At 40.7% G+C, this 72,089-nt stretch overlaps 3 protein-coding genes across 5 annotated transcripts in view; 2 read left to right on the forward strand and 1 right to left on the reverse strand.

Moving 5' to 3' along the window:
* Window positions 1-4,302: 4,302 nt before the first annotated feature.
* On the forward strand, window positions 4,303-39,018 carry LOC103000151 (tyrosine-protein phosphatase non-receptor type substrate 1-like). Of its 3 annotated transcripts, XM_057530228.1 has the most exons (6): window positions 4,303-4,377; window positions 20,942-21,295; window positions 27,050-27,370; window positions 27,956-28,285; window positions 36,849-36,957; window positions 37,584-39,018. In XM_057530228.1, the coding sequence occupies exons 1-5, from the start codon at window positions 4,305-4,307 to the stop codon at window positions 36,953-36,955; spliced, it is 1,185 nt and encodes a 394-aa protein (XP_057386211.1). In that variant the 5' UTR covers window positions 4,303-4,304; the 3' UTR covers window positions 36,956-36,957; window positions 37,584-39,018. The 3 variants fall into 3 exon arrangements, with proteins under 3 accessions (XP_057386211.1, XP_007193465.2, XP_057386212.1); XM_007193403.2 differs by lacking the exon at window positions 37,584-39,018 and having other exon boundaries at window positions 36,849-37,231; XM_057530229.1 differs by lacking the exon at window positions 37,584-39,018 and having other exon boundaries at window positions 35,837-36,934.
* A 6,944-nt stretch (window positions 39,019-45,962) lies between these two features.
* LOC102999879 (protein phosphatase 1 regulatory subunit 3G) lies at window positions 45,963-57,650 on the forward strand. Its single transcript, XM_057529709.1, is given in 6 exon segments — window positions 45,963-46,154; window positions 56,617-56,931; window positions 56,934-57,210; window positions 57,213-57,386; window positions 57,389-57,598; window positions 57,601-57,650. Coding segments are annotated over 6 exon segments (1,218 nt in total).
* Window positions 57,651-70,691: 13,041 nt separating this feature from the next.
* Window positions 70,692-72,089, reverse strand: part of LOC102999606 (c-Myc-binding protein-like) — a 9,201-nt gene continuing 7,803 nt past the window's right edge. Inside the window, exons 3-4 of the mRNA XM_057529710.1 lie at window positions 71,081-71,349; window positions 70,692-70,736 (exon numbers count right to left, since the gene is read on the reverse strand). Of these exons, the coding sequence (XP_057385693.1) occupies window positions 70,692-70,736; window positions 71,081-71,349 (314 nt within the window). The remainder of the gene's footprint in view (window positions 70,737-71,080; window positions 71,350-72,089) is intronic.

Here is a 72,089-nt window from a genome sequence, read left to right on the forward strand (position 1 = left end):
GTTTTTCACCATTGAGAATGATGTTTGCTGTGGGTTTGTCATATATGGCCTTTATTATGTTGAGGTAGGTTCCCTCTATGCCCACTTTCTGGAGAGTTTTTATCATAAATGGGTGTTGAATTTTGTCAAAAGCTTTTTCTGCATCTATTGAGATGATCATATGGTTTTTATTCTTCAATTTGTTAATATGGTGTATCACATTGATTGATTTGCGTATATTGAAGAATCCTTGCATCCCTGGGATAAATCCCACTTGATCGTGGTGTATGATCCTTTTAATGTGTTGTTGGATTCTGTTTGCTAGTATTTTGTTGAGGATTTTTGCATCTATATTCATCAGTGATATTGGTCTGTAATTTTCTTTTTTTGTAGTGTCTTTGTCTGGTTTTGGTATCAGGGTGATGGTGGCCTCATAGAATGAGTTTGGGAGAGTTCCTTCCTCTGCAATTTTTTGGAAGAGTTTGAGAAGGATGGGTGTTAGCTCTTCTCTAAATGTTTGATAGAATTCACCTGTGAAGCCATCTGGTCCTGGACTTTTGTTTGTTGGAAGATTTTTAATCACAGTTTCAATTTCATTACTTGTGATTGGTCTGTTGATATTTTCTGTTTCTTCCTGATTCAGTCTTGGAAGGTTATACCTTTCTAAGAATTTGTCCATTTCTTCCAGGTTGTCCATTTTATTGGCATAAAGTTGCTTGTAGTAGTCTCTTAGGATGTTTTGTATTTCTGCGGTGTCTGTTGTAACTTCTCCTTTTTCATTTCTGATTTTATTGATTTGAGTCCTCTCCCTCTTTTTCTTGATGAGTCTGGCTAATGGCTTATCAATTTTGTTTATCTTCTCAAAGAACCAACTTTTAGTTTTATTGATCTTTGCTATTGTTTTCTTTGTTTCTATTTCATTTATTTCTGCTCTGATCTTTATGATTTCTTTCCTTCTGCTAACTTTGGGTTTTGTTTGTTCTTCTTTCTCTAGTTTCTTTAGGTGTAAAGTTAGATTGTTTACTTGAGATTTTTCTTGTTTCTTTAGGTAGGCTTGTATAGCTATAAACTTCCCTCTTAGAACCGCTTTTGCTGCATCCCATAGGTTTTGGGTCGTCGTGTTTTCATTGTCATTTGTCTCTAGGTATTTTTTTATTTCCTGTTTGATTTCTTCAGTGATCTCTTGGTTATTTAGTAACGTATTGTTTAGCCTCCATGTGTTTGTCTTTTTTACGTTTTTTTCCCTGTAATTCATTTCTAATCTCATAGCGTTGTGGTCAGAAAAGATGTTTGATATGATTTCAATTTTCTTAAATTTACTGAGGCTTGATTTGTGAGCCAAGATGGGATCTATCCTGGAGAATGTTCCGTGTGCACTTGAGAAGAACGTGTAATCTGCCGTTTTTGGATGGAATGTCCTATATATATCAATTAAATCTATCTGGTCTATTGTGTCATTTAAAGCTTCTGTTTCCTTATTTATTTTCTGTCTGGATGATCTGTCCATTGGTGTAAGTGAAGTGTTAAAGTCCCCCACTATTATTGTGTTACTGTCGATTTCCTCTTTTAGAGCTGTTAGCAGTTGCCTTATGTATTGAGGTGCTCCTATGTTGGGTGCATATATATTTATAATTGTTGTATCTTCTTGGATAGATCCCTTGATCATTATGTAGTGTCCTTCCTTGTCTCTTGTAACATTCTTTATTTTAAAGTCTATTTTATCTGATACGAGTATTGCTATCCAGCTTTCTTTTTCTTTTTTTAAAACTAGATCTTTATTGGAGTATAATTGCTTCACAATACTGTGTTAGTTTCTGTTGTAAAACAAAGTGAATCAGCCATATGCATACATTTTTCCCCATATCCCCTCCCTCTTGAGCCTCCCTCCCACCCTCCCTATCCCACCTCTCTAGGTCATTGCAAAGCACTGAGCTGATCTCCCTGTGCTATGCTGCTGATTCCCACTAGCTAACTATTTTACCTTCGGTAGTGTATATATGTCAGTGCTACTCTCACTTTGCCACAGCTTCCCCTTGATTTCCATTTGCATGGAATATCTTTTTCCATCCCTTCACTTTCAGTGTATATGGGTCCTAAGGTCTGAAGTGGGTCTCTTATAGACAGCATATATAGGGATCTTGTTTTTGTATCCATTCAGCGAGCCTGTGTCTTTTGGTTGGAGCATTTAAGCCATTCACATTTAAGATAATCATTAATATGTATGTTCCTATTAATACTGTCTTAATTTTTTTGGATTTGTTTTTGTAGGTCCTTTTCTCCTCTTATATTTCCCACTTAGAGAAGTTCCTTTAGTATTTGTTGTAGAGCTGGTTTGGTTGTGATGAATTCTCTTAACTTTTGCTTGTCTGTAAAGCTTTTGATTTCTCTGTCTAATCTGAATGAGATCTTTGCCAGCTAGAGTAATCTTGGTTGTCGGTTCTTCCCTTTCATCACTTTAAATATATCATGCCACTCCCTTCTGGCTTGTAGAGTTTCTGCTGAGAAATCAGCTGTTAACCTTATGGGAGTTCCCTTGTATGTTACTTGTTGTTTTTCCCTTGTTGCTTTTAATAAATTTTCTTTGTCTTTAATTTTTGTCAATGTGATTACTATGTGTCTTGGAGTGTTTCTCCTTGGGATTATCCTGCCTGGGACTCTCTGCACTTCCTGGACTTGGGTGGCTATTTCCTTTTCCATGTTAGGGAAGTTTTCGACTATAATCTCTTCAAATATTTTCTCAGGTCCTTTCTCTCTTTTCTCCTTCTGCAATCCCTATAATGCGAATATTGGTGCATTTAATGTTGTCCCAGAGGTCTCTTAGGCTGTCTTCATTTCTTTTCATTCTTTTTTCTTTATTCTGTTCTGCGGCAGTGAATTCCACCATTCTGTCTTCCAGTCCCTTATCTGTTCTTCTGACCCAGTTATTCCGCTATTGATTCCTTCTAGTGTATTTTTCATTTCAATTATTTTATTGTTCATCTCTGTTTCTTTGTTCTTTAATTCTTCTAGGTGTTTGTTCTTTAATTCTTCTAGGTCTTTGTTAAACGTTTCTTGCATCTTCTCCATCTTTACCTCATTCTTTTTCCAAGGTCCTGGATCATCTTCACTATCATTATTCTGAATTCCTTTTCTGGAAGGTTGCCTATCGGCCCTTCATTTAATTGTTTTTCTGGGGTTTTATCTTGTTCCTTCAGCTGGTACATAGTCCTCTACCTTTTCATTTTGTCTATCTTTCTGTGAATGTGGTTTTCATTCCACAGGCTGCAAGATTGTAGTTCTTCTTGTTTCTGCTGTCTGCCCTCTGGTGGATGAGGCTATCTAAGAGGCTTGTGTAAGCTTCCTGATAGGAGGGACTGGTGGTGGGTAGAGCTGTGTGTTGCTCTGGTGGGCAGAGATCAGTAAAACCTTAATCCGTTTGACTGCTGTTGGGTGGGGCTGAGTTCCCTCCCTGGTGGTTGTTTGGCCTGAGTTGACCCAGCACTGGAGGCTACTGACTCTTTGGTGGAGTTAATGGCAGATTCCAGGAAGGCTAATGCCAAAGAGTACTTCCCAGAACTTCTGCTGCCAGTGTCCTTGTCCCTGCTGTGAGCCACAGCCACACCCCACCTCTGTAGGAGACCCTCCAACATTAGCAGGTAGGTCTGGTTCAGTCTCCTATGGGGTCACTGCTCCTTTTAGATGCAGGTGATACAAGTTCTGAGGTCCTCATTGTACTGTGCTTTTGGGCTAAGTTTTACCAGTTATATCAATAAAGTGTTGGAATAGAAAGTCATTTCAGGAGCAGATCTAGTTCCATCCCATATTTGACATGCCCTGGAGAACCCTCTTCCTTTTTTCAGTTGAGTTGGTCTTTGTTGAGGTAGGTTCCAGAATGAGGTCACAAGCCAGCCACATCCTAGGCTCCTGGGCTTGGGACTTTGGAACACAGTCCACAACCACAGATCCTTCTTGGGATCTGAGTTTGCCTGGGGCTTCTAAATAGGGGTTCACCATGAATGAAGTGAGGGACCCAGTGGAGAGAACAGAGACCCCAAGTAGGGAGCAAGTTTATTTCTCTTAGGCTTGTCCAATCCCTCTGAAAACATAAGATGAGTAACTCTTCACTTTCCATCTGCTTTCCCTGCCTGATTTCCATTTCACCATCTGAAGCAGGAACTGTCTAGAACCTAGAAGTGGATTAAAATCTCACAGCCATTTCACCCCATCATAAGCACTTCCTCTTACATCATTGGGAGGTGGGGCTTCCTTCCTCTCCACAGAGCACGGAAGTGCAGGTTCTCCCCAGGACACACATTTGGACAGAGCAGGCTCCTCAGGCTTCCATGATGCCCATCCCTGTCTCCTTGTCCAACCATCCTCCTCCTTGCCTGCTGCTGACTCTACTGCTGGGACTCACAGGTAAGCATTCCTTGGGGTAGAATCCCCTTTCCCTGACCCCTGGACTTACCCCTACCCCTGCACTTTTAGGTCTTAAATGTAAACATGGGTGTGCCACCCCGGCAGCCACAGAAGTCCAAGGATTGGGCATTATTCAAGAGCATGAAATCAGGGATCTGAGAATTTTCTCTGTGGATCCATTGCCAGCAGTTTGTTACCAGAGACATTAAAACAGATGATGCTTCAAACACCAACGATAACAGCTTTGTGTGTATTAACTTGTTTAATCCTCACAACATCCCAGTGTGGTAGCTATGACTATTATCCCTGATATGCAGATGGGGAAACTGAGGCAGAGACAGTAACTTGCCTGACATCACCTATCTAAGGCAGTGGAGCACAGGATTCTTGTCCAGGCCGTACAGCTCCAGAGATGATTCTTTTAACCATGTTGTGCTGCTCAGCTTCTCAGAGAAGGCTAATGGAAGAAAAATCAGAAAATTCTGAGAAGGAAACAATAGATTTGTCATCACCCATCATGCCACTCAGAGAACAGCAGAGTTCAAATCTTGCAATGTGTACTCCCAAACTTTTGTCAGTGATGTGTTGGATGGTTTTTCTATGTGTTAAATTTTTTTTCAGTAAGCTTTTAACGTGTGTTATAATTTCGTTTGATCCTCAAAACAACCAGTACACTAGCATACTAGATTACACTTTAATACATGTTTGTGGATGCATGTATTAATGTGTGCATGTGTGTATGTATATGTATAAGTGGGTGTGAGGTATTGTTCCCAGACACATTGGATTTCAAAAAGACTTCCTTATTTTTCCCCTAAATCATTTTTCAGTCTATATGAGATGACATGATCAGATGCTTAGTCTTTGCTGTCTTTCAGCAACATCCCTCCTTTCCTGCTTCTCTATTAATCTACCCCTTACCCACACCTAAGACAAGAAAACTTCTCTCCTGGTAAATGAGTAGAATTTTGTGCATTGCTATCTTGGAGTCCACTCTTCCATGCTGCCTAGGGGTGAGGAAGAAAAGAGGGTATCAAAGACACAGAGACTCTTGCCTATATGACCTATATATTCATATCCATATCCATATCTGTATCTGTAATTATATTTATATCCATATCTATAATTATCTATAGCTATATCATTGAATGCTAGTTGAAGCCTCCATGCCTCAAGAAATCTAATGAGTAATAACTATTCATTTTTTTGAACACTCATCGTGTGCCAGACACTGCTGGAAATGCCCACAGCTGTTAACTCATGTAATCATTATATCCAAGCTAGATCCTCTTGTCACCCCTATCTTAAAGATAAGAAAATTGAGCAAGGAGAAGTTCAAGGTCACTCAGTGGTACATGGTAGAGGTATGATTTGAACTCAAGCAATCTCATACTAGAGCTCATGATTTTAACAATTGCTCTTCTTGATACTGTGGCCCTGCTTCCATCCCATGAGATTTCTGCAGTTTCTGCCAATGGGTGTGTAGAAGGGTGGAGTGTGGGGAAGAGGGCTTGTGGTTTTCATTTTTCTGAGCTCTTCTGCTTCCTGCCTACATGCAATTTCCTTTTTGTTTTTCACCAACTCATCTACATGGGAAACTCAGTTTCTGACATAATTTTCACAGAGATTACCCACTTAGAATTAAGTGCCTCAGGGAGATGTCACACTGGGCAATTCCCACAACATACATATATTTTTTGAATACTAATATGCCAGGAACTCTTATAGGAACATGGGGTGCCTTGGTGAATAAAAGTCAAAGTAGTTGCCTGCATGGGTATTTATCTTAGTGGAAGAACTAACAATAAACAATAGACTTATAATTAAGTAAATAATATAGTATATTAGAAAGTGATAAGTGTTTTAAAAAAAAGAGTAGGGGGATGACAGAATTCGGAGAATCTGTAGCGTGGGATGTATTTTAAACCTGGTAGCCTTGTGTGTGGGGGGGGGGGGCATCACTTAGAAGGGGAAATATGAGCAAAGATTGAAAGTAGGTTCTGGAATGAGCCATGTGGTTATCTGTGGGAGGAGCCTTCCTGACAGGAAACAGCATGTGCAAAGGTCCTGAAAGTAGAATCATCCTCCTGTGTTGAAGGATTTGGGCTTTTGCTCTGAGTGAAATCGTTGCCATTGCAAAGCCTTGAAGGGAGAAGTGACATGATCTAACATGAGTTTTAATTTATTCTAGCATTTCGTTGAGAATAGACTGCAGAGGACACAGACAGAGGCAACTAGAGCATTTGAGGTCATGACATTCATGCAACAAAAGTAAAAGTGGGTTGCACCTGGAGAGTAGCTAGTAGAGATAAGAGAAAGAGTTCAGATTCTGGATGCACGCCGAAGAGGAGGCAACAGGATTTCTTGATGTGTAGGATTTGTGGTGGGAGAGAAAAGCTCCAAGGTTTTGAGACCTGAGCATCTGGAAGAAGAAAGGGGATTCAGGTGAGATATAGAGGGTGTAGGGGAAATTCAGTTCCGTTTTAGTTGTGTTAACTGTGGGATGTTTATTTCTATCCAAAGAAGATGATGAGTGGATAGTTGGACATACAAGTCCAGAGTTCAGGGGAGAGGCCTAGACCAGAGAGGTAATAGGAGAATTATTGATACACAGATTGTAGAGTTTTTGCTATCCTCTGGCTCCTCTCAACCCTCTGATCCCTCTTTTCTCCTCCTCTCCTTTCATTTCTCCCTCCAACATTCTTTCATATTTCTTCCCATTTTTGTCTTAGCAGTTCAGCTTCCCTGACCTCACTCTTCTTCTCCAGACTTAAAAATCCAAACCACTTGATATTCTTGGCACATCACAGGACCTGCCCTGTAATAGCATGTGCCCTCCTTAGGTGGCATGATTGGTTAGAAACAGTGCTTAGTGGGTGGGTTTACCAGCTCACACTCTGCAAAGGTGAGCCACAAATTTTCTCCCTAAGGAGTAGGGAAGAAATAGAAAAGAACACAGGATTTGCTTGTGGCGCCACAACAGCCTGCTCCTCTGGTTTGTATCTCTGCAGTTAGACCCATGCCTGTGTAATAGGACATTTCAGAGAAGATGGAATGTGTTTACATTTCTCTGTATCTCCAGAAACTTGGTAGTCAGTGAGGCTGTAAACTCAACCTGGAAAACTTGCAACTGTAGTTAAATGATTGGCCCAGCAGTGACTCATGTCTCTTCAACTCATAACTCATTGTCCAAACATAGTCAACCACCCACAATTCTTTTCCAAACACGATTTTGGAGTTTATTGTTTCTTTGCTTGCCTCCATTGTTCTATCTCCCCATTCACTTGTAGGTTTCTCAAATGTATCAGCGTTTAGAACCACACATTTTGTTTTCTTGCATGGGGCAATCATCTTATTTTGGTTCACATCTTTTATTGCAGTAAAATATACATAACATGAAATTTACCATTTTAACTATTTAGAAGGTTATAAAGTGGCACTATGTTCCTTCACAATGTTGTGAAGCCATCACCAGTATACATTTCCAGAACTTTTTCAACATATGTAGCAGAAACTCTGTATCCATTAAGCTATAACTCCCCATTTCTCCTTCCCTGCAGCCACTGGTAACCCGTATTCTACTTTTTCTGTGTGAATTTGCCTATTCTATGGACTTGATATAAGTGGAATCATCTATTTTCCTTTTGAATCTAGCTTATTTTACTGAGCATATTTTTAACGTTCATACATGCTGTGGAAGGTGTCAGAATATCATTGTTTTTTAGGGCTGAAATTTATTGTATATATTTCATACATATTTCATATATATTTTATATGTATATGTGTATATATATTTTATATATATATATATATATATATATATATATATATATCACATTTTGTTTATCCTTTCATCCATTAATGGAATTTTGGGTTGTTTATACTACCCTTTTTTATTGAACTGTAAGTGCTGTAAAATATTACATAAGTTACAGGTGTACAATATAGTGATTCACAATTTTTAAAGGTTATAATCCATTTATAGTTATTATAAAATATTGACTACATTCCTGGTGTTGTACAGTATATCCTTGTAGCTTATTTTATACATAATAATTTGTAACTCTTAATCGCCTACCCCTATATGGCCCCTCCCACCTTCCCTCTCCCCGCTGGTAACCACTAGCTTTTTCTCTATGTCTCTGAGTCTGTTTCTTTCTTGTTATATTAACTAGTTTGTTGTATTCTTTAGATTCCACATATAAGTGATATCATACAGTATTTGTCTTTGTCTGACTTACTTCACTTAGCACAATGCCTTCCAAGTCCATCCATGTTGCTGCAAATAGCAAATTTTCATTCTTTCTTACAGCTGAGTTGTATTCCATTTTACACACATGCACTCACACACCACATTTTCTTTATACATTCATCAGTTGATGAAATTTTGGGTTGTTTCTACTACCTTTTGGTATTGAGAATAATGGTGCTATGAACATTGATGGACAATTGTATGCTTGAATTTCTGCTTTTAATTATTTAGGGTATACACCTAAGAGTGGATTTATTGGATCATATAGTAAATTCTACGTTTAACTTAAAAAAATAACAAAGAGTTTAAAAACCTTTTTAAAAAACACTAGTGTTTACACGGAGACTCCACCATTTTTTCACTCCAATCAGCAATGCACAAGAGTTTCAATTTCTAAACATTTTACCAACCCTTATTTCCAATTATTTTGTTTTGTTTTGTTTTTGGTAACAGCCATCTTACAGGATATGTAGGGGTATCTCACTGTGGTTTCAATTTGCATTTTCCCAATTATTAGTGATGTTGAACATCATTTAACATGCTTATTGACCATCTGTATATCTTCTTTAGAGAAACATCTATTCAATTCTTTTGTTCATTTTAAAATTTAGTTGTTTGTTATTTTGTTGCTGAATAGCAGGATTTCTTTAAATATTCTTGATACATATCCCTTATGAGATACATGCTTTGCAAATGTTTTCTCTCATTCTGTAAATTGTCTTTTCACTCTCTTGGTAGTATCCTCTGATGCAGGAAAGTTTTTTTTTTAAACTATCAGGTATGCCTTTTTTTTTTTTTAATTTTATTATTTATTTTTGGCTGTTCTGGGTCTTCGGTTCGTGCGAGGGCTTTCTCTAGTTGCGGCAAGTGGGGGCCACTCTTCATCGCGGTGCGGGGACCGCTCTTCATCGCGGTGCGCGGGCCTTTCACTATCGCGGCCCCTCCCGTTGCGGGGCACAGGCTCCAGATGCGCAGGCTCAGTAGTTGTGGCTCACGGGCCCAGCCGCTCCACGGCATGTGGGATCTTCCCAGACCAGGGCTCGAACCCGTGTCTCCTGCATTAGCAGGCAGATTCTCAACCACTGCGCCACCAGGGAAGCCCTGATGCAGGAAAGTTTTAATCTTGATGAAGTCAAGATTAAAATTTCTAAAATATTTTTTTGTTGCCTTCCGTGTCATATCCAAGAAATTATTGCCAAATTCAATGTCATGTAGTGTTTCACCTGTGAGTTTTTCTCAGAATTTTATAGCTCTAGCTCTTACATTTAGGTCTTTGATTATACACCATTTTTGTATATGGTGTAAGTAATGATCCAGCTTCACTCTTTTGTATGTGAATATCAAGTTTCCTCTGATTCATGTATTGAAAACACTGTTCTTTGTCCATTGAATGATCTTGACACCCTTGATACAAATCACTTGACTATATATGTGAGGGTTTATTTCTAGGTTCTCTATTCATTGCCTTTGGTCTATATATGTTTGTTAATGTGAGTACCACACTATTTTGATTTTTGTAGCTTTGTATTAAGGTTTTAAATCTGGTAATGTGACTCCACAATTTATGTGCTTCTTTTTCGAGATTGTTTGCTGATTTGAGGTTCCTTGAGATTTCATATGAAATTTAGAATGGGGTGTTCTAGTTCTGCAAAAAAAATGTCTTTGAGATTTTAATAGGGATTGTATTGATTGTTGTAGTTTCTTCAGGTAATATTGACATTTTAACAATATTAAGTCTCCCAATCCTTAATAACAGGATGTTTTGTTCATTTATTTATGTCTTCTTTAATTTCTTTCAGCAATGTTTTGTACTTTTTGATGCACAAGTCTTTCATTTCCATGGTGAAATTTACTCCTAAGTATTTTATACATTTTGTAGCTATTACAAATGAAATTGCTAGCTTAACTTCCTTTTGGATTGTTTGTCACAAGTGTGTAGAAGAGCAACTGATTTTTGTGTGTTGACTTTATATCTCAAAAATTTGCTGAATTTATTGACTAGCTCTAATGCTTTTAAATGTTGGAATCTTTAGAACTGCTACATAAAAAATCATGTCATGTACAAACAAGAGAGTTTTACTTTTTTCGTTCCAATTTGAATGCCTTTTATATATTTTTCCTGCCTAATTGCTTTTGTTGGAACTTCCAGTATTGTGTTGACCAGAAGTGGCAAAAGTGGGCATCTTTGTTCTATTCCTGATCTTAGGGGAAAAGCTTACAGAATTTCACCATCAACTAGGCTGTTAGCTGTGGGTTTTTCATATATGACTTCATTTTGGGGGCAATTTTCCATCTATTCCTAGTTTATTGATTGTTTTTATCATGGAAAATGTTGACTTTTATTAAATGCTTGTTCTGCATCAGATGAGATGATTTTTTGTCCTCTTTATTCTATTAAAGTGGTAAAATGAATTATTTGATTTTCATATGTTGATCCATTTTCACAATAAATCCCAGTTGGTCATGGTGCATAATTCTTTTTTTTTTTTTTTTAATTTTTATTTATTTATTTATTTTTTTTTTTATGGCTGTGTTGGGTCTTCGTTTCTGTGCGAGGGCTTTCTCTAGTTGCGGCAAGCGGGGGCCACTCTTCATCGCGGTGCGCAGGCCTCTCATTATCGCGGCCTCTCTTGCCTGCGGAGCACAGGCTCCAGACGCGCAGGCTCAGTAATTGTGGCTCACGGGCCCAGTCGCTCCGCGGCATGTGGGACCCTCCCAGACCAGGGCTCGAACCCGTGTCCTCTGCATTGGCAGGCAGATTCTCAACCACTGCGCCACCAGGGAAGCCCCATAATTCTTTTAATATGCTAGTGAATTGGGTTTGATAACATTTTGTTGATGATTTTTGCATCAATAGTCATAAAAGATATTGGTCTGTATTTTCTTCTTATGCCTTTGTCTGGCTTTGGTGTCAGGATAATAAGGAGAATGAGTTTTAATAGGCTCTGAAAAAATTAAGAAGTCTTCCTTCCTCTTCAATTTTTCGGAAGTGTTTGAGGAGGAATAATGTTAGTTTTCTTTAAAAGTTTGGGAGAATTCAGCAGTGAAGCCAAGTGGTCCTGGGCCTTTCTTTGTTGGGAGGTTTCTGATTATTGATTGAATCTCATTGCTAGTTATAGGACTACTCTGATTTTATATTTCTTCATAATTCAGCCTTGGTGTATTGTATTTCTAGAAATTGGTCCATTTTATCTAGGTTATCCAATATTTTGGTGTTTAATCGTTCATAATAGTTTTTATAACCATTTTTATCTCTGTAAAATTATTAGTATGTTCTTTTATTTCTGATTTTAGTTATTTGGGCCTTCTCTCTCACTCTCTCCCTGTTTTTTTTTTTTTTTTTCCTTAGTCGTTCTAGCTAAAATTTTGTTAATTGTATGAATCTTTTTGAAGAACCACTCTTGGTTTTGTTGATTTTCTGTTTTTTTTTTTAATTCACATTTTATTTTTCTCTTCACTAATCTTGACTATTTCCTTTCTTTTCTAGCTTTGGGTTTTGGGTTTACTTTACTCTTCTTTCTCTAGTTTCTTATGGTGTATAGTAAAGTTACTGTTTTGTGATCTTTTCTTAAATGTCTGCATTTTCAGCCATAAATTTCCCTTTAGGGTTGCTTTCTGAGCATCTCAGACGTTTTGGTGTTATGTGTTTATGTTTTCATTTTTCTCCAGGCATTCTAATTTCTCTTGTGATTTCTTCTTTGACCTACTGATTTTTAAAGAGAAGGTTGTTTGATTTCTATGTATTTGTGAATATTTTATTTCCTCTTCTGTCACTGATCTAGTTTAATTTTACAAACTATTTGACCAGTGGGCTGCTTGAATAGCCCTTCTTCAGATTCCAGTAAGTTGCCTTGTCACTCATCCTGTGTGACAATGACACATACATAGAGTTTTCTTATGGCAACTGGTTTCTGTAACTGTCAGGACAGATGTGTGTGGTAGACAGAAAATACCCCTCAATATAGGAGGAGTAATCAAGATGGCAGACTAGGAAGATGTGAAGCTCAACTCTTCCCACAAATGCATCAAAAATATATCTACATGTGGAATAATTCTCACAGAATATCTAATGAACACTGGCAGAAGAGCTTAGACTTCTGAAAGGCCAAGAAATTCTCCATGTAACCGGGTACGACAAAAGAAAAAATAATGCAAATGAGACAGGAATCTGGATGGGACCTGTACCCCTTGGAGGGAGCTGTGAAAGAGGAAAGGTTCTGCACCCTGGCAAGTCCCCTCACAAGTGGGGAGATCAGCTAGGACAGATGGGGAGCTTCAGAGCCACAGAAGAGAATGCAACAACTGGTTTGCAGCAGCTAGAATGGAGAGAGACCGGCACAGATGATCAGTGCCACAGCCCTGCACTCCCCAGCCTGAGATGTTCATCTGCCCATGCAGGGGGTGGCTGGGTGCTAAATTTGGGATTCAGAGATCAGACCCTGGGAAAGGATTGGGGTGGTCTGCAAGGAAACAGCCTGAAGGTCCTAGAGCCTGGTGCAACCCCACCTGAGGGTGTATGCAGAGGAAGCCTGGGCCACCTTAGAGGCCAGGCACCATTTTTGGGGGGATGTGTGAGGGGAGGAGCAGGACATGCCATTGCAGACTTTGTCCCCATGCATGCTTTCAGGTGGCAGGACACTGCCTACACAAGTTCCAAGAGCTATTGTCAGTCACCACCACTAACCCCTTGCTTCAGGAGCAGTCACAAGAAGTTACAAGATGCCACTGCTGCCCCCTGGAACTACAGGAGTGATTGAGAGCTGCCTCCACTCCCATCACATGCTCCAAGGCACGTGTGAGCCAACACTGCTGCCAAGAACCCCAGGACCAGGCACCAACCACTGCATCTGCACACCCCCTACAAAGGGGATAATGGCCAACACACTGAGGAAAGAGTTGGCAGGCATCCATACTAAAAACAGCCCTCACACCAAAAATGTTGAACCCACACAAGCTACAGAGGGACACTCCCATATATAAAGAGTCTTCAAAGACCACAGTAGATAATTTTTTCTCCTAAACTCACAGAATAAGAAAAATATGAGTAAAATGAAGAAGCAGAGGAGCCAATCCCAGTTAAAAGACCAAGAGAATTCCCCTGAAAGAATAAACAATGAAACAGACCTCTTTAGTGTAATAGACACAGATTGCAAAAAGGAGATAATGAAAATACTGAAGGAATTAAGAAAGGGTATCAACAGAAATGCAAAACACTGTAAAAAGGAACTAGAAACTATGAAGAGGAACCAAGAAAAAAATAGAAAACTCATTTGCTGAGACAAAAAGTGAACTAAAGACAATGAATAGCAGAATGAATAATGCAGAAGAAGAAATAAGTGATCTGGAAGATAGAATAATGGAAATCGCCCAATCAGGACAGCAGAAAGAAAGCCAAATGAAAAAAAAAAAATGAAAGCAATATAAGAGACCTATGGGATAATATAAAGCTTACCAATCTACACATAATAGGAATTCCAGAAAGGAAAGAAAGAGAAAAGGGGATCAAAATGTATTTGAAGAAATTATGGCTGAAGACTTCCCACACCTAAAGAAGGAAACAGATATCCAAGTACAGGAAGCACAGAGGGTCCCAAAGAAGGTAAGTCCAAAGAGACCTACACTAAGACGTATTCTAATAGAAAATGGCAAAAGTTGATAAAGAGGGGATTCTAAAGGCAGCAAGAGAAAAACAAAGAGTTAATTACAAGGGAACCCCTATAAGGCTATCAGCAGATTTCTCTACAGAAACTTTGAAAGCCAGAAGGAAGTGGCAAGATATATTCAAAGCCCTGAAAAGGAAAAATCTGCAACCTAGAATACTCTACCCAGCAAGATTATCATTTAGAATAGAAGGAGAGATAAAGAATTTCTCAGACAAGCAAAGCTAAAAGAAAACAGCAATACTAAACCTATTCTAAAGGAAATATTGAAAGGTCTTCTCTAGAAAAGAAGTAAGAATATATAGGAAAGAGAAAATCCAGTTGGAATACAAATCACTTAAATAAGCTAGTATGCAGATTTTAAAAATCAAAAAATTCTGTGAAAGTGATGATAACCACAATGAACATCAAAAGGATGAACATGAACATGTAAAAGAGGACATCAGAATCATACTGATAAAATGTGGGATAGGAAGATATGAAAATGTACATTTGTTTTCATTTCCTAGAATGTGTTTGAGCCTCTATGACTACCAGTCTAAGGCAAGTAGATATAGATGGGGTTAATATACTTGAAAAAAAGGGTAACCACAAATCAAAAACATACAGTAGACTCACAAAAACCACAAAGAAGAGAAATAAATACAGTATGCTAACACATATATATGGAATCTAAGGGGGGAAAAAAAGGCCATGAAGAACCTAGTGGCAAGACGGGAATAAAGACACAGACCTACTAGAGAATGGACTTGAGGATATTGGGAGGGGGAGGGGTGAGATGTGACAGGGTGAGAGAGTGTCATGGACATATATACACTACCAAATGTAAAATAGATAGCTAGTGGGTAGCAGCAGCACAGCACAGGGTGATCAGCTCAGTGCTTTGTGACCACCTAGAGGGGTGGGATGGGGAGGGTGGGAGGGAGGGAAGAGATATGGGAACATATGTATATGTATAACTGATTCACTTTGTTATAAAGCAGAAACTAACACACCATTATAAAGCAATTATACTTCAATAAAGATATTTAAAAAAAAAGAAGAGAAATAAGTATAATACAAAAGAAAATCATCAAACCACAAAAAGAAAATGAAAGGGACAAAGAAGAAATACAACATCAATAGGAAAACAGGCTTAAAATGGTAATAAATACATAGCTATCAATAATTACATTAAATATCAATGGAATGAAAGCTCCAATCAAAAAGGTACAGAGTGGCAGATTGGATAAAAAAACAAGAGCCTACAATATGCTGCCTACAGGAGACCCAGTTTAGGGCAAAAGACACACATAGATTGAAAGTAAGGGGATGGAAAAAGATATTTCATGCAAACAGAAATGAGAAGAAAGTGGGGGTCACAATACTCATATCAGACAAAATAGACTTTAAAACAAAGACCCTAAAGATAAAGAAGGACACTATATAATGATAAAAGGCTCAACATAAGAAGAGGATTTTACACTAGTCAACATATATGCACCTAATATAGGAGCAGCCAAATACATAAAACAAATACTAACAGAAATAAAGGGAGAAATTGACAGGAATACAATAATTACACTTTAACACTCCACTCACATCAATGGACAGATCTTCTAGACAGAATGTCCTAAGTGATACAATAGAACAATTAGACTTCATTGATATTTTCAGGATTTTACATTTAAAAAAACCCAACAGACTAAACATTCTTTTCAAGTGCACATGAAACATTCTTTAGGAATGATCACATATTGGGGCACAAAACAGACCTCAAGGAATTTAAGAGTATAGAAATTATCTCAAACATCTTTTCTGAACACAACAGCATTCAACTAAAAATCAACCACAGAAAAAGAAATGAGAAAAAAATTACATGGAGACCAATTAACATGCTACTAAAAAACCAATGGGTCTACGATGAAATCAAAGAGGAAATTTAAAAAATACCTTGAGACAAATGACAATGAAAACACAACAATACAAAATCTATGGGATGCAACACATGCAGTCCTTAGAGGGAAGTTCATAGCATTACAGTTCATAGCCTTCACCAAAAAAACAAGAAAATTCTCAAATAAACAACATAGCCTACCACTTAAAAGAATTAGAAAAAAAGAACAAACAAAATGTAAAGCCAGCAGAAGGAAGGAAATAATAAATATCAGAGAGGAAATAAAATAGAGATTAAAAAAAAGTAGAAAAAAATCAAAAAAACCAAGAATTGGTTCTTTGAAAGGGTAACAAGATTGACAAACCTTTGGCCAGGCTCACCAAGAAGAAAAGAGAGATATCCTGAATAAACAAAACAAAAAATGAAAAAGGAGACATTACATCTGATACTGCAGAAATACAAAGAAACATAAGGGAATACTATGAACAATTACATGCCAACAAATTCGACAACATAGAAGACATGGACAAGTTTCTAGAAACATACAGCCCACCAATACTGAATCAAGAAGAAACAGATGATTTGAACAGACTGATCATGAGAGGTGAAGTAGAATCTGTAATTAAAAACTTCCTACAAACAAAAGTCCAGGACCAGATGGCTTCACAGGTGAACTCTACCAAACATACATAGAAGAACTTACACTGATCCTTCTCAAACTCTTCCAAAAAGTTGAAGAGGAGGGAACACTCCCAGAGACATTCTATGAAGCCACCATTACCCTGATATCACAACCACACAAAGACACCACCAAAAAAGAAAATTACAAGCCAATATCTTTGATGAATATAGATGCAAAAATTCTCAACAAAACATTAGCAAACCAAATCCAACAACAAACAAACAAGATCATACACCACGGACAAGTTGGATTCATCCCAAGTTCACAAGGGTGTTTCGACATACAGAAATAAATCAATATGATACACCCCAGAAACAATACCACATGATCATCTCAATAGATGCAGAAAAAACGTTTCACAAAATTCAACATCAATTCATGATAAAAACTCTTGCTAAAGTGGGTATACAGGGAACAAAACTATTTATGACAAACCCACAGCTAAAATAATACTCAATGGTGAAAATCTGAAAGACTTTCCACTAAAATCTGGAAAAAGACCAGGATGTCCACTCTCATCTCTTCTATTCAACATAGTATTGGAAGTCCCAGCTACAGAAATCAGACAAGAAAAAGAAATAAAAGGTATCTAAATTGGAAGGGAAGAGGTAAAATTGTCATTATATGCAGATGACATGATAATATATATAGAAAATCCTAAAGACTCCACACTAAAACTACTAGAACTGATCAACAAATGCCACAAGGTAGCAGGATACAAGATTAATACAGAGAAATTGGTTGCATTTCTTTACACTCACGATGTAATATCAGGAAGGGAATGTAAAACAAACAATACCTTTAAAACTCACACCCACAAAAATAAAATACTTAGGAATAATCCTGACTAAGGAGGTGAAAGACTTATACACTGAGAACTATAAAACATTAATAAAGGAAATTGAAGATTATTCAAAGAAAAGGAAAGATATCCCATGCTCTTGGATTGGAAGAATTAATATTGTTAAAATGGCCATACTACCCAAAGCAATCTACAGATTTAATTCAATCCCTATCAAATTACCCATGACATTTTCCCCAGAACTAGAACAAATACTACTAAAATTTATATGGAACCACAAAAGACTCAGAATTGCCAAAGCAATCCTGAAGAAAAAGAACAAAGCAGGAAGCATACCCCTCCCAGACGTCAGACAATACTACAAAGTTACAGTACTCAAAACAACATGGTACTGGCACAAAAACAAATATATGGATCAATGGAACAGAATAGAGAGCCCAGAAATAAACCCACACACTTACAGTCAATTAATCTTTGACAAAGGAAGCAAGAATATATAATGGGAAAAAGAGGGTCTCTTCAGCAAGTGGTGTTGGGAAAGTTGGACAGCTGCACGTAAATCAATGATATTAGAACATATCCTTTCACCATACAAAAAAATAAACTCAAAATGCCTTAAAGACTTAAACATAAGTCATGACACCATAAAACTCCTAGAAGAGATCATAGGCAAAACATTTTTTGACATAAATTGTACCAAAGTTTTCTTAGGTCAGTCTCCCAAGGCAATAGAAATAAAAACAAACAATGGGAACTAATCAAACTTACAAGCTTTTGCATAGCAAAAGAAACCATAAACAAAACAAAAAGACAGCCTACTGAATGGGAGAAAATATTCACAAAGGATTTGACCAACAAGGGCTTGCTTTCCAAAATGTACAAACAGCTCATACAACTCAACAACATTTCTCCAAAGAATAAATACAAATGGCCAATAGGCACATGAAAAGATGCTTACTAATTATTAGAGAAATGCAAATCAAAACTAAAATTAGGTACCACCTCACATCAGTCAGAATGGTCACCCTTAAAAGCTCTACAAATAACAAATGCTGGAGAGGATGTGGAGAAAAGAGAACTCTCCTATACTGTTAGCAGGAACGTAAGTATGGAAAACAATATGGAGGTTCCTCAGAAAAATAAAAATAGAATTACCATATGATCCAGTGATCCCACTCATGGGCATATATCCAGACAAAACTCTTATCCAAAAAGATACATGCACCCTTATGTTCATAGCAGCAGTATTCACAATAACTAAGACATGGGAACAACCTAAAAGTCCATCGACAGATGAATGGATAAAGAAGAAGTGGTACATATATACAATGGAATACTATTCAGCCATAAAAAAGAATAAAATAATGTCATTTGCAGCAACATGAACACAACTAGAGATTATCATACTAAGTGAAGTAAGTCAAAAAGAGAAAAGAGAAACACCATATGATATTTATATGTGGAATCTAAAAGATGACACAGGGAATTCTCCGGTGGTCCAGTGGTTAGGACTCTACACTTCCACTGCAGGGGGCCTGGGTTCGATCCCTGGTCAGGTTACCAGGATTCCACAAGCTACGCCACATGCCCCCCCCCCCAAATGAGGCAAATGAACTTATCCACAAAACAGAAACAGACTCACGAACATAGAGAACAAACTTGTGGTTGCCAAGGTGGAGAGGGTAGGGGTAATGTAATCTATTATATATGTAATGGATAAACAACAAGGTCTTACTATACAACACAGAGAACTATATTCAGTATGCCATGATAAGCCATAATGGAAAAGAACATATTAAAAAAAGAATGTATATATGTATATACAAGAATATATATATGTATAAATGAGTCAATTTTTGTACAACAGAAATTACCAGAACATTGTAAATCAACAATACTTCAGTATAAAAAAGTTATAAATCAAGAAAAAAAAGAAAAAGAAAATAGCCCCCCAAAGAGATCTATGTCCTATACTCACCTGTGAATATTTTACTTTAGTTGGAAAAAGAGATTTTGTAACAGTGATTAAGTTAAGACTCTTGCTATGGGGAGAATATCCTAGATTATTAGTGGGGGCCCAATATAATCTTATAAGAAGGGGGCAGGAAAGCCAAAGTAAGAGAAGTACAAGTGACAATGGAAGCAACATTAGAGTCATAAGAAGATGGAAACCATGAGAAAAGGAGCATAGACAGTCTCAAAAATTTGGAGAGACAATGATCAGAGCCTCCAGAAGAAATGTAGCCCAACTAACTCCTTGATTTTAGTTCAGTAATACCATTTCTGGTCCTTTGACATCCAGAATTATAATAAAGCTGTCACTTCAAGCCACTAAATTTTAGATAATTTATTACAGCAGCCTTAGGTAACTAATAAAACATGACTATGTCATTGGAAAAAAATGCTAGGGACTTGAAACAATATTCTACTTTCTTCTTAAGCTAAATGTTCATTGTGTTGGGAGCTCTGCACATCACTGCCACTCAAGTATTGAGGTTGTTGGAGCCAACCTCATCATGAGAATGTGGATCTCTGGGGAAGATCGAAGTTGGTCCATAAAGGCTCTTGCAGTTAAATGAATAACGTACAAAATATATCCATCACTTCTCCTCACAACTCAGTGGTCTAAAGAAGTCATGTGGGGCTTCCCTGGTGGCGCAGTGGTTGAGAATCTGCCTGCCAATGCAGGGGACACGGGTTCGAGCCCTGGTCTGGGAAGATCCCACATGCCGCGGAGCAACTGGGCCCGTGAGCCACAATTACTGAGCCTGCACGTCTGGAGCCTGTGCTCTGCAACAAGAGAGGCCGCGATAGTGAGAGGCCCGCGCACTGCAATGAAGAGTGGCCCCCGCTTGCCACAACTAGAGAAAGCCCTTGCACAGAAACGAAGACCTAACACAGCCATAAATAAATAAATTAGTTAATTAAAAAAAAAAAAAGAAGTCATGTGGTCCCACCTAATGCAAAGGCCAGAAGTGCAGCGCTCCAGGAGGCGACAAAGTGAACAGCCAGAAATATTTGGTGAAGTATGACACTTCCAAAGAGGGCTCAAGTACTCAAACCCATTCTCTGCCACATCATTTAACTTCTCTGTGCCTCAATTCCTCTCTTGTATTAGGGTCTCACGTTATAGGCTCATTGTGCAGGTTGCATGCAATATACACACAATGGGCTGAGTTCAAGGCTGGCTCATGGTGCACTAAGTTAATGAAAACTGTTGTTGATAAATAATTGAGAAAACCTACTGGATCACCTAAGGATGAATAAATAACTGGATTGTGTTTCCCTCCAGGAGTGGCAAGTGAGAACCAGCTGCAGGTGATTCAGCCTGAACGGTCAGTTTCAGTTGGAGCAGGAGAGACGGCCATTCTGCACTGCAGCATGACCTCCCTGCTCCCCGTGGGGCCCGTCAAGTGGTTCAGGGGCACAGGGCCAGGCCGAGAGTTAATCTACAGTCTCAAAGGAGGCACCTTCCCTCGAGTAACAGATGCTGCAGATACTACAAGGAGAAACAACACGAACTTTTCCATCCACATCAGTAACATCACCCCAGCAGACTCCGGTATGTACTACTGTGTGAAGTTCAAGAGAGCAAGCCCTGACGTGGAGGTTAAGTCTGGACCAGGCACTCATCTCACTGTGAGTGGTGAGTATGGCCTGGGTCTCCTTTGTCCCCCTGGTCTGTGACAGAAAGTCAACAAGAATGCCCTCCACCCTTTGAGAAAAAAGAAAAAAAAAAAGAATCAAGTGCAGCAGTGGGTGCTTATATCATGATCTGATTTCACTCCCTTCTACAGATCAGGGAAACTGAGGCCTGCAGAGGTCGTGCTACTTGCCAAAGGCCCCACAACTGGTAAAGCTGGGAAAAGTCTGGAACCCCAGTCTGCCTGGCTCCACAGCCCTTGCCTTTTCCATCCCGTCTAGCCCTTTGGTTCCAGGGATGAGGGAACTGAAAGTCTGAGTGACTTGCCCCGTCACAGCCCAGGTATCACCTCCTGCCTCCAGAGAGTGCTCCCCTCCATGTGGCTGAGTCTTCTCTTTATTCAGCACCTATTGAGCACCTACTGTGTGCCAGGCCCTGCTCCAGCTGTTGTGGAAGAAGCAGTGAACAAAGCAGACAAGGCTCTTCTCCCATGAAACTTATGTTCTCTCCTCTTCCAAAGAGAAGTCTATCCATGGCAGGGTTTCTTTATTTCCTCTTCAGAAACATTACACTGAGAAAAAATTCCTAGAGGCATAGGTTCAGTGTTTACTCTGATGGCCCGGGCTAGAGGAGATGCCCAGAGGTTGGGTGTTTCCTGGGGGTCTTTTGGGAAAACCCTCCTGTGATTCAGGGACCAACTCACACAGTCACTGAAGGTTCCAAGCAGAGCTGGGTCGTCTCAGAAAGTCCCTCCCCAGGGAAGAAGTTCCCCATGTGGGTGACTTAGGGGTTGCCCCATTGAGGCAGCAAAGGCACTCATTAAGAGTTTTCTGACAAAGACCCTGGATCCACTTTCTAACTCCTGAATCCTGGACTGTGACACAGGAGGGACTTTTTGACACTGTCTGCCCAACCCTCCATGTACAGATGGTGGCCTGTGGCCAAGAAGTGACTGGAACTGAGACCACAGTCCCATGGTCAGTGAGTGAGGGGATCCTTCCAGAACCCAATCTGATTCCAGGCCAGGCTCTTTCCTGTACCAGCATTGGAACTGGTTTCATGGAAGAGCCTGGTACATGGAAGTTGAAGAACGAAAGCTCCTTGAATTAACCATTGAACATGATGTTTTCATTGCTTTCCCATAGGTTCAGAAGGCTCCTCACATTCAGGCCCTAAGTCCTAAGGCGACTGGCAACTTCTCCCTACTTTCAGCCACATGATCCCAAATCCCTCATTCCATATCAGCACATAGAGCTGCCCATTGTTTCAATAGCTACTTAACATTCAGGGTATGGACACAATCGTTTTCATTTTACAGTCTCCTGTTGACGGATACTAAGGTGTCCCTAACCTCAGTCTATTGAAACAGCACTGCTGTGGATAACCTTTCCATGTGTCACTCTCCTCAAAGGGGAAATACCCACTGGAAGTAGCATTGCTAGATCAGAGAATACGTGTATTTTAATTTGTGTGATTATATTGCCAAATTTCCCTCCTAGTCATGGTAGCAAATGAATCTTCCCAGAGCTCCAGGCATTAGCAGGGAAAGTGGCTTTATCCTGATTTTGCCGATATTACTAAACTTCCCAGATTGTCGGTTCCTTGCTCAGCCAATCACAGCTAATAAGTGGTTCCACTGCCACTCAGATCTGCTGCCTCCCAGGAGGCTGCTCATCCTCTTCCCCAGGCCGCCTGCCCAGAGGATTCCCTGGATGAGAAAGGAGGGAGGGGGAGGGGAGCAGCAGCCTGTCAGATGCTGAATCCTCCTCATGGCACTTACTCCTTATAACCAGTGCTCTGAGGGTAGGGCCGTCTGTTGTCCCTTTCACATATGAGGACGCTGAGGCTCAGAGAGAGGACCTGATTTGTGAGCAGGTAGGGGAGCCGAGATTGAACCCAAGAACCTAGACTCACGGCCCTGCTCTCTGCACACCCCACTGTGCTTGTCAAAGTGTGGAGAAAACTCCAGGCCTGTCCTCTTAAAACCTGGTATTGTTCTGTTCTTTAGCAATAAGCATTTTAAAAAGTCCTGCATGGGAGGCAAGTCTAGCTTTACTACAGATCAGACAGATACTACAGTGTCTCATGATGTGCTGAATGTTCCTAAAATGCAGGGCTCGGCACACTTAAAAGCATCAGGAATTTTTCTCTCTGTTGTTGCGATCTTGCTCCTTCACTAGGCCTCATGTGGGAGCAGCTCTGGGAAGGGTAGAATGGACAGAGCACAGAGGGACCAGTGCAATCCCAGCAGCACCATGCACGCCCATTCCTGGCTCTGCAGACTGAGGATGAGGAGGGGGAGGTGTCCCCTAGAGGGTGCTGGGGCCCCTGCATGAGCAAGAGTTCATATTCTAGACTCAGGGGTCAGGAGCCCATGTCTTCCCTTGTAGCTACAGGGTCCCCAGGCCTGGGCACTCAGAGGCCACTCCTCCCTGTAGTTGCTTGAAGTCAAGAATCTCAGAGGGAAAGGGGGAGGGTGGTGGTCAGTGTGGGGGCTTGTGAAGGTGGGACGCTTGCTCTGCTGATGGACATGAAAGCTTGGAGGTGACAGGAAATACTTCTGGGACACGGTGGGCGGGTGAGGAGACAGTCCCTTCATTTCTCTCAGCCTCAGTTTTCTCATCTGTAAAATGGTGATCATCACGTTCTCCTTTCAGGAGAGTTGGAAGGATTTGAGGTGCTCTGTCTAAATCACCAGCACAGAGTAGGGGCCCCCCAAATCGAGGTGTTATTTCAAGGCTGTGACCCAGTTCCCTGTGCTGGGTCCCATTTCCTCACGTGTAGAAAGAGGATAATCACACAGCCTTTGCATGATGTCCTGAGGGTACAATGACCTGGTGACAGGACAGCCCCTCAGGGAGCGATGGTGCTGGCCTTCCAGACTGTGTGATCTTGGCAAGTCTCAGTTCCGTCTAGTCCTCAGTTTCCCAATCTGTAAAATGGTGGTAATCACGCTGCCTTTCAGGGGTCTGTGATGACTGGAGAGGATCTAGGATGACCTGGATGGGGTGGACTGGGTATCACTGAGCTCAGTGCACAGTGGTTGAGAGCACGGGCAGAGCCCCCCTGCCTGGGCCTCCATCCCAGCTCTGCCCCGTCCCGGCTCTGGGACCTCTGACGAGTCCCTCCCCACATTGGGGCTCGGGGTCCTCGTCCATCAGTGACAGCACTGCCCTCACAGAGCTGCTGCAGGGACTGAATGAGGGACGCATGTCAAGAGCTTAGAGCAGATCCTGGCATATGGTATGTGTTCCACCAGCGTGAGCTCTGATGTGCTGGAGCCAGAGGACGTCGGATGGGGTCGCTTTCTCTACAGGACTAAGTACAACTGGGGTTGGGGTGGAGCTGGGTTCCTTTTGACCTTGGCTGCTTATTAGAATCACCTGGGAGATGGTAAAAAATCCCCAGACCCTGGTTCCACCCTAGAAATTCTGATTTAATTGGTCAGATGTGGGCCTGGGCAGCTGAGTGTTCTCACTCCTGCAGAGGATGCTGGTGCCCAGCCAGGACAGAGGAGCCCTGAGTCACGTGTTCTCTGAGGTCAGAGGGAAGGCTATGCTTTTTCCAGGACAGAGGTGGGTCCCCCGTGGTGCCTGGGTTGTAAGAACAGCTCTCCTGGGTGTGAGTGCTTCAGAATAGCCCGTGACGGTGACAGCTCCTAGGATGCCCAAGAAAGTCATTCGGAGTCGACTGGCAGGCACACACCCCACCTCCAACAGAGCTCACCTGGGCTGAGAGGGGCGTCCTCCCAACTCAGACCATCCTGTTCAGACCCGAGCTTCATCGCTGGGGAAACCTTCCCATCTTTACACACGTGTGTGTGTAAACAGGCTCTGGAATGCCTGCAAATGCTCCCTGCTCAGCCTGGAGACCTCCTCCCTCAACACACCACAGTGACACTGACAAAATCTGTTCTTCCTCCTTTCAAAATGCGTCCAGCTTCTGTAAAGAGCTGATCTGCAGGAAATTGCCTGTGATCTCTTGTGTGTTTTGAAAGCCAATTCCCCAAACTTGTTTCTTGAGGGAATTATTTTTAAAAATGGGAACAGATTTATAATTTGGTGTTTCTACTAGTTGTTTCATGTGGCTTTTTGCATGACAGCTGCATGGAGCATGATTTGACACTCTTCTTGGAGTATCTGTTGTGCTTTTGCTTTGCCTTCTTACTGCCTAAAAAATAAATGGGTAGTTTTAGAACTAGAATGGCCAGATCTTATGATAACAATCATGGGTGTTATTCATTATTTTAAAATTATGGGTGTTATTGATTAAGCACCTACTATATGTCAGGCTCTGTGTTTTACATATATCCTCGCTCATCTTACCAGGTGGTTCTTGTATCTGCTTTGTCCAGAAACAGACACTGAGGATCAAGGATAAAGAACAGTGACACTAAAATCAATCTGTCCTGCATGCAGTGAGATGAGCTCTGACCTTTACTTGCTGGATGCCCTTGACCAGCGTCGTCCTCCCTGAGCCTTATCCCATACATGGAGTCACTCTTGGGCCTCCCTCACAGGGCTGGTGAGGGGATTAAAGTGCTGAGGGTGAGGAGAGATCAGGCCATTTTTAGTCTCTGAAGAAACTCTGGACAAGTGGTAACTGATCAGAGTATCTTGTCCCTTTAGGGGTGTCCAGGATGCTGGTGTTTATACAATTTGACATATTAAGGTAACTCCTTGCTACGTCCTCAAACGTTTGATGAGTTTTAGGAAGCACGTTAAGTAGTTACAAGTGCAAATATTTGTAATGTTTGCTGTCTGCCGAGTTTTACAGGAGGTGTTGAGTAACAATGAACAATTGGGAAACACCCTACAGGAACCTTCTAAAGAGTGAAACCACGCTCACATTTGATTTACCGATTTGTGTGCTTCTGGGTGCTTTATAGGCCGGTGTCTGTGTCTCTACAGATTTAATAATAATTAAGAAATTAACCACCACTGGTTTCTCAGCACTCAGTGATCTTTCTTCTCAACCCAAAACTGAACCAAGAGAAGAACCCAGACTCAGAAAAACATCCATTTACCCCCTTCCTTTGAAATTCAGGGATTGATACGTTAGTCCTACTGGAATATTCGTGGAAAGAATGAAAATTATGAAGTAAATTCATAAACACCTGAAGGGGCAGCTCTGGATATAAATACAGTCTGGGTTAAAGAGAGATCTGTGTTTGTTTAATTTTGCGAATCATCTTGTGTTTTACTCATAGCAAAAATGCTCCCACTGCCTGATTTAACCCTCACTGCAGCCCGGGAAGGATAATGCCTGCTGTCCCCTTTCACAGACGAGGAGCTGGGAGGTGCCATGGCCACGCCTCTCGTTGGATGGCCAGCCTGCTTCAGCTTTCATGCGGTCCCGCTATGACCCTGCTTCCCCTGCATTTACTTCTGTAAACTCTTCTCCGAACTTACCTAAGTGTTCCAGGGGGAGCCCAGCTAGGAACAGTTAACAGGAGAGTAAGACCAATCAGTACTTTTGTTCCTTTGCCCAAACTGGTGGGAAATCACCTGGCAGATGTAAGAAGGTGGACTTTGAACTCAGGCCTGGAATTCGATGTCAGCCCTGCCCCTGACTCAGAGTCACCTCTGGGAACCTGTGTGTCTCCTCTGTCAGATGAGCATAATGATACTGCCCTCCCAGAACTATTTGAAGAATTTAAAAAATAATATATGTGGTGGTTCTTAACTGTGTCACATTTTTATCATTAGGGATGATAATTACAATTATGTTCATCATTTATAAATGTTCTTTTTGTAGCCAAACCCTCTCCTCCTGTGGTATCAGGCCCCGCAGTGAGGGTCACACCTGAGCAGACAGTGAGCTTCACCTGCAAATCCCACGGGTTCTCCCCCAGAAACATCTCCCTGAAATGGTTCAAAAATGGCAATGAGCTCTCAGCCTCCCAGACCAACGTGGAACCAGAGGGAAACAACGTTTCCTACAGCATCTCCAGCACAACCAAGGTGGTGCTGGCCCCGGGGGATGTTCGCTCCCAGGTCATCTGTGAGGTGACCCACATCACCCTGCAGGGAGACCCTCCTCTTCGTGGGACAGCCAACTTGTCTGAGACCATCCGAGGTAGATGCCCCTCATGCCAGCCTAAGCCTGCACCTACCCTCAAGGCCCCAGCCTGTTCCTCCTCCCTGCTTTTTGCTCCAGGCCTCAAATTGCCTGGAATCTACTTCCTGACAGTCCTGCCCCATCACCAGGCTCCTAGAGGAGCTGGTCACTCACTACTGTTTTAATGGCAGCTGCCAGGTGGACACCCATCATGTGCCAAGCAGTGTGCTAAGTAGTTTCCTTTACTTTATCAATTGTTTTTCCAACTACTGAGCTCCTACTATAAGCCAGGCCCCTATGTGCTTGGTGATTTCATATATTTTGCTGCAGTTATTATATTCCAACTGCATGCCAGGGGCTGTGCTTGTAGATGGCACACATTATTAACCTAATAGGAGCCCAGTCCTTGAGCACCTACTGTGTGCCCTGCAGTGTGCTTATGCTTTCATTTATATGCAAAGAGACCCTCGGTGTTTGAGCACCTGCTGCATGCCTGACTCTGTCCTCTGGTGACTCCCTTGCTGTGCTGCAAGCTGTTATCCAGCCCCTCTCCTGTGACCTGCTGGTTCCATAAGGTCAGAGCTTCTGCCTGTGCTGTTTCAGTTCCGCCTACCTTGACGATTACCCAACACCCCATGGCGGGGAACCAGGTGAATGTCACCTGCCAGGTGAGCAAGTTCTACCCCCAGCGCCTACAGCTGACCTGGTTGGAGAACGGAAATGTGTCCCGAATAGACATGGCCTCGACCCTCATAGAGAACAAGGACGGGACCTTTAACCGGACGAGCTGGCTCCTGGTGAACTCATCTGCCCACAGGGAGGCTGTGCTGCTCACCTGCCAGGTGGAGCATGACGGACAGCCGGCGGTCACCAAAAACCATACGCTGGAGGCCTCTGCTCCCCAGAAGAACCAGGATGCAGACGAACCTCTGGGTGAGGCCTCCACTCCAACTGACCCAGTTCTTTACCTTTTGTATTTAATATTAAAGGTAGTAATTCATGTCTATTATAGAACAATCTAGAAGTCAATAGGTGTAAAATAGAATTTTAAAATAAGTTCCCTCCCCCAAATCCCACACCCCCAAGGATGACCACTGGTAAGAGTTTGGCATATTCTTTATAGATCTTTTGACAGAAATATCCATGAAAGAAAGTAGGAAGGAGGGAGATCTTCCTGTTCATAGAGTCCTGCCTCTCGCTTTCTTCAACTAACAGTAATTATGTTCCTCATTCCCTGTCCACCCACCCACCTCCCTCCTCCTTGTTCTTTCTAACCTCTGCTTAGTCTCTCTGCAGCCTAGACTTTTCCATCCATATCAGTAACATCACCCCAGTAGACATCTGCACCTAATACTCTGTGAAATTTTGGAAGGGTAGCCCTGAGGACATGAAGTTTGAGTCTGAACCTGGCACCCAGGTGACCATGAGTGGTCACTGCACAGGGCTCCTTTGTCCCCTGATTTGTGACAATGGACCAGCAATGATCACAGTCGCTCACTGAACTTTTTCTAAATGCAGATCTCAGTTCAGCTGTGATCTCCTTTCCTGCTTCAACAACGCAGAGGGTTTGGAGTTTACAGAAGAGACTCAGGGAGAAGTGGGGGACGGGAGATGTTGTTGAAGATTTGTTGCCTTTAGTTCAGATGATTGGGTTAAACTAATAAAGGTGAATCTGAGTTCCTGAGGACAGGACCCACCAGCCTGTATAACAGATATATGCTAATTAAAGACAGGTTCCCCCTCAGCTGGGCATTGTCCCAAGGACAGTCCCCCTTTCTATGAATAAAGCATGTCTCATAGGCTATCATGTAACATCAAGAGACGGTCGAGTCACATCCAGAAGTCTTTCCTCCAGAAAACCTTTCAAAGTCACACGTTCCTTCCAACACGCCCATGGTGGTGTCCTCATCTTCTGGGTAAATGCTGGGTCACTGAGTGGGCATGTCCCTGCCTGCTGAAAGAATAAAGAGAGGAAGGGGAGAACAAACAACTTCCCTTAAACAAGAGATATAGAGAAGTTGCATAATTGTGTTCACTTTAACTTACTCTTGTGTGCACAACCAGTTGTCAGTGGAGTCCACAATTGTGTGGTCATACGGTTAAGGACCTTAATTTTCTACAAAACTAATACCAGTGCACACTTAATCTATAATCAATACTAATTCCCTAATATCATTGATAATGGAGTATAAATTCAAATTTTCCAAAATATATTTTATTGTTGTTTTTGTGCACCAAAATTGTTTTTAATTCATCTGTAAGTTCTTGGCAAAAATTTTCCATGACTCCATCTGGGCCTTGAGAAACTATTTTTTTATTTGAAAAAGAATTTGAATTGTTTAAGACTATTCAGATTATTCATTTCATATAGTGTGAGCTGTGGTAGGTTCTGCTTTTGAGGTATTTGTTCCATTGTCTCTAAGTTGTCAAATTTATGCTTGTATAGTTGTTCATAACATTCCCTTACTATCCTTTTGATGTCTGAAGGGTCTGTAGTGATGTCCTCTGTTTCATTCCTGATATTGGATATGTGTCATTCATTTTTTCTTTGCAGTTGTACTAGAAGTTTTTCAATTTTATTGGTCTTTTAAAAGAACCCACTCTTTTTTTTTCTTATTAGTCATCAATTTTATACACATCAGTGTATACATGTCAATCCCAATCACCCAGTTCATCACACCAACACCCCCAAACCCCCTCCGCTTTCCCCCCTTGGTGTCCATACGTTTGTTCTCTGCATCTGTGTCTCACTTTCTGCCCTGCAAACCGGTTCATCTGTACCATTTTCTAGGTTCCACATATATGCGTTAATATACGATATTTGTTTTTCTCTTTCTGACTTACTTCACTCTGTATGACAGTCTCTAGATCCATCCACGTCTCAACAAATGACCCAATTTCACTCCTTTTTATGGCTCAGTAATATTCTATTCTGTATATGTACCACATGTTCTTTATCCATTCTTCTGTTGATGGGCATTTAGGTTGCTTCCATGACCTGGCTATTGTAAATAATGTTGCAGTGAACATTGGGGTGCATGTGTCTTTTTGATTATGGTTTTCTCTGAGTATATGCCCAGTAGTGGGATTGCTGGATCGTATGGTATTTCTAATTTTAGTTTTTAAAGGAACCTCCATACTGTTCTCCATAGTGGCTGTATCAATTTACATTCCCACCAATAGTGCAAGAGGGTTCCCTTTTCTCCACACCCTCTCCAGCTTTTGTTGTTTGTAGATTTTCTGATGTTGCCCATTCTAACTAGTGTGAGGTGATACCTCCTTGCAGTTTTGATTTGCATTTCTCTAATAATTAGGGATGTTGAGCAGCTTTTCATGTGCTTCTTGGCCATCTGTATGCCTTCTTTGGAGAAATGTCTATTTAGGTCTTCTGCCTATTTTTGGATTGGGTTGTTTGTTTTTCTAATATTGAGCTGCATGAGTTCAAGTTTGGAGATTAATCCTTTGTCCATTGATTCATTGGCAAATATTTTCTCCCATTCTGAGGGTTGTCTTTTCGTCTTGTTTATGGTTTCCTTTGCTGTGCAAAAGCTTTGAAGTTTCATTAGGTCCCATTTGTTTATTTTTGTTTCTATTTCCATTACTCTAGGAGGTGGATCAAAAAGATCTTGCTGTGATCTATGTCAGAGTGTTCTTCCTATGTTTTCCACCAAGAGTTTTATAGTGTCCAGTCTTACATTTAGGTCTCGAATCCATTTTGAGTATATTTTTGTGGATGATGTTAGGGACTGTTCTAATTTCATTCTTTTACATGTAGCTGTCCAGTTTTCCCGGCACCACTTATTGAAGAAACTGTCTTTTCTCCATTGTATATCCTTGCCTCCTTTGTCATAGATTAGTTGACCATAGGTTCATGGGTTTATCTCTGGGCTTTCTATTTTGTTCCATTAATCTATGTTTCTGTTTTTGTGCCAGTACCATATTGTCTTGATTACTGTAGCTTTGTAGTATAGTCTGAAGTCAGGGAGTCTGATTCCTCCAGGTTTGTTTTTTTCCCCCTCAAGACTGCTTTGGCTATTTGGGGTCTTTTGTGTCTCCATACAAAATTTAAGATTTTGTGTTCTAGTTCCATAAAAAATGCCATTGGTAATTTGATAGGGTTTCCATTGAATCTGTAGATTGCTTTGAGTAGTAGAGTCATTTTCACAATATTGATTCTTCCAATCCAAGAACATGGTATATCTCTCCATCTGCTTGTATCATCTTTAATTTCTTTCATCAGTGTCTTATAGTTTTCTACATACAGGTCTTTGTCTCCCTAGGTAGGTTTATTCCTAGGTATTTCATTCTTTTTCTTGCAATGGTAAATGGGAGTGTTTCCTTAATTTCTCTTTCAGATTTTTCATCATTTGTATATAGGAATGCAAGAGATTTCTGTGCATTAATTTTGTATCCTGCTACTTTACCAAATTCATTGATTAGCTGTAGTAGTTTTCTGGTAGCATCTTTAGGATTCTCTATGTATAATATCATGTCATCTGCAAACAGTGACAGTTTTACTCCTTCTTTTCCAATTTGTATTCCTTTTATTTCTTTTTCTTCTCTGATTGCTGTGGCTAGGACTTCCAAAAGTATGTTGAATAATAGTGGTGAAAGTGGACATCCTTGCCTTGTTCCTGAACTTAGAGGAAATGCTTTCAGTTTTTCACCATTGAGAATGATGTTTGCTGTGGGTTTCTCATATATGGCCTTTATTATGTTGGGGTAGCTTCCCTCTATGCCCACTTTCTGGAGAGTTTTTATCATAAATCAGTGTTGAATTTTGTCAAAAGCTTTTTCTACATCTCTTGAGATAATCATATGGTTTTAATTCTTAAGTTTGTTAATATATTGTATCACATTGATTGATTTGCATATTTTGAAGAATCCTTTTATCCCGGGAATAAATCCCTCTTGATCATGGTGTATGATCCTTTTAATGTGTTGTTGGATTCTGTTTGCTAGTAGTTCATTGAGGATTTTTGCATCTATATTCATCAATGACATTGGTCTGTAATTTTCTTTTTTTGTAGTATCTTTGTCTCGTTTTGGTATCAGGGTGATGGTGGCCTCATAGAATGTGTTTGGGAGTGTTCCTTCCTCTGCAATTTTTTGGAAGAGTTTGAGAAAGATGGATGTTAGCTCCTCTCTAAACTTTTGATAGAATTCACCTGTGAAGCCATCTGGTCCTGGACCTTTGATTGTTGGAAGATTTTTAATCACAGTTTCAATTTCATTACTTGTGATTTGTCAGTTCACATTTTCTATTTCTTCCTGGTTCAGTCTTGGAAGGTTATACCTTTCTAAGAATTTGTCCATTTCTTCCAGGTTGTCCATTTTACTGGCATTGACTTGCTTGTAGTAGTCTCTTAGGATGCTTTTTATTTCTGCGGTGTCTGTTGTAACTTCTCCTTTTTCATTTCTGATTTTATTGATTTGACTCCTCTCCCTCTTTTTCCTGATGAGACTGGTTAATGGTTTATCAATTTTGTTTATCTTTTCCAGAACCAGTTTTTAATTTTATTGATCTTTGTTATCGTTTTCTTTGTTTCTATTTCATTTATTTCTGCTCTGATCTTTATGATTTCTTTCCTTCTGCTAACTTTGGGCTTTGTTTATTCTGCTTTCTCTAGTTCCCTTAGGTGTAAGGTTAGATTGTTTATTTGAGATTTTTCTTGTTTCTTGGGGTAGGTTTGTATAGCTATAAACTTTGCTCTTAGAACTGCTTTTGCTGCATCCCACAGGTTTTGGATCATCGTGTTTTCATTGTCATTTGTCTCTAGGTATTTTTTCATTTCCTCTTCGATTTCTTCAGTGACCTCTTGGTTATTTAGTAACATATTGTTTAGCCTCCATGTTTTTGTGTTTTTTACGTTTTTTTCCCTGTAATTCATTTCTAATCTCATAGCATTGTGGTCGGAAAAGGTGCTTGATATGATTTCAATTTTCTTAAATTTACTTAGGCTTGATTTGTGACCCAAGATGTGATCTCTCCTGGAGAATGTCCCACGCATACTTGAGAAGAAAGTGTAATCTGCTCTTTTCGGATGGAATGTCCTATAAATATCAATTAAATCTATCTGGTCTATTGTGTCATTTAAAGCTTCTGTTTCCTTATTTATTTTCATTTTGGATGATCTGTCCATTGATATAACTGAGGTGTTAAAGTCCCCCACTATTATTGTGTTACTTTCGATTTTCTCTTTTAAGTTGTTAGCAGTTGCCTTATGTACTGTGGACCTACTATGTTGGGTGCATATATATATATATATATGACTGCTATATCTTCTTCTTGGATTGATCCCTTGATCATTATGTAGTGTCCTTCTTTGTCTCTTGTAACATTCTTTATTTTACAATCGATTTTATCTTATATGAGTATTGCTACTGCAGCTTTCTTTTGATTTCCATTTTCATGGAATATCTTTTCCATCCCCTCACTTTCAGTCTGTATGTGTCCCTAAGTCTGAAGTGGGTCTCTTGTAGACAGAATATATATGGGTCCTGTTTTTTTATCCATTCAGCAAGCCTGTGTCTTTTGGTTGGAACATTTAATCCGTTCACTTTTAAGGTAATTATAGATACGTATGTTCATATGACCATTTTCTTAATTGTTTGGGTTTGTTTTTGTAGGTCCTTTTCTTCTCTTGTGTTTCCCACTTAGAGAAGTTCCTTTAGCATTTGTTGTAAAGCTGGTTTGGTGGTGTTGAATTCTCTTAGCTTTTGCTTGTCTGTAAAGCTTTTGATTTCTCCATCGAATCTGAATGAGATCCTTGCCGGGTAGAGTAATCTTGGTTGTAGGTTCTTCCCTTTCATCACTTTAAATATATCATGCCACTCCCTTCTGGCTTGTAGAGTTTCTGCTGAGAAATCAGCTGTTAACCTTATGGGAGTTCCCTTTTATATTATTTGTCATATTTCCCTTGCTGCTTTCAATAATTTTTTTTGTCTTTAATTTTTGCCAGTTTGATTACTATGTGTCTCGGAGTGTTTCTCCTTGTGTTTATCCTGTATGTGACTCTCTGTGCTTCCTGGAATTGGGTGGCTATTTCCTTTCCCATGTTAGGGAACTTTTCGACTATAATCTCTTCAAATATTTTCTCTGGTCCTTTCTCTCTCTCTTCTCCTTCTGGGACTCCTATAATGTGAATGTTGTTGTGTTTAATGTTGTCCCAGAGGTCTCTTAGGCTGTCTTCATTTCTTTTCATTCTTTTTTCTTTATTCTGTTCCAGAGCAGTGAATTCCACCATTCTGTCTTCCAGGTCACTTATTCATTCTTCTGCCTCAGTTTTTCTGCTATTGATTCCTTCTAGTGTAGTTTTCATTTCAGTTATTGTATTGTTCATCTCTGTTTGTTTGTTCTTTAATTCTTCTGGGTCTTTGTTAAACATTTCTTGCATCCTCTCGATTTTTGCCTCCTTTCTTTTTCCGAGGTCCTGGATCATCTTCAGTATCATTATTGTGAATTCTTTTTCTGGAAGGTTGCCTATCTCCACTTCATTTAATTGTTTATCTGGGGTTTTATCTTGTTCCCTCATCTCGTACATAGCCCTCTGACTTTTCATCTTGTCTATCTTTCTGTGAATGTGGTTTTTGTTCCACAGGCTGCAGGATTGTAGTTCTTCTTGCTTCTGCTGTCTGCCCTCTGGTGGAGAAGGTTATCTCAGAACCCACTCTTTGTTTCAGTTATTTCTCTATTGTTTATCTGTTTTCATTTTCACTGATTTTTCTTCTTTCTTTATTATTTCCTCCCTTCTGCTTGCTTTGGGTTTATTTTGCTCCTTCATTTCTCATTTCTTGAGGTAGGAATTTAGATTATTGATTTAGACTTTTTCTTTTTCCTAGTGCCACACCTGTGACTCCTCTTGTGCTTGGTTCCTGACTGCTGTGTTCTTCCTCCAGTCCTCAGGTCCCTAGACAGTCTGCCTCCTCTTCCACCTCAGAGTCCCTCTAGGCTTGTCCTGTGTGTTATTTCTAGGGTTCAAGTTGTACTGAACGAGGAGAGTAGGAGAGAAGAGTCCACGCCATCTTGTCTGGCAGGGCCTGTAAATGCTTTTTAATCTTCCATCTTCTGCTCAGGCTCAACCAGGGCTGGTACTTCTGGGTGCTGCAGGGTGCCTGACCCATGATGCCTTCTAGTGTAGTAAGGCTGGGCATGCTTTTTGGAGCATCTAGGTTGGCAGGCTGCAGAGAATTGTAGGATGCTGATGTGATCCTTCTCCCCAGATCCAAAGCCTACCCTGGGCATCTGAGGGCTCCAGCCACTGCAGGCCTGCATCCAGTGGGTCTGGTGTGAGGATGCACATCTTATTGTTTGTTTTTATGGTATAGGGTTTTTTTTTTACAATATTTCTAGCCTAATGGACCTCTCTTCCCTAGTACAGCATAAATCAAGATGTTAACGGAGTTTTTGGTTGGTTGGTCGGTTTTGATAGTGGGAGAAATGTTCTGAGTCCTCTAATACTTTGTTTCTCTTTTGTCTTTCAGGAACCTAAATCCCTTCCCCCTACTTTTTTCTTTTTCCCTTTACCTCTCAATTGCCATCAGCATGTCTTCCTTCTTTTCAATTTTTCTACCCAGAAGTTATGCACCTTAACTCATGCATATCCATTTATTCACATCTGTTCTCCTTGAATTAGGTTCCTATAGTCAGTGTAAGTAATTACCACATTTAGTGATTTAGTACAAGACAAATGCATTATCATACAGTTGTAGAGGTCAGAAGTCTACAATGGGTGGCTGGACTCTGCTCCTTCAGAAGACTCTAGAGAAGAATCCATTTCCTTCCCTTTTCCAACTCCCAGAGGTGCCCACACTCCTTGACAAATGGCCTCACATCAGTCTGACCTCTGCTTCTGACATCACATCTCCTCCAACTGTTCTGCCTCAATCTTTTACTTATAAGAATCTTTGTGATTACATGGCCTCCACTAAGAAAATGTGCCCATCTCCAGATCCTTAACAAATCACTGCTGCTAATCCCTCTTGACATGTAATGTAACATATGCACAGATTGTGGGGATTCTGTTCCAACCCTTTTAAATCACGCATACTTTTAAACCCCTTTCTATGATCTGTGCTCCTTAGGACACTTTTCTAAGATTTTCAAAGTTTAGACAAATTTATATTGGTGATGGTATTTCCAAATAACTCTAGCTGCCTTGTCTATTTCTCCATAATTTTTCTGGTGGCTGGTTGAAGATGGGATGGCAGCCTAGTGAGAGACAATTAGGATTTGCTGAATTTTCTCTTGTCTCACAGTTATTTTCACATCTGACATTTTCTCTCCAAGTAATAACACCCTTGCAGCCTGAGAAAGACAGTGGGAGAATGAGGGACTCCTGTATGCTGATATCTGCCTCAAGCTTGAGATCAGGATGCAGGTCAAAGCCTCAGAGTTCTGATGGGCCCAGGTGACCTCAGATGGAGTAAGTGGAGGCCTCTTGGAATGGCTCCTGTGTGATCCCTCTAATCCCTCCTCTTGTCCCCTGATTTCCAGGCTCAGAGCTGTCTTCTCCTCTCCTGGTAGTTCTCCTCCTAGGCCCCAAAGTCCTGCTGGTGGTCGGTGTCTCTGTCATCTTTGTCTACAGGAAGCATTGGGCCTGACTGTAAGTTGGGGTAGGAGGGAGGACAGGACAAGATCTGTCCTATATGAAATAAGGTCAGTAGGGGAGCCAGCCCACAGATCACACAGGGTCAGGGCCCACGGGGAGAAAAGAGAAGGGGACACACTTCCCTCAATACCCTCAGGAGTATCCTGTTTCCCTCTAAGAGGTGCCCAACTCCCAGGAGGTGTGTGGGATCCTGGAGGACGTGGGCTGGATCAGGGGTTTTCAAAGGGTGTCTTTTAGCAGTTCTACGGAGGAAGTGGGCAGAGGGTGCTGAATGAGGAGGAGCTGAGTGGGTGGTTCCCTTGGAGACCATTTCTAGACACTTGAGTCCTGGGGCTCCTTGGGGCAAAAGGAATCCACATTTTCGGGTAATGTTGAGAACTCTGGATTGGCTATTCTGAGAGCGGCTTGTGCTCTGACCCTCCGTGTGACAGAATAGAAGGGCTGGGGATGGGCCATCAGGACCTGGGGAGGAGGCTGAGGGGTCAGAGTGCTATCCCAGGGGCTTCCCATCCTCTCAAGACAGACATCCTGGGAGGAGAACACCTGGGCACATAGGAGGCATGCAAGGAGCGTTTCCTGAGTGATGAGCAGATAATTAAATATGGACATGTTTCTCACAGCTCCTTCCTTCCTCCCTGCTGGTGTCACCCTCAGTGTCTGCTGCCTCCTTCTCTTCCTGAGGGACCCAGCCCAGGAGAAGGACTCAGCTGGGAGCTTCCATGACTCTGCTCCAAATGCCTACCCTCCATGGAGACTTGCCTGCCCACATGCCCTTGAAGCCTCCAGAGTTGGGTCTTCATACATGGTCCTGAGCAAGGATCATGGGAAGTAGCTCTGGGGGCTGACTCAGGATATTTCCCTGGAATATGAGAAATAAGTCAGATCAACCCAGATCAGGTTATCTCTCATCCATCACCTTGGACTCGGCCATGAACTACACAATAATGCCCTGTGTTGAGGAGTTATTCTGTCCTCTGGATTCCTGCTTTCACCTGACTCCCCACCCTTTGAGGTGCCTCTTTAGTACAAATGACTCCCAATCTTAGCTTTAAGAAAAACTATTCTCCTTCCTCGTTGTCTAAATAGCCAACTTCTCAAACCCAGAAAATAGTGTTCCCTCCTCTCTCCGTGATGGGAAGAGTAGTTTTTCTATCATCTTGCATCCTTCCCAACCCTATTGCTCATGGTAAATATACTGTGTCCGGAAGCCTGGAGTCATCCTTGATTTCTCTTTCTTTTATATCACATATTCAATTCTGCCTTCAAAATGGTTATGTCCAGTGGTGAGATGGAACTCTTTAACAATTAACTATCCAAAAAGAAAAATAAATAAATAAAGAAAATTTCTTGGTATAAATACTCCCAATGTGGTCAATTTCAAGTTAGCAACAGTTTAACAACTAGTTTGCAAAATTCCTGAAAACGTAAATATCAGCTCTCATGAGCCAGTCCAATCCCCTCCAGCACACTTCTGAATTGCATCCATATCTGCACATTCTCACCCCCACCACTGCTCCCTGGTCCCAGCCACCATCATCTCTTCCTGCACCATTGCTATAGTCTCTGACTGGCTTTCCTGTTTCAGCCTCAGTGATTCTTTGGGAATGTAAGTCAAATCCTATCATTCCTCTGCTTCCTCCTCCAACATGTCTGCCTGGCTCACTCTCTTCCTTCATTCCAGCCTCTGCTCAAATATCACTTTCTCAAAGACATCTTCCATATACCACCCTGTATAAAGTATCAATTCCTCTCTCAGCCTCGCATTCCATGACCTCTTAACCTGATTAATTTGTTTCCTGAACATTTATTACCATCTGACATACAAAGCATAGGCAGTTCTCACTTTGCATGATAGAGAAGGACCATAAAAATTACTGTGTAAACTGAATCATGGGAAGTGATCTCAGTAATCAATGGGATAAATAAAGATTGTTCTGTGATCATTAAAATTTGATTTCAAAATATTAGGAACTCTCTTACTGTCAGCTACTAATAATATGCAGTTTGACAAATTAGAAACACTGAGAATTAAAGCAATTTATTTCTTTATAAAAACGTATCCAAAGTGTTTGAACAGTGCTTGCCTTCTTCTTCTTGCATAATTTATAATATAAGAGCATTTTTTTTTACAACTTGGTGATTATGCTCCTTGCGAAGTTTGGATCAGTTTCTGACATTTTATGCCTTGTACTCTCAATGTTGTGAAATCTTTACAAACTTTCTTTAATTCAAAGTATTTGCTGTTGTCACTTCCTCTGGGACATTTTCACCCTTTTCCTCACCACCACTTTCCTCATTTATGTGGTAAGTTTGCCTTTACTAAGTTCTTCTGATTGCATATCTAGAATCTTTCTAACACTATTAAGGTACCATTCCTTGGTCAGCTATTTCTTCTGTAGTCCATTTATATTGTTTGAATATAACTTCTTGCATCATCATATTTTGTCTCTCCATGGCACTTTCATCTTTGTTGCCAATGTCCTTTTATAATTATTCACTTTTGTAAATGTCATGTGGGTTTATCACTGGGAGAGAGGAGAAAACACAACTACCTATTTTGCTGTCTGTGCCTAAACTGTGTAACAGAGTCACAGTGACCAATCACTACAGACTTTCAAAGAATTGATATGATTGGTTACTGATCACGATGAGCATCTGTTAGTACATAATGATTTGTGGACTGAAGTATACTTAGCAGCAAAGTTGTAGTTTATGTATTGTTCACAGTAAAGTTTCTGTGGTAACTGAAATCTGAACCCTGTGTTAGGGGATTGATGTTATTCATGCACCAGACAAAATGAACCCTGATGTATGTGTTGTCTCTTCCTCAAACAGGACATCAGTTCTATGAGAAGGGACTCTGAATCCTCAGGTGCTAGAACAGTGACTGCCACATACTAGGCCATTGTTTAATTTAATAAATGAATGAATTAGTTTTTACTAGATGTTGGTTTCAAAATAAAAATTATCTAATTCAATCACCTGGCTCTTGTGTTCTAAAGTTTTTTCATTAAAGGCTAATCTCTCTTCTTTGTGTTCAGAAATCCTGTCAAAAATTCAGTATTCTTCAGAAACCAAGGAAGTGAAAAACCAAAAGAAAACAAAACCAAAAACCAAAAACTGACATTGATAAGAGATTGTCAAAGGGGCTCAGGAACAAACTGAAAGAGGTCCCAATGGACAAAGCTGGAACAATTTGGGCAAGAAATATATAAAATATTGGATATATATATGTATGTATATATATATACATACATATATATATATTCATATTCTGAATGTTTTTGTCCCCTCAAAATTCACATTTTAGGATATTAATGCCCAATGTGACCATGTTAGAAGTTGGGGCCTTTGGAACATGACTAGTTCATAAGGGATCCTCTGTCATGTATGGGATTAGTACCCTTCTAAAAGAGACCCCCAAGATCATCCTAGTTCCTTCTGCCATGTGAAGATACAATGAGAAATCTGCAATCCAAAAGAGGGCCCTCACCCAATCATACTGCTAAGCTGATAGTGGAATTCAAGCCTCCAGAACTGTGAGCAATAAATTTCTGTTGTAAGCCATCCAGTCTCTGATATTTTGTTATAGCACCCAAATAGACTAAGACAGATTATCAACCAAAATATAATAAATATCTATGAGTCCATATAGATGTAAACAAATAATTTAATAAATTAATAAATGGAGAATTAAACAAAATCTTCTTTGCAGGAAAGTCTCAATTTATGACGACACTTCACTCTAAATAAGGGGAAACCCAATTCACTACCCCTGAAGTATGGGCTGCACGTGGTGACTCCCTTCCAAAGGGGACAAATGGAAGGAGGAAAAAGGGTTACTTTACAGTGGGGAAACCTGACTAATACAAGTTAGCCAGGTCAGCAAGAGTTCACCAACAATAAATCAATATCAATAGGCATAAATCATGTAGAATTGATGAAAATGGCACTTTTCCTCTGGGGCCTTCCCCAAAACCCATAACCCTAGATTAATTATGAGAAAAGCATCAGACAAAATGTAACAGAGGGGCATCCTACAATACATCTGAGTAGTATTCATCAAATCTGTAGAAATCATCAAAAACAAGGACAGTCAGAGAAGGTGTCACAGCTGAGAGGAGCCTAAGGAGACACGACAAGTAAATGTGTGTGGTATCCTGCATGGGACCTTGCCACAGACAAGGACTTTATGTAAAACTTAAGGAACTCTGTTATCGACCGAATGTTTGTATCCCCCTGAAATTCATATGTTCAAGTCTAACCCATGAAGTGATGGTATTTGGAGGTGGGTCTTTGGGAATGAATTAAGTCATGGGGTGGAGCCCTTTCCCAGAATGTTGCATAGTTGGAATCATGCAGCATATAGATTTTTCCTTTCAGTTATTAATAAGCATTTAAGATTCCCCCACATCTTTTCAGGGTTTGAGAGCGCATATCATTTTAGTTCTGAATAATATTTGATTATCTGGATTTACCAATTTCTTTGCCAGTTCACCTATTGGAGGTCATCTTGGTTGTTTTCAAGTTTTTGCAAGTATGAAGAAAGCTACTATGAACTTCAGGGAGAAACTTTTCCAGGCCTCTCTCCCAGCCCCTGGTAACCTCAGATATTCCTTGGATTGTAGATGGCATTTCCCTGTGTCTCCACCTCCTCTTCTTTCTGTGAATGACAGCTAAGTTAAGCTGTTCCTGAACTCTTGAGTCACACAAACTATGAAATAATAGACTTGTTGTTTTTTTTTTAAGCCACTATATTTTTGGTAATAAGTTATTCAGCAATAGAAAACAAATGCATTATATTTGAGAAATCCATCAAGAGAAAGTCCTCCATAGTTTTGTAGAATTCATCTTGCATACACTCTGTGTATCTTCCATGAACTCAATGATAATGCTGCTGCTTGTGTGATCCCCAAGAACACATACCAAGAGCAATTAAATACTGAGGAATAAGATTTTGTTGGATAGGGTTGAACATTAACGTGAAACATTGTGATAATTAAGATTTTTTCACGCTCTAAGAACCAATTTTCACCCATTAGGAAAAATATCAATTTCATGGAGAATGCAACTATCAACGTTTATTTTGGATGAGTGGGCTTTTGCATCATGAAAGAGCTTGCAGAAAATGGGAGATGGCTCTTTCTCCAGGTCACTCTCTGAACACAGTATGTTGGTTATGAACACCTTGTCCTTAGCTTGAGGCCTTGTCTCTGATCCCAGAACATAAAGAAAAATCTGACACAAATTCTATTTGACATTTCTCATTTAATAGAAATGTATTTGCCTCACTGTAAATATGTTTATTTAAGTGCCTGCTATTCTGCAGGCCATCCTCATATACTGATGCCCAAGGAAGGTGCCATCCTCCTTTCTGTGCATTGGTCTCCTTCTCACCCATATGGCAACCACATTTATAATTTTTATACTTTGGTGCCAGTACACATGGCTGAAAGGATGTGTAATGAGACCTCCTCTTGATCTATACCAGAACCTCAGAACATCTTGGGCCAAGGCAAGGAACATGAACAATGATTTGACATTTCTTACAGGAACTTCAGGTGAAGAGTTCCGGTAAAACAACCTGAGAGTTCACTGCCAGTCAAAGCTGGAGGTACTGTAAACCGGGGCTGCAAAATGGCTTCTTTGTCCCCACGAGCGCCTGTCTAGTGGTTCAATGGGACTGGGCCATAACGATAAGTAATCTATGGTTTCAGTGGAAGACAATTCCCCAAAGTATTCTAAATGGAAAGCACAATGACCAACCAAACAGATTGATTCCATCTGCATCAGTGATGTGTCACATGGGATGGTAGCACCTATACTGTGTGAAGTTAATGAAAGGGCATCCTGACATGTCCATATATCTGGTCCAGGCACCTGTGTGTCCATGAACGGTGAAAATAATCTGATAAACTCCATCCCCTTGTCTGCTAAAAGTAGACTTTTACAAACTCTGCAATATGCACTACATCGTTATCACATACTGGGTCCTGGGCCCCTTCTTTCACAAACAACCCAGTAAGCTGGTATCCTGCTGATGACCCTTCTGGTTATTCATTCTGGGGTCCTATGTCTAATATTCAATTAAGCCAGGTTGAGAGGCTAGGGCCCTTCTGTGATGGCCAACACCACCAGAAACTGAACATAAGACATGGACATTCTGAAGTAAAAAAATTGGGGGTAGGAAAAAGGCAACTAAATGTGTTCATTGCATGGTCCAAAAAGTTGGAAAACTGGGACCTGGAAGGCTGACTAGTCATTCTGAAATTTCAGGACAAACCTGGGCTCAGAAATATGCATTGTGTCTGTTATGACCTATTTTCTGATCCTGAATATTAGAAACAGATACTTGTAGATATATCTTAGCTTCTGGATTCAGGATGCAATCTCAACCTGGGTGAAGTTTGCCCCCAAATGCCCAATATTGACTGAGCCAAAACAAAGGAATCCTCAGGCAAGCAGAATCTCTTCTAGCCTGCACAATTCCACTCACCTATTTCCAACTGGGATGTGATTGGAACATGGTGGCAAGTACCTGAGGGGTCACCACAATTCAGTCAGGGACCTTGTCCCACCCACAGGAAGTCAATGAGTGGGTGTGTCCTCCTACTACGGCCAGGAGTAGCTCTGGGGAATCATGAGACTAGAAGGAGGGGTTGTGAGTGTCACCCACTTCCAGATCTTTTCTTCCAGAAAAACCCTCCAGGAGGGGTTAATTAACTCTCCTGCCACTTGCCATTTACCTGGCCTGCTCTGAGAATTGTACTCCAAGCTCTGCTGTTCTTTTATTCTCTGGGGACAATCAGTGTGTCCTTCCCATTGCCACCGTCTGAATTAATATTGTGTAATACTCTGAGGTGAGTGTGTTCCTCTTTCAGAATACAAAGCCAGCTGAAGGAAGAAAATAAAAAGATTAGATTGGAGCAGAAATAAACAAAACCAATGAAAGTCAAAAGAAGGTATTAAGAGAGGAAAGGAGGGGAGAAGATACAAGACATACAGATAATAATTCACAAAATAGCAATAGGAAGTCCTTCCCCATTTGTAATTATTTTAAATGTAAATGGATTCAACTCCTCAATAAATAGACATAGATTGACTAAATGGGGAAAAACCAACAAGGATCCAAGTACATGCTATCTATAAGAGATTCACTTTAGATCTACGAGCATACAAATGCTGAAAGTGAAAGAAAGGAAAAACATGTCCATGAAAATTGTAACCAAAAGATAGCAGGGGTAGCTGTACTAATAGTAGATAAAATAGAATTTAAGTAAAAAACTGATACAATAGACAAAGAGGACATTATATACTGGTAAAAGGGTCAATTCAACCAAGAAAATATAACTAATATTTGTATATCAAATGTCATAACTCTAAATATAAGAAGCAAATATTTCCAGAATGGAAGGGAGAATTAGAGAGAAATAAAGCAATAGAAAGAGATTTTAATACCCCACTTTCATGAACAACCAGAATGAATATTAATAAGGATAGAGAGGACTTTAATAACATTACAGATCAATTGGACCTCACTGACATGTACAGAACATTCAACTGAACAAGACCCTAATATACATCCCTCTCAAGTGCACATGGAACATTCTCCAGGATAGAACATATGGTAGGCAGCAAGAAGTCTTAAGATTTTTTGAAAGATTGTAATTATAGAAAGTAGCTTTTCTGATTACAATTGAATGAAATTACAAATCAGTAGCTGAAGAAGAAGAGGAAAATCAAAAATATGTGGAAATTTAACAACACACCCTCAAATAACCTATATGTGAACGAAGAAATCACAGGGGAAGTTAAATAATACCTTGAGATAAATAAAAACAAAAACACAACATACCAAAGATTATGGATACAGAAAGCAGTGCTCTAATACCCTACACCAATTTAATTAATTTAACATTTAGCTCTATTTGCCTTACATTGAGCATCAAAGAAAAAAGTATTTCTTTAATTTTTTTAAAAAGGTAACTTTGAGCGTGAGAGATCTTGTGGCTGGTTCCTGGGAAAAGAAGACATAGAGGGCAGGCAGGCTGGGGTAATTTCAATGGATGTTTCTTTCTGTTTCTGTCTTTAGTTGTCCCCACCCTGAAGATCACCACCAAGCCCTCTGGGATGCAAATCCATATGCATCAGAGAGTGAATCTAACGTGCCATGTGAACCACTTTTCTTTGTTTTTTTTCCCAGTGTTTTCAATAGTCTTTATTAGTGTTATGGTCTGTATTTTATTTTATTTTTTAAATTTTATTGGAGTGTAGTTGATTTACAATGTTGTGTTAGTTTCAGGTGTACAGCAAAGTGATTCAGTTATACATATACATATATTCATTCTTTTTCAGATTCTTTTCTCATATGGGTTATCACAGAATATTGAGTAGAGTTCCCTGTGTTATATAATAAGCCCCTGTTGATTATCTATCTTATATATAGTAGTTCGTGTATGTTAATCCCAACTCCTGATTTATCCCTCCCCTCTCCCACGTTTCTGCCTTAGTAACCATAAGTTTGTTTTTGATATCTGTAAGTCTGTTTCTGTTCTGTAAATAAGTTCATTTGTATTGTTTTTAAAATTAGACCCCACATATGAGTGATATCCTATGATATTTGTCTTTGTCTGATTTACTTCACTAAGTATGTTAACCTCTAGGTCCATCCATGTTGCTGCAAATGGCATTATTTCGTTCTTTTTTATGGCTGACTAGCAGTCCATTGTATATATGTACCACATCTTCTTTATCCATTCCTCTGTCCATGGACATTCAGGTTGCTTCCATGTCTTGGCTATTGTAAATAGTGCTACAATGAACGTTGGGGTGCATGTTTCTTTTTAAAGTATGGTTCTCTCCAGATAATGTCCAGGAGTGAGACTGATGGATAGTATGGTAGTTCTATTTTTAGTTTTTAAAGGTATCTCTGTACTGTACTCCATAGTGGCTGTACCCATGTGAGCCACTTCTACCATTCCAACCTGCACATCACCCGGATGCAGAACAAGCATAAAACACAGACCATGAATTCCCCTGAGGTCATCAGAAGCCCAGACAGGACCTACTCTCTGGAACACACCTTGCAGGCAGAGGTCACTCTGGATGGCAAGAAGTTTGCCTGCTGGGTGGTCCAGGATGAGCAGCCCCCAGTCCAGACCGACATCACCCTGAGGGCTCAGGCACCCAGGGTGGGAAAAGGTGGATGCAGCCTCTCGCCAGCCCCTCTGGGCAGCATGGCTGGGAATATCTGGTGTGAAAACACCTGCCATATGCCTGGGGTGCAGACAGTAGTAGGTCAAGGACTCAGGGTAGCAAGGGATGAAGGTGAAGGAAGGGAGGATACGCTGGGCTAGTAATAAAACTCTCAGGCATTCATCCCCAAATTCCATTCCTCCATCCCCTACATCCTCTTCAAGGAGAAGGAGTCAGACTTCTGTCTCCAAGTCCATGCACTCTTCGGGTTGAAAGTTCTCTGTCTTAGCACTTGACTGCAGGAAACAGTAGACACTGAGAACATTTGTGCACCAAAATCTCTTCCAGGAAGGCTTGAATCAAGACTGATTCAGCTGGAAGTTATTGCAAGCCAATTTTTTTTAAACATCTTTATTGGAGTATAATTGCTTTACAATGGTGTGTTAGTTTCTGCTTTATAACAAAGTGAATCAGCTATACATATACATATATCCCCATATCTCTTCCCTTTTGCATCTCCCTCCCTATCCCACCCCTCTAGGTGGTCACAAAGCAATGTGCTTACTCTTGAATGCGTTAAGTCTGAAGTGCATGCAGGCATCCAGAGAGAAACATCTCCTAGACAACAGGGAGAATGTGTATGGATCAGAAGGATGAATACTTACAAAGGTGAAGACTTGGAAGACAAAGCAAATACACAGTAGTTGAAGTTGAAATAATATTCAACTGGGGAACAGAGTATGGAAAAAGAAAAAGGAATCACTTTAAAATATCAAATTTAGTGAACATTTCAGAGGAGGAAAGCCAATGAATTGGAGTCAGAAAGATAAGATAAGAAGTAGAAGAAAGGGGTGTGACAATACTAAGAGAGGTAAGAGTTTGAAGAGGAAGAATTTGGTGAATGACTTCATATGCCATAAGGATGTGAAGCAGAACTAAGTTGGACCTAGTGATTGTATTAGTTGCAGTTCCCCAGAAACACAGAACTAACTGTGTGTGTGTGTGTGTGTGTGTATGTGTGTATATATATATATATATATATATATATATATATATATATATATATATATATATATAAATTGGTTGATGCAATTATGGAGAGTGAGAAGTACCAAGATCTACACTTGGCAAGCAGGAGACTCAGGAGAGCTGAGGGTCTAGTCCAGTCTGAGTCTGAAGGCAGGAGAAGATGGATGCCCTTGTTCAAAGATAGTCAAGCAGAGAGACTTCTTTCTTACTCAGCCTTTTTGTCCTAATCAGGCCTTCAATGGATTGGATGTGGCCCACCCACACTGGGGAGGGCAATCTGCTTTGCTCAGTCTCCCAATTCAAGTGTTGATTCTGTCTAGAAGCATCCTCCCAAGACACACCAAGAATAATGTTTAATCAAATATCTGAACCCCCTCATTGCCCAGGCAAGTTGATACATAGAATTTACTATCACAGCAGAGAAAACTCACTGGTGACCAGAGACCTTACCAAGAGGAGTTCCAGTTGAGTGGTTCTGGTGATATCCAGATACCAAAGGACTGAGAAATAAACAGAAAGTGAATAAATGGAGACACTAGGTTTGGACTGCTCATTCAAAAGAGTTAGTTGACTGCGCAAGGAAGGAAAGAGAGAAAGCAACACATTCAGGAGAAAGATAAGTTGAGGTGGATTTTTTTAAGGTGAAGGAAATTCGAGTATGTTTAATATTTATTGGCTGAGATGGATGCATTTGTGAAGAGCAAATGATTGAAGTAACAAATGGGAAGAATTAATTCATATGGCAGGATATTGAAAAAGGCTGAAAGTAAAGTGATGTGTTTGCAAATAATTAGAATAGAGTGCAATCTGAGGTAATAATAATAATATTACAAAGTGAGAAATATATTCCATTGCCCAAGTATTAGATTTAGGCTTTAAACCTACAGAAAGATCCATGGAGAATTATATCTTAACATATGTTCTATGCATTTATGCAAGAAAGTAAATAATATCAGATGATTACAAACACAGGTGGTGATTTCTTTTCAACTGTCCCAAACAGTGAAACTTGATCATTATAAAGGTGTCAGGAACACTATCCTGAATTGCTGTCTAAAGCCCCTGCCTAATTCATATGCCTACTGTCTCAAATAGACATCAAGTCAAAGAAGCCACTTGGCTCTGGGAAGAAATGTCTCAGAAGAATCTTGTCATGGATTTTTCAAGAATGACATAATTATCTTCTGTAGCATTCAACCCCAGAAGGGAAAGTAACATGAAGGATTACTCTGAACATATGCAGAGCATCATCATTATGCAGAATTGAACAACACTGAATGACAGGTAGCTTTAGCCAAAAGGCAACTGTATTCTATTCACCACTGTGGTCCTCCTGCTTAGCTCCCAGGACTTGGCATCCAGAAAGCATTCAATAAATATTGGTTGTATGAGTGGATGAAAAGGCTGTGATCCTAGGAATGCATTGTCAGTCTTCACTTGAAAGTCAGTATGCAAAGGAAATTCTTTTTTTTTTTTAACATCTTTATTGGAGTACAATTGCTTTACAATGGTGTGTTAGTTTCTGCTTTATAACAAAGTGAATCAGTTATACATACACATATGTTCCCATATCTCTTCCCTCTTGCATCTCCCTCCCTTCCACCCTCCCTATCCCACCCCTCTAGGTGGTCACAAAGCACCGAGTTGATCTCCCTGTGCTATGCGGCGGTTTCCCACTAGCTATCTATTTTATGTTTGTTAGTGTACATATGTCCATGCCACTCTCTCACTTTGTCAGAGCTTACCCTTCCCCCTCCCCATATCCTCAAGTCCATTCTCTAGTAGGTCTGTGTCTTTATTCCCGTCTTGCCCCTAGGTTCTTCATGACCTTTTTTTTTTTCTTAGATTCCATATATATCTGTTAGCATACGGTATTGGTTTTTCCCTTTCTGACTTACTTCACTCTGTATGACAGACTCTACGTCCATTCATCTCACTACAAATAACTCAATTTCGTTTCTTTCTATGGCTGAGTAATATTCCATTGTATATATGTGCCACATCTTCTTTATCCATTCATCCGACGATGGACACTTAGGTTGCTTCCATGTCCAGGTTATTGTAAATAGAGCTACAATGAACATTTTGGTACATTACTCTTTTTGAATTATGGTTTTCTCAGGTTACATGCCCATTAGTGGGATTGCTGGGTCGTATGGTATTTCTATGATTAGTTTTTAAGGAACCTCCATACTGTTCTCCATAGTGGCTGTATCAATTTACATTCCCACCAACAGTGCAAGAGGGTTCCCTTTTCTCCACACCGTCTCCAGCAATTATTTTTTCTAGATTTTTTGATGATGGCCATTCTGACCGGTGTGAGATGATATCTCATTGTAGTTTTGATTTGTATTTCTCTAATGATTAATGATGTTGAGCATTCTTTCATGTGTTTGTTAGCAATCTGTATATCTTCTTTGGAGGAATGTCTATTTAGGTCTTCTGCCCATTTTTGGATTGGGTTTTTTGTTTTTTTGTTATTGAGCTGCATGAGCTGCTTGTAAATCTTGGAGATTAATCCTTTGTCAGTTGCTTCATTTGCAAATATTTTCTCCCATTCTGAGGGTTATCTTTTCATCTTGTTTATGGTTTCCTTTGCTGTGCAAAAGCTTTTAAGTTTCATTAGGTCTCAATTTTTTTTGTTTTTATTTCCATTTCTCTAGGAGGTAGGTCAAAAACGATATTGCTGTGATTTATGTCATAGAGTGTTCTGCCTATGTTTTCCTCTAAGAGTTTGATAGTGTCTGGCCTTACATTTAGGTCTTTAATCCATTTTGAGTTTATTTTTGTGTATGGTGTCAGGGAGTGTTCTAATTTCATACTTTTACATGTACCTGTCCAGTTTTCCCAGCACCACTTATTGAAGAGGCTGTCTTTTCTCCACTGTATATTCTTGCCGCCTTTATCAAAGATAAGGTGACCATATGTGGGTGGGTTTATCTCTGGGCTTCCTATCCTGTTCCATTGATCTATATTTCTGTTTTTGTGCCAGTAACATACTGTCTTGATTACTGTAGCTTTGTCGTTTAGTCTGAAGTCAGGGAGCCTGATTCCTCCAGCTCCATTTTTCGTTCTCAAGATTGCTTTGGCTATTTGGGGTCTTTTGTGTTTCCATACAAATTGTGAAATTTTTTGTTCTAGTTCTGTGAAAAATGCCATTGGTAGTTTGATAGGGATTGCATTGAATCTGTAGATTGCTTTGGGTAGTATAGTCATTTTCACAATATTGATTCTTCCAATCCAAGAACATGGTATATCTCTCCATCTGTTGGTATCATCTTTAATTTCTTTCATCAGTGTCTTATAGTTTTCTACATACAGGTCTTTTGTCTCCTTAGGTAGGTTTATTCCTAGATATTTTATTCCTTTTATTGCAATGGTAAATGTGAGTGTTTTCTTCTTTTTACTTTCAGATTTTTCATCATTAGTGTATAGGAATGCAAGAGATTTCTGTGCATTAATTTTGTATCCTGCTACTTTACCAAATTCATTGGTTAGCTCTAGTAGTTTTCTGGTAGCCTCTTTAGGATTCTCTATGTATAGTATCGTGTCATCTGCAAACAGTGACAGCTTTACTTCTTCTTTTCTGATTTGGATTCCTTTTATTTCTTTTTCTTCTGTGATTGCTGTGGGTAAAACTTCCAAAATATGTTGAATAATAGTGGGGAGAGTGGGCAACCTTGTCTTGTTCCTGATCTTAGTGGAAATGGTTTCAGTTTTTCACCATTGAGGAGAATGTTGGCTGTGGGTTTGTCATATATGGCCTTTATTATGTTGAGGAAAGTTCCCTCTATGCCTACTTTGTGCAGGGCTTTTATCATAAGTGGGTGTTGATTTTTGTCGAAAGCTTTCTCTGCATAGATTGAGATGATCATATGGTTTTTCTCCTTCAATTTGTTAATATGGTGTATCACGTTGATTGATTTGCGTATATTGAAGAATCCTTGCATTCCTGGGATAAACCCCACTTGATCATGGTGTATGATCCTTTAATGTGCTGTTGGATTCTGTTTGCTAGTACTTTGTTGAGGATTTTTGCATCTATGTTCATCACTGATATTGGCTTGTAGTTTTCTTTCTTTGTGACATCTTTGTCTGGTTTTGGAATCAGGGTGATGATGGTGGCCTCATCGAATGAGTATGGGAGTGTTCTTCCCTCTGCTATATTTTGGAAGAGTTTGACAAGGATAGTTGTTAGCTCTTCTTTAAATGTTTGATAGAATTCAGCTTTGAAGCCATCTGGTCCTGGGCTTTTGTTTGTTGGAAGATTTTTAATCACAGTTTCAATTTCAGTGCTTGTGATTGGTCTGTTCATATTTTCTATTTCTTCCTGGTTCAGTCTCGGCAGGTTGTGCATTTCTAAGAATTTGTCCATTTCTTCCAGGTTGCCCATTTTATTGGCATAGAGTTGCTTGTAGTAATCTCTCATGATTTTTTGTATTTCTGCAGTGTCAGTTGTTACTTCTCCTTTTTGATTTCTAATTCTATCGATTTGAGTCTTCTCCCTTTTTTTCTTGATGAGTCTCGCTAATGGTTTATCAATTTTGTTTATCTTCTCAAAGAACAAGCTTTTAGTTTTATTGATCTTTGCTATTGTTTCCATCATGTCTTTTTGATTTATTTCTGATCTGATCTTTATGATTTCTTTCCTTCTGCTAACTTTAGGGTTTTTTTTGTTCTTCTTTCTCTAATTGTTTTAGGTGTAATTTTATGTTGTATATTTGAGATGTTTCTTGTTTCTTAAGGTAGGATTGTATTGCTATAAACTTCCCTCTTAGAAGTGCTTTTGCTGCCTCCCATAGGTTTTGGATCATCGTGTTTTCATTGTCATTTGTGTCTAGGTATTTTTTGATTTCCTCTTTGATTTCTTCAGTGATCTCTTGCTTATTATGTAGTGTATTGTTTAGCCTCCATGTGTTTTTTTTTTTTACAGATTGTTTCCTGTAACTGATATTTAGTCTTATAGCATTGTGGTCAGAAAACATAGTTGATACGTGTTTAATTTTCTTAAATTTACCAAGGCTTGATTTGTGACCCAAGATATGATCTATCCTGCAGAATGTTCCATGAGCACTTGAGAAGAAAATGTATTCTGTTGTTTTTGGGTGGAATGTCCTATAAGTATCAATTAAGTCCATCTTTTTTAATGTATCATTTAAAGCTTGTGTTTCCTTATTTTTTTTCATCTTGGATGATCTGTCCATTGGTGAAAGGAGGATGTTAAAGTCCCCTAGTATGATTGTGTTACTGTCGATTTCCCCTTTTCTGGATGTTACCATTTGCTATATGTATTTAGGTGCTCCAAGGTTAGGCGCATAAATATTTACATTTGTTATATCTTCTTCTTGGATTGATCCCTTGATCATTATGTAGTGTCCTTCTCTGTCTTTTGTAATAGTGTTTGTCTTAAAGTCTATTTTGTCTGATATGAGAATTGCTACTCCAGCTTTCTTTTGATTTCCATTTGCATGGAATATCTTTTTCCATCCCCTCACTTTCAGTCTGTATGTGTCCCTAGGTCTGAAGTGGGTCTCTTGTTGACAGCATATATATTGGTCTTGTTTTTGTATCCATTCAGGCAGTCTATGTCCTTTGGTTGGAGCATTTAATCCATTTACATTTAAGGTAATTATTGATATGTATGTTCCTATTCCCATTTTCTTAATTTTTTGGGGTTTGTTATTATAGGTCTTTTCCTTTTCTTGTGTTTCCTGCCTAGAGAAGTTCCTTTAGCATTTGTTGTAAAGCTGCTTTGGTGGTGCTGAATTCTCTTAGCTTTTGCTTGTCTGTAAAGGTTTTAATTTTTCTGTCAAATCTGAATGAGATCCTTGCTGGGTTGAGTAATCTCGGTTGTAGTTTTTTCCCCTTCATCACTTTAAATATGTCCTTCCACTCCCTTCTGGCTTGTAGAGTTTCTGTTGAAAGATCAGATGTTAACCTTTTGGGGATTCCCTTGGGTGTTATTTGTTGTTTTTCCCTTGCTGCTTTTAATATTTGTTTTTGTATTTAATATTTGATAGTTTGATTAATATATCTTGGCATGATTCTCGTTTGATATATTCTGTATTGGTCCTCTGTGGTTCCTGGACTTGATTGACTCTTTCCTTTCCCATACTAGGGAAATTGTCAACTATAATCTCTTCAAATATTTTCTCAGTCCCTTTCTTTTTCTCTTCTTCTTCAGGGACCCCTATAATTCGAATGTTGCTGCGTTTAATGTTGTCCCCGAAATCTCTGAGACTGTCCTCAATTCTTTTCATTCTTTTTTCTTTATTCTGCTCTGCAGTACTTATTTCCACTATTTTATCTTCCAGGTCACTTATCCGTTCTTCTGCCTCAATTATTCTGCTATTTATTTCTTCTAGAGAATTTTTAATTTCATTTATTGTGTTGTTTATCATTGTTTGTTTGCTCTTTAGTTCTTCTAGGTCCTTGAATTTTCTCCATTCTATTTCCAGTATTTTGGATCTTCTTTCCTATCACTACTCTGAATTCTTTTTCAGGTAGACTGCCTATTTCCTCTTCATTTGTTTGGTCTGGTGCATTTTTACCTTGCTCCTTCATCTGCTGTTTGTTACTCTGTATTCTCATTTTGTTTAACTTCCTGTGTTTGGGGTCTCCTCTTCACAGCCTGCAGGTTTGTAGTTCCTGTTGTTTTTGGTGTCTGCTCCCAGTGGCTAAGGTTGGTTCAGTGAGTTGTGTAGGCTTCCTGGTGGAGGGGACTGGTGCCTGTGGTCTGGAGGATGAGGCTGGACTTGTCTTTCTGCTGCAGAGGACCGCATCTGGTGGTGTGTTTGGAGGTGTCTATGACCTTGTTATGATTTTAGGTCGCCTCTCTACTAATGAGTCGGGTTGTGTTCCTGTCTTGCTAGTTGTTTGGCATAGGGTGTCCAGTACTGTAGCTTGCTGGTCGTTGAGTGTAGCTGGGTCTTAGCGTTGAGATGGAGATCTTTGGGAGAGCTTTTGCAGTTTGATATACGTGGAGCTTGGAAGTCTCTGGTGGACCAATGTCCTGAACTCGGCTCTCCCACCTCTGAGGCACAGGTCTGACACCCATCCAGAGCACCAAGACCCTGTCAGCCACAAGGCTCAGAAGAAAAGGGAGAATAAAAGAAAGAAAGAAAGGAAAAATAAAATAAAATCAAGTTATTAAAATAAAAAATAAAAAAATTATTAAAACTAATTTAAAAAGAAAGAAAAGAAGGAGGAAGAGAGCAATCAAACCAAAAAATAAATCCATCAATGATAACAAGTGCTAAAATCTATAGGACAGAAAAAAAAAAAGGACAGAGAGAACCCTAGGTCAAGTGGTAAAAGCCAAGCTATACAGAAAAAAATCACACAAAGAAGCATACATATACACACAAAAAGAAAAATGGAAAAAAAATCTATATATTAAAGAAAAAGGAAGAGAGCAACTAAATCAATAAACAAATCTACCAATGATAATAAACTCTAAATAGTAAACTAAGATAAATATAAAACCAGAAACAAATTACATGCAGAAAGCAAACCCCAAGTCTACAGTTGCTCCCAAAATCCACCGCTTTAATTCTGGGATTATTCGTTGTCTATTCAGGTATTCCACAGTTGCAGGGTACATCAAGTTGATTGTGGAGATTTAATCCGCTGCTCCTGAGGCTGCCGGGAGACATTTCCTTTTCTCTCTTTGTTCGCACGGCTCCTGGGGTTCAGCTTTGGATTTGGCCCCGCCTCTGCCTGTAGGTCACCTGAGGGCGTCTGTTCTTCACTCAGACAGGACAGGGTCAAAGGAGAAGCTGATTAGGGGCCTCTGGCTCACTCAGGCTTGGGGGAGGAAGGGGTATGGAATGCGGAGTGAGTCTGTGGCTGCAGAGGCCAGCATGACATTGCAACAGCCTGAGGTGCACCAGGTGTTCTCCCGGGGAAGTAGTCCCTGGATCAGGCGACCCTGGCAGTGGCGGGCTGCACAGGCTCCCGGGAGGGGAGGTGTGGATAGTGACCTGTGCTTGCACACAGCCTTCTTGGTGGCTGCAGCAGCAGCCTTAGCGTTTCATGCTCGTCTCTGGTGTCCACGCTGATAGCCATGCCTCGCGCCCGTCTTTGGAGCTCATTTAGGCGGTGTTCTGAATCCCCTCTCCTTGCGCACCCCTAAAGAATGTTCTCTTGCCTCTTAGGCAGGTCCAACATTTTCCCGGACTCCCTCCCGGCTAGCTATGGTGCACTAGCCCCCTTCAGGCTGTGTTCACGCAGCCAACTCCAGTCCTCTCCCTGGGATCCGACCGAAGCCCGAGCCTCAGCTCCCAGCCCCGCCCACCCCAGCGGGGGAGCAGACAAGCCTCTCGGGCTGGTGAGTGCTGTTCGGCACCACTCCTCTGTGCGGAAATCTCTCCACTTTGCCCTCTGCACCCCTGTTGCTGTGCTCTCCTCTGTGGTTCCAAAGCTTCCCCCCACCCCCCCCCCCATCTCTGCCAGTGAAGGGGCTTCCTAGTGTGTGGAAACCTTTCCTCCTTCGCAGCTCCCTCCCAGAGGTGCAGGTCCCATCCCTATTCTTTTGTCTCTGTTTTTTCTTTTTTCTTTTGCCCTACCCAGGTATGTGGGGAGTTTCTTGCCTTTTGGGAAGTCTGAGGTCTTCTGCCAGCGTTCATTAGGTGTTCTGTAGGAATTGTTCCACGTGTAGATATATTTCTGTTGTATTTGTGGGGAGGAAGGTTATGTCTCCGCCATCTTGAAGGTCTCTCACTTAGGCATTTTTAATTGACATCCCACTATGGAAGATGTGGAAGTAATGTTCTGTTACTCCTGACCTCATGCCACACATTCTCACTTTCTATCCCCATCACCCTAATATAATTATATTATAATTTTGGTAACTTAATAGTCAGTAAATATGGTATAATGATTGTGAGATTGTTATTGATAGCTGAGTTTGTAACATTCCCAGATTTGACTTATGTTGATCCTCTCATGTGTACGTTTGTGCAACCACCACCATGGTCAGGATGCAGAACATTCCCTGACCACAAACTCTCCCATGTGCTAGCCCCTTACAGTGATGCCCATCCCCACCAACCCAAAACTCTGGCAAATGCCAATCTGTTTTCTATATAAGTTCAGGAATGTAATATGTCTTATCTTACGGTATGTGACATTTTGAGATTGACTTTGTTCACTAAACATAATGCCTTTAAGAAAATTACAAGCTGTTGTCCATATAACTAACTCATTCCTTTGTATTTCTGAGTAGTATTTCTTCGTATGGATGCATCACAGTTTATTAAACTGTTCACTTATCATTGTATTGTATTTTGGATGCTTCAGGTATATTGCTTTACAAGAAATCTGCTACGGCGCACTCTTTCCACCACCCAGGCATCATGTCTCCAGAGGACAAGCCCTGGGCCCAGATGACTTCCTGGAGTCCGGGGGTGGGGGCGTGGGGAGACGCAGCTGCTAAGTTTGAAGACGCCAGGACCTGCGCCCTTTAAAGATCCCCCGCCAGCTGAGGAGCTGCCCGCCTCGGGGATCTGCACAAAGGGTGGCGGTGACAGCGGCGGAGGGTCGGAGGCCCAGAGCCCAGATGCCGAGCCCCTGTCCCCGCAGGAAGAGGCTGCCCTCCGGGAGCAGGAGGAGATGCTGGAAAGCAGCCGCCGCGCGCGCTCCTTCTTCCTGCCCGCCGACCTGATCCTGCAGGCGGCCAGGTTCCTGCAGCAGCTGGCAGCCGCCTGCCCCGGGCCGGGCGCGGAGGGCGGCGAGAGGGCGGAGGGAGCGCCGCACAGCCAGGCTGCTGCTGCGCCAAGTGTGAGAAGCGGGTGCAGTTCGCGGACGCGCTGGGACTGAGCCTGGACAGCATGAAGCACTTCAGCGAGGCCGAGGAGCCGCAGGTACAGCCCGCCGTGCTCTCCCGCCTCCGAAGTTTCCCGGCGCCCACCGAGGACCTGGAGTACCTCCCGGGCCTGCCGGCCGTGGCGGCGGGGACCGCACCCCGCCACCCCGCCACCCCCAGCACACGCCGCCTCCCCTGCTGCGGCCTCTTCGAGCTCCCCAAGCCGAGCGACTGCGGTAGCAGCGCATGTTCATGGAACGCGCGCACTGCTCGGCGCCCTGGGGCGCAGAGGTGACCGGCTCCGGCCGAGTGCTGGGCTGCCCGGGGCTGTGCGCCGTGGCCGTGCGCTACACCTACATCGAGGGGCGCTCCTTCCTGGACTTGCCGGCCAAGCTGGGCCCGAACCAGGGGAGCCTCCGCCGCAGGACGCGCCCTCAGTGGAGCTCGGGGACGCGAAGGAGGTGCCGGGCGCCGAGCGCTTCCGCTTCGCACTGTGCCTGTCCCCGGGCCTGCAGCCCAAGTAGGGAGAAGACGCGGACGCGCCGGGAGTCACCGCCCACTTCGCTGTCTGCTACCGCTGCGCCCAGGGCGAGCACTGGGACAACAACGCGGGGCCAACTACACGCTGCGCTACGTGAGCCTGACAGACGCGCTCTGAGCACGCTGCCCTCAGCCCCGCGGCGCTCTCAGGGACTGCGGGAAGGGGCCGACGGACGCGTGGAGCTCAGGCAGCCGCGACGCTTTGCTGAGCGCTATCCCCCTAGAGAGAAAGAGCCGCTCACCACAAGCTCGCACCCCAGACAGATTCCGCCAGCAGGCACGGAGCCCAGGCATAGCGCCCTACCTTCCCGGCCGATTTCCCGTGGCTTAGGCCTCTGGAATTCTCACCCTGCCTCGAATGGGAAGACATCCTCAAGATTCCGAGCAGTGGCTTTCTCCACGAAAAAAGACTCCTGACCCCTGAGCGAGGCTGCAAACCCTAGGGATTTGTTTTCAACTGTGGACTTCGTGTTTTAGGCCCTGCACCCTGCAGGAGACCCGTCGGGTCTCAGGGAGAGGTCAAAGCATCCCGCCGCATCGCGCAGAGGGAAGGTGTGGCCTGTGGGCCCGCGGGAGAAAACCAGGTGGGGCCTTGGCCGAGCTGTCCTTTTCTCTTAACTGGGATATGGGAAATGTTTGCCGAGACTTGTGCACTTGCGTACAAATGTCTTTTTGAAACGTATAGGCCGCAGGCACGTCTGATACTACTTGATATTTCAGCTCTTGTCAGTTTGGGAGGCCTTGGCAGTCTGGCCATCTTCTTCAGCGGATGATGCTACACTTTAAAATAGTCAAACAACAGTATTTTCAAAATTCCATTCTTCCTCTCTGATGTGGAAAGGCCCAGATTTCCCATAACGGGCTAGAGTGTTCTTAAAAATATTTTGTAGAAATCGTTCTTTCCCCCGGCAGGATAAGATGCTTGGTGAGTTGAAATGCCAGAGTAATTTGTAGGTCTTGGCTGTGAGCCACTAGAGCCGGTCCGTGGCCTGCAGTCCCCTTTGTGTAGGCAAAGCACATTGTAGCTGCTAGACTCCTGAGCCATTAGTAGTCAGAGAAGCTGGACTCCCCGAGGCTGGACTCTAAGCCAGGAGATGAAGGATAGAAAGGTGGCTTTCTGTTCCTCTTGGAGCCACAGCAGGAAGTGGTGCTGCCCAGCAAGAAAATCCTGCTGGGAACCCGGTGGGCACCCAGCACAGGTCAGGACTGTGGGCATCAGTCCAGCTGGCCTTCTTCATTCACTGCTGATGACCGTGGATGCCAAGATAAGGTGGCCATGCATGACCAGGGCCCGTGAGCCTCCCGAGGACTGGATTTCTTCACACCTAGGTCATCCCTTGGTAATTTGTCTTTCTTTGCTTTTCACATGTTCAAGCACATGACTAGTACAATCAATTCGTTTTGTAGTGCTAATCTTTAAGGAGGGATGGTTTCACTGCCGCTTTATAAGAACCAGGGTAGACATCCTACAGCCCATGGGCCAAATTCAGCTTGAAGCCTGTTCTTGTAGGGCCTGAGAGCTAAGAATGTTTTCTACATTTTTAAACAATTGAAAAAATTCAAACGAAGAATACTATTTTTGCGACACATGAGAATTGTGTGAAATTCCAATTTCAATGTTTATAAATAAAGTTTTATAGGAACACAGCCATGCACATTCATTTACATATTATCCATAATTGCTTTTCTGCTACAAGAGCAGAGTTGAGAAACTATATGGCAAAGTCTAAAATATTTACTATCTGGCCCTTTATAGAAAGTCTGCCAACCCCTACTTCTAGAGAAGTAGTATTTTTTTAACTATATGTTTAGAGTTTTTCTTAATAAAGCAGTTAAATTTTAGTAAAATTTGCCACTTGAAATAAACCTCCATTGGGTAAAGGTAAAAATGTTTTTAAAATTAAAAACATTTAAAAAAACACAAAGAAATCCGCTGTAACATTCATGCACAGGTTTTATGTGGACATAGTCTTCATTTCTTTGAAATAAATGCCTGGGAGTGTAATTCCTGGGTCATATAACCCACTTCGTCTCCTGAAAGAAGTCAGGAAATGATTCCTTTGTTGGAAGGAGGCCATACAAGTTCTAAGGTTCACATTGCATGATGCATTTGGGCTAAGTTTTACCAGCTACATCAGTAAAGGGTTGGAATAGGGACTGTTTTCAGGAGCAGACCTGGTTCTATCCCAAAGCTGAGATGCCCTTACGATCCTTCTTCCTTTTTCCATGTGAGTATCTCTTGGTTATAGCAGGTGCAGAATGAGGCCACAAGCCAGCCACATCCTAGAGTCCTGGGCTTGAGACTTTGGGACACAGCCCACAACTACAGATCCTTCTTGGTTTGGGGCTTCCAAATGGGGAATCACCATGAATGGGGTGAGGGGCCCAGTGGAGAAAGCAGAGACTTCAGAGGGGGGAGGAAGCCTTATTTCTGTTAAGATTGTCCAATCTCTCTGAAAACATAAGATAAGTAACTCCTCACCTTCTCTGCCTGATTTCTATTTCACCATCTAGAAGGAGGAACTGTTAGAATCTAGAAGCAGGTTACTGTCTAGATTTCACCCCACTATAAGTACTTCTTATATCACAGGAGGTGGGGCTTCTCTCCTCTCCACAGAGCACAGAAGTCCAGGTTCTCCCCAGCTCACACATTTGGACAGAGCAGGCGCATCAGGCCTGCATGATGCCCATCCCTACCTCCTGGTTTTACCCTCCTCCTCCTTGCCTGCTGCTGACTCTACTGCTGGGACTCACAGGTGAGCATTCCTTGGGGTAGAATCCCCTTCTCCCTGCCCCCTGGACCTCCTCCTACCATGCAAACATGGATATGATGCCTAGGAGAGCCACAGAAGGCCAAGGACTGGACATTATCTGAGAGCATGAAATCAGGGACCTGAGTGTTTTCTTTGTCTATCCATCACCTGCAGGTTACCAGAGGCATCAAAATAGATGTAGTTCAACCTCCAAAATAGCAACTTTCTTCATAATAACTCATCTAATCCCCACAACATCCCTGTGTGATAGCTACGACTATTACCCCTGATTTACAGATGGGGAAACTGAGGCAGAGAGAGTAACTTGCATGATGTCACCTACCTAAGGCAGGGAGCACGCATTCAAACCCAGGCCAACAAGCTCCTGAGTTCGTTCTTTGAACTGTATTGTGCTGCTCAGCTTCTCAGTGGGGGCTAATTGCAGAAACATCAGAAAATACACAGAAGCAATTAGAAGAATAGTCACTCATCATGCCACTCAGAGATCACCAGAGTTCAAATCCTGCTGTGTGTACTCCCAAACTTTTGTTAATGATGTGTTTGGATGGTTCCTATGTGCCAATTTTTTTTATTTTTTACTGAGCTTTTAGTATATGTTATAATTTCATTTAATCCTCAAAACACCTGTATACAAGCAAGCTAGGCTACACTTTTATATATGTTTGTGAATGCATGTATTCATGTGTGTATGGGTATGAGTGGGTGTGAGGAAGTGTACACAGATACATGGGATTTTTAAAAAGTCTTCTGTATTGTTCTCTTCAAAGCATTTTTCAGTTTAGATGAAATACACATGAATAGATGTTTAGTTTTTCGCTGTCTCAGCTGACATTCCTCCTTTCCTACTTCTCTAAATTTAGCCCTTGCCCTCTCCCACTCTCTAAGGCAAACAAACTTCTCGGTTGGTGAATGAGTAGAATTTTGTGTTACTGTCTTGGAGCCAGCCCTCTTTCATGCTGGATAGGTGTGAGGAGGAAAGAAGGGCATAAAAGATATAGAGACTCCTTTTTAAAAAAATTTTATTGGAGTATAGTTGCTTTACAGTGTTGTGTTAGTTTCTGCTGTATAGCAAAGTGAATCAGTTATACATATACATATATCCAGTCTTTTTTAGATTTCCTTCCCATTTAGGTCACCACAGAACATTGAGTAGAGTTCTGTGTGCTATACAGTAGGTTCTCATTAGTTATCTATTTCATATGTAGTAGTGTATATATGTCAGTCCCAATCTTTCAGTTCATCCCACCTCCACTTCCCCTCTTGGTAACCATAAGTTTGTTTTCTACATCTGTGACTCTGTTTCTGCTTTGCAAATAAGTTCATCTGTACCACTTTTCTAGATTCCACATATAAGCAATATTATACGATATTTGTCTTTCTCTTTCTGACTTACTTCACTCTGTATGACAATCTCTAGGTCCATCCGTATCACTGCAAATGGCATTATTTCGTTCCTTTTTATGACTGAGTAATATTCCACTGTGTATATGTACCACACCTTCTTTATACATTCCTCTGTCGATGGACATTTAGATTGCTTCCATGGCCTGGCTACTGTAAATAGTGCTGCAATAAACATCGGGTCCAATAAAAATTTATAAATAAATAAATAAATAAATAAAAGTAATGACAATAACAAAATAGGAAAATGAAAAAAAAAAAAAAAAGGAAAAGCAGCCTAATCGGAAAATAGGCTAAAGTATATGAACAGTAATTGACAGAAAAGGAAAAAGTGAGCCTATGAAGAGATACTCCAACCCAATAATAAGTGTAAATTAAAGCAAGATCCCACTTAACACCTATTGGATTCTCAAAAATGTAAAGAGCAAATAATGCCAAGTCTAGCCACAGTGTGGGGATATAGGAAACCTGGTAGAAATACTGGTGGGAGTGGAGACTGGTTCAGTCATTCTGAAGAACTAGCTGGTAGTACCTTGTCATATCAAAAAGAACAAAGTCTCTGACTGAGCAGTTCTCCTGGAGCTATATATCCCAAGAATATCCCAAAGATATTGTCATACAGGTGGAGACATCTTGAGAATGTTCATTGTGCCATTATTTATGGAAGCAAGCTTGTGTCCCTAACTGGGAAATTGACACTGTGGAGAACTATGCAGCAAGAGAGTAACCATGTACACAAAGCATAGATGGATCTTAAAAACAGAGCTGAATGACAAAAGCGAGAATCAGTGAGAGGTATGTAACGGTTGCATTACATAAATTAAAATACAAAGAGAGTAATCACTGTGCAAGAATATATACAAATTAAAAGATATACATTATGACATAAATCACAGCAAGATCCTTTTTGACCCAGCTCCTAGAGAAATGGAAATAAAAACACAAATAAACAAATGGGACCTAATGAAACTTAAAAGCTTTTGCACAGCAAAGGAAACCATAAACAAGACAAAAAGACAACCCTCAGAATGGGAGAAAATATTTGCAAATGAAGCAACTGACAGAGGATTAATCTCCAAAATTTACAAGCAGCTCATGCAGCTCAATAACAAAAAAACAACCCAATCCAAAAATGGGCAGAAGACCTAAATAGACATTTCTCCAAAAAAGATATACAGATTGCCAACAAACACATGAAAGAATGCTCAACATCATTAATCATTAGAGAAATGCAAATCAAAACTACAATGAGATATCATCTCACACTGGTCAGAACGGCCATCATCAAAAAATCTAGAAACAATAAATGCTGGAGAGGGTGTGGAGAGAAGGGAACCCTCTTGCACTGTTGGTGGGAATGTAAATTGATACAGCCACTATGGAGAACAGTATGGAGGTTCCTTAAAAAACTAAAAATACCATACGACCCAGCAATCCCACTACTGGGCATATACCCTGAGAAAACCATAATTCATAAAGAGTCATGTACCAAAATGTTCATTGCAGCTCTATTTTTTTTAAATTAATTTATTATTTATTTATTTATTTCTGGCTGTGGTGTTGGGTCTTTGTTTCTGTGTGAGGGCTTTCTCCAGTTGCGGCAAGCGGGAGCCACTCTTCATCGCGGTGTGTGGGCCTCTCAGTGTCGCGGCCTCTCTTGTTGCGGAGCACAGGCTCCAAACGCTCAGGCTCAGCAGTTGTGGCTCACGGGCCCAGTCGCTCCGCGGCATGTGGGATCTTCCCAGACCAGGGCTCGAACCCATGTCCCCTGCATTGGCAGGCAGACTCTCAACCACTGCGCCAACCAGGGAAGCCCCATTGCAGCTCTATTTACAATAGCCAGGACATGGAAGCAACCTAACTGTCCATCATCGGATGAATGGATAAAGAAGATGTGGCACATATATACAATGGAATATTACTCAGCCATAAAAAGAAACGAAATTGAGTTATTTGTAGTGAGGTGGATGGAGTTAGAGTCTGTCATACACACATACAGAGTGGAGTAAGTCAGAAAGAGAAAAACAAATATAGTATGCTAACACATATATATGGAATCTAAGAAAAAAAAAAAAGATCATGAAGAACCTAGTGGCAAGGCGGGAATAAAGACAGAGACCTGCTAGAGAATGGACTTGAGGATATGGGGAGGGGGAAGGGTAAGATGTGACAAAGTGAGAGAGTGGCATGGACATATATACACTACCAAATGTAAAATAGATAGCTAGTGGGAAGCAACCGCATAGCACAGGGAGATCAGCTCTGTGCTTTGTGACCACCTAGAGGGGTGGGATAGGGAGGGTGGGAGGGAGGGAGATGCAAGAGGGAAGAGATATGGGGACATATGTATATGTATAAGTGATTCACTTTGTTATAAAGCAGAAACTAACACACCATTGTAAAGCAATTATACTCCAATAAAGATGTTAAAATATATATATACATTAAACACATATATACATACATAAGAGGCATCTTGCACGGATCAATGATGATAATGTGCTGGGAACTGAGGAGTCTGGTTTACTATTAGATTTTACATAACCTTTATATAGACTTTAAGTAACTACTAATACATATCTCCATCTCTTTCCTCCCTTGATTCTACATTAAGTTTAGTTTAAAATTTTTATGTTATTTTTCTTTATTATTGCTCTAGAAGAAAGTATTTCGGTGTTATTTGTTTAGGTGAAATGCAGATTTTATTGGAGGTATTTGTCTTTTAGTATAAATATTTCAGAAAAATATTAGGAATGCCTATTCTGATGCTAGATGTGTGTATATTAATGCTTTCTCCAGGTAAATTTCATAGGTTCTTTATTAACTGTACTCACATATGGATGGAAAAATTATACTCATCATTCATGGTTCTCTGAGCTACAAAAATAAAGATATAGAGACTCCTGCCTATAAGATCTGTATCTATAGTTATAGTTATATCTATATCATCTAATGCCAGTTGAAGCCTCCATGCCTCAGGAAATACAATGAGTAATAACTTTTCAGTTTCTTGAACACCGAACGTGTGCCAGACTCTGTTGGAAATGCTTACAGCTGTTATCTCATGCGATTATTACATCTAAAGTATATTCTCTTTGTTACCCTTGCCTTACAGATAAGAAAATGAAAACACTGAGAGTTTCAAAGTCACTGAGTGGTAAATGGAAGACGCACGACTTGAACTCAGGCTGTCTGGTTCTGGGGCTCACAGGTTTGACCATTGCTCTTCTCAGTATTGTGGCCTCACTTCCATCCCATGAGATTTCTGCAGCTTCTGACAGTAGGTGTGGGGAAGGGTGGGGTGTGGAGAAGAGTGGGGTGTGGGGAAAAGGGTTTGTGGTTTTCTTCTCCTGGGCTCTTCTGCTTCCTGCTTCTATGCAGGTTGCTTCTGTTTTTCACCAAGTCATCTACGTGGGAAACAGTTTCTGACATAATTTCCACAGAGATTACCCACTTAAAATAGACTTCAGGATATCAGGGAGGTGTCATGCTAGGCAATTCACACATCGTACAAGTATTTATTAGATACCTACTATGTGCTAGGAACTGTTTTAGGAGCTTAGGGTGCATTGGTGAGTAAGAGACAAAGTAGTTGCCCTCATGGAGTATCTATCCTAGTAGGGGTATGACAATAAACAATAGACATAACGTAATAGTAAATGATATAGTATATTAGAAAGTGATAAGAGTTAAGGAAAAAATTTAAGTATAGCTAGATAAGAGAATTGAGAGAATCTGTAGGGTGGAATGTATTTTAAACCCGTAGTCTTGGGTGAGCATCCCTGAGGAGGGGAAATGTGAGCAAAGATTGAAAGAAGGTTCTGGAGTGAGCCATGTGATTATCTGAGGGAAGAGCCTTCCTGACAAGGAACAGCATGTGCAAAGGCCATGAGAATAGAATCTTCTTCCCGAGACCAAGGATTTGGGCTTTTCCTCTGAGTGAAATGGTTGCCATTGCAAAGTTTTGAAGGGAGAAGTGACATGATCTAACACGAGTTTTAACTTATTCTGGTGTTTGGTAGACAATAGACTACACAGGACATAGACAGAAGTGACTAGAGCATTGGAGGTCTTTTCATTCACGCAAACAATAAGTGGCTTGTACCAGGATGGTAGTACCAGGGGAAGGAGGTCAGAATTTGGGTGGACACTGAAGGAGAGATAACAGGATTTCCTGATGCATAGGATTTGGGGTGGGAGATAAAGACTCCTCAGGTTTGGAACCTGAGTGTCTGGAAGAATAAAGGTGGCTCAGCTAAGATATAGAGGGTGTGGGGGAAATGAGTTCAGTTTTGGACGTGTTAACTGAGATGTTTATTTCCATCCAAGGAACACGATGAGTTGGTGGCTGGACATACAAGTCCAGAATCCAGGGGAAAGGCCTGGACCAGAGATGTAAATATGACAATTATAAATACACAGATTGTAGAATTGTTGCTATTCCCTGGCTCCTTTCAAACCTCTGATCCCTCTTCTCTCCTCCCTCCTCTATTCCCTCTGATTCTCCCTCCAAGAATCATTCCTTCATATTTCTTCCCATTTTTGTCTTAGCAGTTCATCTTCCCTGACCTCAATTATCTTCTCCAGACTTAAAAACCCAAACCACCTGATGTTTTGGGCACACCACTGGACCTGCCCTGTAATAGCATGCACCCTCCATAGGAGGCATGTTTAGTGACAAATCATGCTTAGTGGATAGGTTTACCAGCTCACACTCTGCAAAGATGAACCATAAATGTTCTCCTTGAGAGGTAGCTAAGAAACAGAAGAGAACACAGAGTTTATTTCTGGAACCACAACAGCCTGCTCCTCTGATTAATATCCCTGTCACCAGACCCATGCCTATTTTAAAGACACTTAAGAACGTTTTTGTATTTCTCTGTCTCCAGAAACTGCCTAGTCACTGAGGCAGTGAAATCAAACTGGAAATTCTTGGACCTGCAGTTAAATGATTGGCCCAGCAGTGACTATGTCCCTTCAACTCATAACTCATTGTCCAAATATAGTTCTTTCAAAACACAACTTTGAAGTCAGCTGTTTCCTTGCTTGCTGCCCCCATGGTTCTCTCTCCCCATTCAAGTATATGTTTCACATATCTATCAGCCTTTGAAACCACCCATTTTATCTTTTTCCTTGAGCCATTCAGTCCAATTCAAAGGCTCTACATGGGGCGATCACCTTGTTTTAGTTTGTATTGTTTATCATGGTAAATACACAGAACATGAAATTTTCCATTTTTAAGGATAAAATTCAATGGTGTTAAGTATAATCACTATGTTATGAAACCATCACCAGTATACAGTTCCAGACTTTTTCAACATCCTAAGCAGAAACTCTGTATCCATTAAACAATAACTCGCCATTACTCCTTCCCGTCAGACCCTGGTAACCTCTATTCTACTTTTTGTCTCTATGAATTTGCCTATTCTAGGTACTTCATAGAAGTGGAATCATCTATTTGTCCTTTTGTATCTGGCTTACTTCACTTAGCATAATATTTTCAAGGTTCACCCATGTTATGGGACATATCAAAATATCATTGCTTATTAGGGCTGAATAATATTCTTTTGAACCCCTTTTGTTTATACATTCATCTGTTGATAAATTTAGGGGTTGTTCTACTATTTTTGGCTATTGTGAAAAATGCTGCTATGAACATTAATGTACAAGTGTCTGTTTGAGTCCCTGCTTTTAATATGGAGTGGGGGAGATATATACCTAGTAGTGGAATTGTTAGGTCATATGCTAAATTCTGTGTTTAACTTTCTAAGAAACCACCACTGTTTTCCACAACAGCTGCATCATTTTTATATTCCTACCAGCAAGGCACAGGGTTTCAATTTCTCCACATCTTTGCCAGTACTTATTTTCTGTTTTTTATTTTGTTTTGTTTTGTTTCATTTGTTTTGATATTAGCCAGCCTAAGGGATGTGAAGGGGTATCTTATTGTGGTTTTGATTCGTATTTTTCTAATGACCAGTGATGTTGAGTATCTTTTCATGTGCTTACTTACCATTTGTATATTTTATTTGGTGAAATATCTGATCAAGACCTTTGTCCATTTTTAATTAAATTTTTTTCAATGTTTGGCAGTCTGTATGGTCATCTTGTAGGCTCTGCAATTGAAGTTCCCCCTTTCCCCTGCCATGGAGACTGAACAAGACTCTTGAGGTTAACAGCTGAATGTTTTGTGAAGCTTTGTGCCCTTTCTCAGGCCCTGTATTGGCAGAGTCCTGGAGGAAGTGGGACCATCCAAGTTGAAAAAATGTTTAAGGAAGGAGTCATGTGCAAGGGTGTGGACAGGGCTAAGGGAACCCACAAGTGACTCTTTGGGGGAACCATTGCTACCCCAGTAGGGCAAAGCAAAGGACCTGTGTCTGGAATCAGGCAAAAGCTGCAGCTGCTGAGAGGAGGCAGTCAGGTGGCGTGGCCCAGTAGGCAAAGAGCTAGAGGAGTAAATACCCTGGCCTTCTTTCTCACCTCCCAGCAGCACCCATGCCTGCTGGCCCCTCCCACTGACTGAACCCAAGCAGAGGCCAACCAAGGGAATCTGTGAAGGGCATAGACGTCGGCCTCAGGGCACACCTTGGATGGAGTAGGGTGCAGAGTGGGTCTGTGGGTGGTGACAAGCAGAGGGCAATCAACACATTGTCCACCCAGAGATAGATCTCAGATAGATTTAAACAGCACCCTATTCTTAGGCTTCTGTCACCTCAAATATAAATGTTCTCTCTCCTTCCAGAACTTATCTTACCAGCCCAGCCTTTGGAAATTCAAAGATCTTCTGCAAACAAGGTTCTTTCCTCTCAGAATTACCCATCACCACTGTGACCTATGGTTCCTTTCATTAAACCTGAGGCACTCAGTTAACCCAGCCACCCAACAAGGCTGTGACGCTAAATGTGTCACACTCCCCAGGGTAAGCTTTCCTGGACCAGTTTTTTTTTTAAGTGAAGTACAGTTGATGTACAATATTATGTTAGTTTCATGTGTACTACATAATGATTTGATGTTCACATACATTATGGGATGATCACCACAATAAGTCTGTCCCCATACAAAGTTATTACAATATTATTTTTTGTGTCATTTTCAACTCCTTTCAAAAATGTCTTATAGGTTTCTGAGTATAACTTTTTACCTCCTTGGTTAGATTTATTCCTAGGTATCTTAATCTTTCTGATGCAATTGTAAATGGGATTATTTTCTTGATTTCTCTTTCTGAACTTCTGTGTTCAGAAAGAGAAATCAAGAAAACTTCTGAATAACTATGTTATTAGCACAAAGAAACACAGCAAATTATGTATATTAATTTTGTATCCTGCAACTTTACTGAATTCTTTGATGAATTCTAATACTCTTTTGGTGGCATCTTTGGGATTTTCTACGTATAATACGATGTAATCTGCAAACTAACAGTTTTACTTCTTCCTTTCTATTTTTTTTTAAATTTAATTTTATTTTTTTAATACAGCAGGTTCTTATTAGTTATCTATTTTATACATATTAGTGTATATATGTCAATTCCAATCTTCCAGTTCATCCCACCACCGCCCCCCACCACGCTTCCTTTCTATTTTGGATTCATTTTATTTATATTTCTTGTCTGATTGCTGTGTCTAGGACTACCAATACTATGTTGAATAAAAGTGGCAAGAGTGGGCATCCTTGTCTTGTTCCTGATCTTAGAGAAAATGTTTTCAGCTTTTCACCCTTGAGTATGATGTTGGCTTTATGTTTGTTATGTATGGCCTTTATTATGTTGAGGTATGTTTCCTCTATACCCACTTTGTTGAGAATTTTTATCATAAATAGATTTTTTAAAAGAATATAGTACCTTACCATTTACAAATCTTTCACATACATTCCATTTGACCCTCACAAAAACCTTGTGAGGTAGGCAGCACAGATATTATTCCCATTTAACAGATGAGGTAAGTGAATCTCAGAGCAATTAACTGATATGCCCAAGGTTCTACATTTAGTAAATAATTTGTATTCATATCAGTCTTTGACCTAAAAATTCAGCACCCCACCTACCCTTATACTTGCCAACTTAATTCACAGGGATAATGAAGATAAAATGAATTCAAGGCTAGAAAAATACTTTTAGGGAAAAAAGCACTATATAATTATACCCGCAAACTATAATTTTCCACGATATATGTATGGCTCATTCCCCTTCTTGTCCCAGGTTGTGCGTGAACCAGAATTTTATATTGCCTCTGTTCTGTGTTCAGCTAAGCAACTGAGTAAGGCAGGGGAATGGTGTGATCCTCTTTAAAGTTATATAAATTACAAACAGGGTAACTGCTATTACAGCAAATTGAAAAACAACACAGAAAGGCCAATGTGCAACTGGGACCCATGGAAGCACACAGCAAAGCAAGGCAACATCATCAGGTAGGGCATGATTGCATAGAAGGAAACGTGGTGTCAGAGTTCACACTGGCACACACACAATTATCTAAGGCAAAGTGGTGGCAAAAAAGAGTCATTTGTTCCACATTATATAAATAAGAGCAGAAGATTCATGAGACCCCATGCAACAGTATCTTATAATCACACAGATCTCTCCAGCTGCCTACAGAGAATATAAACAACAGTGTCATCTTCATTTTAAAGAATGACCATAACTGTGTTCATATCCTGAGATAAACCAAGGAATAACTCCATGCTAAACTTCCTTGGCTAAAATACAACCAGTACCATCATTCCTAGTAAGACTAAGGTAATGAATTAGATGGCTGTGTTTAGATTTTTTTCAGGATTCCCTTTTGATTCTCCTGTTTTTAAGACCCAAAGAAAGTTATATTGAGTTTTTATTGGTGATTCTAAGTATATGTGTTTATAACAAAGTGTGATAGGTGAATTTAACATATTAAAAGAGTGCTATAGCATCTGTTCAGAAAAGATTATATACTATACAAACTATTCAAGTAATACAGAACCATTTTTCAGTGTCTTTTCAACTGAGAAGAATCCTATTCAGCACGCTTCTCCTCCTGAGGTGGTTCATACTGAGCAAGCTATAGGGCAAGGACAGAGGAGTTTAGGTGAATTTTATTCTAAATTGGGTAAAAAACTTAATAGTAACAAGTTAACTATTATATTCAATTTAATTACTGAATCAGTAAGTCTATATTAAAATCCTGTCCTTTTTAAACCAGTCAGTGATTTTAATATTTAATACAATCAAACCTAGTGAAAGTTCTTTTTATATAAACCTTTAAAATTACTGGGAAACTAAAACTTAATTCACATTCATGACTGCACTTCACAAATACTTGATATGCAATAATCTATATCTTCCCAAAGATGTTGTGACTTATAGTGAGGTACTTTCTTCCTCTCCACCATAAGTTTACCGAACTTTCTCCTTTGTTTTCATTTTTTTATTTTCTTCTACAATAGCTTCATATTTCTCTTTCATTTCTGCCAATTCTAGGCGAAGCAGCTCTATTTCTGGATTTTCTGTTGTAGCAGCTCCTAAGTGATGCTTTAAAAAATCCAAAGCACTATTAGGTTTCTCTGGTTCTTCATATAAGGCTACTAAAACCTTGGTCAGCGTGTCCAGCACCCCTGACTTCTCCAAGTACCCCTGGAACTGCTCGCCCTTCAAGTTGGCAGCTTTGTAATGGGCTACAGTGATGGCGGCAGTGGCGTAGCAGGCGCTGGAGACCGTGGCTGGCCTAGATATTGATTTTTATCAAAAGCTTTTTCTGCAACTATTGAGATGATCATATAATTTTTTTTTGTTTACTTAAGACATATTTACTCTTTAATACTAACTCTTTTTATAAGGTGTACACATTACCAGTGAATACGTAGTTTACATAGTAAGTACCTCAATACTAAAGCACATTATAAAATATTTTATAAGAACTACAAATGCTAAAATTATGTGTAAGCCATGATCTTATAATTTTTCTTTCTCAATCTGTTAATGTGTTGTATCACATTGATTGATTTGTGGATATTGAACCATTCTTATATCCCTGGGATAAATCACACTTGATCATAGTGTAATCTTTTTTTTTTTTTTTAACATCTTTATCGGAGTATAATTGCTTTACAATGGTGTGTTACTTTCTGCTTTATAACAAAGTGAATCACTTATACATATACATATGTTCCCACATCTCTTCCCTCTTGCATCTCCCTCCCTCCCACCCTCCCTATCCCATCCCTCTAGGTGGTCACAAAGCACAGAGCTGATCTCCCTGTGCTATGCGGTTGCTTCCCACTAGCTATCTATTTCACATTTGGTAGTGTATATATGCCCATGTCACTCTCTCACTTTGTCATATCGTACCCTTCCGCCTCCCCATATCCTCAAGTCCATTCTCTAGTAGGTCTGTGTCTTTATTCCTGTCTTGCCA

Source organism: Balaenoptera acutorostrata, chromosome 15 (genome assembly GCF_949987535.1).
Source record: "Balaenoptera acutorostrata chromosome 15, mBalAcu1.1, whole genome shotgun sequence".
NCBI classification, from domain to species: domain Eukaryota; kingdom Metazoa; phylum Chordata; class Mammalia; order Artiodactyla; family Balaenopteridae; genus Balaenoptera; species Balaenoptera acutorostrata.

What these genes read in the sequence shown, in the direction of transcription:
- LOC103000151 (XM_057530228.1), top strand. Translation starts at nt 4,305, where the DNA reads ATGCCCATCCCTGTCTCCTTGTCCAACCATCCTCCTCCTTGCCTGCTG. An exon ending in TCTACTGCTGGGACTCACAG is followed by an intron (nt 4,378 to 20,941) that starts GTAAGCATTCCT and finishes GTTTCCCTCCAG; the next exon opens with GAGTGGCAAGTGAGAACCAG. An exon ending in CACTCATCTCACTGTGAGTG is followed by an intron (nt 21,296 to 27,049) that starts GTGAGTATGGCC and finishes TTCTTTTTGTAG; the next exon opens with CCAAACCCTCTCCTCCTGTG.